This window comes from Myotis yumanensis, unplaced genomic scaffold, assembly GCF_028538775.1.
Source record: "Myotis yumanensis isolate MYYU_CA2020_CCGP unplaced genomic scaffold, mMyoYum1.0.hap1 SCAF_20, whole genome shotgun sequence".
Classification (NCBI taxonomy): Eukaryota; Metazoa; Chordata; class Mammalia; order Chiroptera; family Vespertilionidae; genus Myotis; species Myotis yumanensis.
The window spans coordinates 19013854-19085942 of NW_027223771.1; the positions used below are offsets into that span (position 1 = coordinate 19013854).

Consider the following 72089-nt stretch of genomic DNA (forward strand, 5'->3'; position numbering starts at 1 on the left):
CCTATAAACTATGAAAAATACAAACTATTCTATTGTAAAGGAATGAAAATCAATGACTGCATGGAGAGCTGAGAAAGACAGGAAGAGAGATTATAAAATGGCTGGGAAAAACAGGATATGGCAAAAGTAGGTTTAGAGTTTCTGGTATAGAAAAGAATATAATCCTATATGATAAAGAGGTAATATACAAATTGACCGTCACACCCTCAAACAAGATGGCCACCACAAGATGGCCAGCAGGGGACGGCAGTTGTGGGCAATGAGGCCAGCAGGGGAGGGCAGTTAGGGGCAACTAGGCCTGCAGGGGAGGGCAGTTGGGGGGACCAGGCCGGCAGGTCGCTATGATGTGCACTGACCAGCAGGAGGCAGTTGCTCAATGCTTCCTGGTGGTCAGTGTGCTCCCACAGTGGGAGTGCTGATCAGTTGACTGACCCATCCTAGCAGCCCACCAGTTCAGCAGCAACCACTCACTCCCTCAGTGGTCCTGCAGGTCCTATCTCCAGAGAACGGGCCAGGCAGTGAAGGGCTGGTGCTGCTGGGCCATTCCTGAAAGAACTGCAGGCCTCCTGGAAGTTGGACTCGGGCACCACAGCCACTTCCCCTACCTAGACGCTCCACAAGGAATGTTATAAAAGTGGCCATCAAGTGACTCACGACAAGCGGCGTGAACGACAGTAGGGCGGATCTGGAATTCAGGCTGGCAAAGGCATCAAACCTCCTGTCTGAAGGGCTAATCGCTTCCCAGCCCACCAACCCCATCTCCCTCTAGAAGGGTACCAGACACAGGGCTCAGGGTAGGTGAGTGCCACTGCATCAGTGCAAGTCTCTCCCGATCAGGGCTATCAGGTGTACTGGGGCTGGGATGAGTGGGAGTGGCAGGCAGGAACGGCAGATAGGAACAGCAGGCAGCATTGACCTGCAGGTTTTGGCCCAATCCCCGCAGCCCACCCCGAAAGGACCCTACCCATGCACAAATTCATGCACCAGGCCTCTAGTTTTAAATATATATAGGGTGTCCCAAAATTCACGCAAGATTTGAATTTTGCGTGAGCATTAACAACAACAAATAAAAGCCTGATTTTACTTGGTTTATTGAATCAGACTCTAATATCTGTTGCCCTTTGATTTCAATCCCTTCAATTTGATAAGCATTACCAAGTACCAATAGCCCAGGAGCAGGGACAATGAAGACCAATGAAGACCATGACTTTGCGTTGTGCCAGCAAAGCCGTGGAGGCCATTTACCTGATGTGCTATTCTATACATAACCCTATACTGTATACTTTATGAATCCATAAAAAATGTACAATTTTTAATTATAAACCTGTGTTTTCTATCAAAATTACTTCTTGTGTAAATTTTGGGACACCCTATATATTTACTTAAAACTTATATTTTAAATCAATCACACTTATACAAAACTTTAAACAATGTTTAAAACTTACCACTTTCCAATAATTCAGCTAATTATGAATGTTCTTGATCACATTCATTGCTACTCTATCAGTATGCTGAAAAAATCCTATCTAATAAAAGAGAAAGATGCAAATTGACCGTGGCCCCAAACGCTTCCCATTGGCTAATAAGGAAGATATGCAAATTAACTACCAACCAAGATGGTGGCTGGAAGCCAGGCACTGAAGTGAACAGGAGGCTTGCTTGCTCCAGTGACGGAGGAACCCTAGTTTCCCCGCCTGCTGCTGCCAGCCTCTGAGCTGCAACTCTAAGAATCATTGTTGCAAATATAGAAGGTAAACATTCCCCAGAAACCTGCTTTCAGCCAGCCAGGCTTCAGCCAGCAGGATCGCAACAGTGTTACAATTATAGAACCCAAACAAACCCAGTACCTGCTTTTAGCAGCCGAGGTCTCATAGCTGGAGCCAAGCCTCAGAGCTAAAACCGGCTCTCAGCTCCAGTGACAGCCATAGAAGGTAAATAAATCCCAGAATAAAAAAAAAAAGAAAAAAAGGAGAGGTTGGGAGCCTCCATTGCCTGCCAGCCTGAAAATAGCCATCATCCCCTCACCCAGACTGGCCAGGCACCCCAGTGGGGACCCCCACCCTGAAGCAACAAGATGGTGGCTAATTTGCATACTGAAGGCAGGCGGCAGCGGGAAAGGCTGTCCGCGGTCCGGGATCCGGATCTGTGACCCTGCTGGGCGGGGGGCAGTGCTTGAGGCTGTCCGCGGTCTGGGACCCGGATCCGTGACCTGGCGGGTGGGGGGCAGTGCTTGAGGCTGTACATGGGACCAAGACACGGATCTGTGACCCTGCCGGGTGGGGGGGCAGCGCTTGAGACTGTCCGCGTTCCTGGGACCCTGATCCGTGACCCTTCCCGGTGGGGCGGCAGCTCGCACAGGGGCGGAAAGGCCGCGGTTGGGCAGGGCAGGATGCCTGGCTTCGGCCCAGCCCCAGTCACTCTGGGCAGGTAAGCAGTGCAGAGAGCCTCTGGACAGGGGAGGCAGGCCAGCAGAAGGCGGCCTGTACTCCCCACGTGGCGGTGGTGACAGCTGTGAGCGCGCTAAGCAGAGCCTGCAGGCTGAGCTGAAGTAGCGCCTGCAGGCCATCAGCGCCCAGGAGTGGCTGCGCAAGATCCGCCTCCTGGCCCAGAAGGTGCAGGATTGCAGGGACAGCCACCATGTCGGGCCAGACTGATGTCCTCCTGGCCGCACCACGGGGGTTTGCGGATCTGCAAAGCCAGAGGCCTCCGGTGTGCACATCCCCCCCTGGCATGCGAACATCCCCCAGCACACTGTCACCCTCCTGCGCCTGCAACAGTTGCAAACCAAGGCATGCACAAGTTCCCCCCGCCTCTCCACCGCACTTCCATCAACCCGGCATGCCTAACACCCCCACAGGATGTGCACACATCCCCTCTGATGCGCTCACATCCTTTGGAGAGTGTCTGGGTGTTCTGGGTGCTGAGAGTGGGCGCCTATGAGATGACAGTGAGAGAGTGAAGTGGTGATGCCCTATTCCCACGGAGGCCAGTGCAGCTACGAGATCACCTCTGGGGAATTAATACAGGTGCTGAGGCAGGAGCAGGTGCAGACAGACACACCTGGTGGGCACGGGCGGCCCTCGCTGAGGTGCCTTTGGTCAGTGTTCAAGATCAAGAACCCAGAGGCGGAGAGGAATTCCGTCCTCTCAGTGAAACAGTGGGATAGTCGGGGCGACTGTAGAGAAGGAATGTGCACTTTGGGTGCCAGCACCCATGAGCGAAGGCTGCCCTGACTGAGCCTCGCTTGCTTGGGGCCTAGCACACTCCTGCCAGGCAGCGGGTGACAGGATGTGCTTTTCTGAATTAATGAGAGAAAATGTTGATTCTCTTGCTGCCCACGAAGGTGGAAAGTGAAGTGGGGAGACAAGTGGGGGGTGAGCGAGGTTCCCTGTCTGGGGGTTCCATATCTGCTGTTGGTTTCTTTCACTGCTGACTAGAGATATACAGGGTGTCCCCCCAAAATGTATATACACTTTGAATACCTATTAATTCCAATGGTTTCAAGCATAAGAAAGAAACAACAATGGAGCTGTTATCTGCTAAAAGTGTGGGCACAAACAGGTAGTTGGACATTCCCTGAGGGGTCTCAGATTGGAGAGGGTGAAGGTCAGACTGAGGGCCCCCCCCCACCCCAGTGCATGAATTTCGTGCACCGGGCTACTAGTATATAAGTAAAAGGCTAAGCAACTGTCTGGCTGCCTGACAAGTAGCTATGAAGCGTAATGGCCACCAGGCTGCAGATGCTCAATGCAGGAGCTGCCGAGTTGTGATTACTTGGCAGCAGCAGTTCTCAGGTGATGCACTGGTTCTCGGGTGATGCACCACAGAACCAGAGTGGAGGGAGCTGGATTTCGGGATGCGTCACCAGAGAACTGCCCTCGCACAATCCAGGAACCCTCTGGGGATGTTGATGAGCTGGATTTGGCCTAATCCCTGCAGGCCAGGCCTAGGGACTCCACCTGTGGGAGGGACCCTTTAAGCCACAGTGCCGCCCCAGGTGCTGCTGACTGGGGAAGGACTGTGGGAGGTTGGCTCTAACGCTTGTGGGGACAGTCTCACCCAGTCCCGCCCCGCTGGCCACTAATTATTTTCCTTTCAACGCGCATGAATCCATGCACCCAGTCATTAGTAAAATATGATGTATTACATAATGTCTTAGGACCATTTTGGCAGTTTCAATGTGGTGATGATCAGTATTTACACCAGGGAAACTGTCAACTACTACTAACCTAGACTTCGCTTAATGTATTAATAAATGCTTAGACTTAAAGAACACTGGTGGAGAATGTTAACAATGCAGATTAAACTTATAAGTGTATGGTACAAGTGGGCTATAAATCAGACATAGGATAAAAATTGAGAAAAACTATTTTGTTTATAGAATTCAAAATCAAGAATTCCATATGGCAAAGAAGTCATCCGAGTCACTGAGGAATGAGTGAAATTCAAACATATGTCTTAGAAGCTGCACTGTCCTATTGTGTAGAATAAGAAATTAACTTTTGAAGTAGATAAAAAAGTTTGAGCAGATATTTTAACAAAGGAGATAAAGAAAGTGTAAAGAAATGCATGAAGAATTAATCACCATCAAACATTTTTAGGGAAATGGAATTAAAACAAAACCAAGTTAACAGTATACTCACGGATGGGGCTAGCATTGAAAAAGATTAACCTTCGCCTTTGCTGTCAGGGTTGCAGAAAAATGGAATTTTCATTACTGTGGGTGGGAAGGCAAAGTGATTGACCATTGCAGATCACAGTTCCCCATATATTAAAATGTAACACATTCACTGACACTGGAACACTATGATAAGTAAGACATACACCTGTAGGAAGAACTGAACACAATATCCCCAGCTGTTTTATTTAGAAAACCCCAAATGTAGAAATAACTGAAACCATAGACAGCTCAATAGTTAAAGTGGTTATCCATAGAATACAGTATTTCCTAGCAATAAAAAATTAACTATTTACATAATCATTAGTTTCGAATCTCAAAATATCTGTGTAGCATGAAGGAAGCCAGTGTTTCTTAAAGAGACTTCACCTTATAATGCCAATAAAATTATGAAAAATATGAACTACTCTATTGTACAGGAAGATAAATCAATGCCTGTATGGAGGGCTGGGAGGCAGAAAGCTGACAAAAGGACTGGAAGTAAATACAGGGTGTGGCAATAGCAGGTTTACAGTTGTTGGTACTGAAAATAATACAATAATTAATAATAACACAAATATAAACTCTCCATGGCCACTGTGCCTCATTTCGCTGGGCGTGATCACGTTCACTGAAAGCCACTGGTTTGATTCCAGGGCAGGGCACATGCCATCCTGAATCCCCAGGAATGGTCATGCAGGAGGCAGGCGATTGCTGTTTCTCTCTCTCCCTTCCTTTTAACATTTAATAAAAATACACTTTAAAATATATAAAATTATTACTTGAAAAAGAGAATTAACTGTGTGTTTGGCATACTCACAACAGTAAATCTACTTTTCCCCCCACATGGATGTGGGTAACAGAAGCCTATTTCACCTGTGACGGTATCTCAGCTTTATCTGTATGTTCAACCTCACCAAATAGTGCACATTAGAAAAGTGCATTTCCTTGCACATCAGTTATACATAAACCTAAGTAAAGCCTTGAAATGTGGTTCCATATAAATCCTAGACATCCCTCTGTTGTTAGAAAATTAAGATGGCAACTCTATATAGACACAACCATCCCTCTCCTCATTTCTTGGGAGGACCAGCCTTGCCTCAGTGGCAGCAAATATTGGCAAGCAGTGAAGACTATTGCCATCAGCCCAGCCGGTGTGACTAAGTGGTTGAGCATCGACCTGTGAACCAGGAAGTCACGGTTCTATTGCTGGTCAGGGCACATGCCCAGGTTGTGGGCTCCATCCCCAGGGTGGGGCGTGCAAGAGGCAGCCGATCAATGATTCTCACTCATCATTGGTATTTTCTCTCTCTCTCTCTCTCTCTCTCTCTCTCTCTCTTTTTGTCACTGAAATCAATAAAAGTATATATTTTTAAAACAACAACAAACTACTGACATTAAAATTAACAGGAATGCTGAGTGCTTACAAAAGACACATCTGGGACAGATTACAGGATTATCCTTCCTCTAGCTTTGACTTCTTGCCTGTTGAGCAACTTAAATGCACAAAGTCATGTGGCCTTTCTTTCAAGCCCATGGGCTGCAGTAAATAATAAGCCAATATTGGACAAAAAGTGATTTCCTGCCATTATGCTGTCCCTTCCAAACCACATCAATTTTTGGATAAACACAATATTCATCTCTACATGCTGAAAGATCACATTTGTGTTTGCAAATCATCTGTGGCAGTGAATAAAACCAAAATTAAAGGTACAAATGTAAACACACCTTTAAAAAAGATGGTAAACCAGAGCAGAGGAGAGCACAGAGTTTGCAGGCTGGTGAATAAGAATCCCCCAAATTTATCAAAGCATAATGTGAGTTCCACTATGTCCATGAAAGAGGTAGCACTTCTTAGCTGAGAAGGGGTGCTCTGGATGAATCCTGGGCCAGGTCCATCTTCTAGTCATAGAGAAATGAATGAAGATACTGCCAAGGGCTTGGAGGAACCATAATTACTTCAAGCAGAAGTGACAACACAGAACACATTCCCCTGAGCACCCAGGGATGATGACCAAGCACACTCCTCAGGTGAGCCAGGTGTTAGAGGTGAAATCTCTTCAGCAACAAACACGGTGACACCATTTGGGTCGTAGGTCTGGGCATGTTAGCAAGTACAATGCAGTTCCTTCAAGTCTCACTTGTATTGGAAATTTATGAGGAATCTAGCAGAGTGTATGTTCTCATAAATGGAGTTTACATTCACGTAAGTGGGTCCCATAGAGTCTCCTTAAGTGTTCTTATTCTAAGTGAGAAAAATAAAACATTCCCTGCACCTTTACGGCTTTTCTCCAGTGTGAACTCTCTTGTGATGTGTAGTCAGGCCAGAACTTTGACGAAAGGACTTTCCACATTCACTACACTCATAAGGCTTTTCTCCAGTGTGAACTCTGTGGTGTTTAATAAGGTCAGTCCTTCGAGTGAAACACTTACCACATTCGCTACAACAATATGACTTTTCTCCAGTGTGAACTCTCGGGTGTCTAGCCAGTTTATGTTTGTAGCTAAAAGATTTTCCACATTCACTATACTTACTACATTCACGAGTCTGAACTCTCTTGTGTCGACTGAGGCTATAGCTTTTACTAAAGGATTTCCCACAATTACTACACTCATAGGGCTTTTCACCAGTGTGAACTCTCTGGTGTTTAGTGAGGTCAGTCTTTTGACTGAAATGCTTCCCACATTCACTACACGCATATGGCTTTTCTCCAGTGTGAATTCTTTGGTGGGTAATAAGGTCAGTCCTTTGACTAAAATGCTTACCACATTCGCTACACCCATATGGCTTTTCTCCAGTGTGAACTCTGCGGTGTCTAGTGAAGTCAGACATGTAACTGAAGGACTTCTCACAATCACTACACTCATACGGCTTTTTTCTAATGTGAACTCTGTTGTGTTTAATGAGAGCAGTGCTTTCACTGAAGACCTTCCCACAATCAGTACCTTCACTGGGCTTTTCTCCAGTGTGAACTCTTCCATGTTGAGGTTGGTTAAAGATTCGTCTAAACCGTTTCCGACATTTATTAGAACCATAAATCATATCTCCAGAGCAGAGACCTTTCTGATAAGCAACTTTCTGTTTCTGGCTGGGAGCTGTTTCACATTCAATCCACTGGTGATGTCTTTTTCCACTGAGACATTCCTGTGAAATCTCATTGTTACTGTGTGGCTCTTTGGTGTTAAGAGTGGCCTGGTGCTGGAGAAGCCCTGCGATGGCTGGGGAGTCTTCCCCAACCTCCGTCCTGGATGCAGGCACCCTGGATAAGTAGAAGCAACTGGTCCCAAGCGGGGACCTCTCCATATCTTCTTTCCAGGGCTTCTCTCCACTGGCATCCTTCTGTTGCTGGTGAGAGTTTGCACTGAAACACAAGTCTCTCAAACATGCATCACTTAAGAACACATTCTTCTCAAAGTAAACCACTTGTAACTCACTCAGGTGCAAAATATCTTTTAACACTGAGAAGCATGGCTTACACAGATGGGTCCTCTGGGTGGCTGCAGCTGTCCTGGAAGCCCTGACATGAGAATCTCCTACAGATACACTGTGCTGAGAATAGGCCTCCACATCATTCATTTTATGCCAAGGACCTGAAAACAGAGAAATGATGAGGAAATGAATGTTGACTCTGGTGACAGGGTGAAGTCCCATTATTAAAGTGTGTTGCACATACTACATTGGTTTCATGCAACTGGCTGAAAATGAAAGACCTGAAAGATAAATTAGTAAGAGGCCCCTGTGAAGTTCTTGAGCACTGAAGATCACAAAACAAGGGAGATTTCAACAGAAATAGAGCAAAATCATGACAAGTAGCACATGGAAGAGAAGTGGACTGTTCAGCTCATTATGCTGCTAACAGCATTCAGTAGATCTTCTCTGCTGGTGACATGGGCAAGCTGTGCAGATGGTTGATTACATCTCATTCCAAGTAAAATTCAATACAGAAAGAGCTGGTGTTTGAGGGGTGTTTAAGCATTTATGTGCTCCTCATAACACTTGCAAAGGTCCATGTTGTAGAATGCTGCAGAAAGAGATGTGCAGAGGAACAGGTGATGTAAAAAGGACACAAAGGCGAAGACAGACAAAGCTGGGAAGTCACTGATAAAATGAAAAGTCAGCAAAGTGTCAAGTGTGGAAAAGGAAAGGTATAAATGAGGTGTGGCCATTGGAACCTGCACCAAACACTGTTGTACAGCAGCAGCTTCCAGGTACAATATGAACACCATGCTTATGTCATACCTTCCCCAAGTTGCCACTCAGAAGGGCCAGGCATCTTCTGAGACCATCCTGTATGTTCACCCTGGAGAAAACCAGGGTTCTCCCTGTACCTCATTCTCTAGAAATATGTACAAACTAAATATTCCGAGTATCAAGGATAGACAACAGAGGTGAGCAGCCATCACTAGCCCATAGCATCTGGGTTGCAATATTATTGAGGAAAGGTAATATTACAAACAACAATTGAAGGAGGGTCTTAAAAGAATACCCCCTGGTTCAGGCATTCAACAAGGTCCTCATCTACAGGAAATGCTCAGAAGTGGAGGCCACGGATCAGGATATAGTCACCCTCCCTGGGAGAGGAAGAGCAGGTGGGACCCATTAAGCAGTCTGTACATATGTTGACACCCAGACACATCTTGCAGTTTCTGAGGCAACGGGTGTTAAGGAGGTTTATGGAGTCTATTGCTCAGAGCTCTCCGCAGAGCTCAGCACTGGCAGGCATAGCCCATTTGACAAGACAGTGGGGTAAATTAGCAGAGCCCATGGTCTTGATTTGAGAGAGAGAGTGATATGTCTGGAGAATAAATAGAGAGTGGGCATCACTTCAGGACCCTAGGAGAGATGTGAAGGTCTTACCTACAAATGATACAAGTGAAAACACTTCCAGCATCACATCACAGTACAGACGTCTCTGAGACTCATCAAGGATCTCCCACTCCTTCCGAGAGAACGCAATGGCCACGTCCTCAAAGTTCATATCCTGTCATAATGGAGACAGTACATCCCATGATAAGATTCTCTCTTGAGATTCCAAGCTTGTCATACTCCTCACCCTGCATATCTATTTGCTCCCTCTACTCCCCACATCAGAGAAGGTAGCAGGCCTTGGTCCATCAAAGTCAATCTCTCTTTATATTCCTACTGATGCTGTGTCTTCCCACAACAATAAAGGCAGATGAACAAATACAAGAAACCTGTGCTCTGATCCTCAAATGTGAGTCACACTGACCCTTTTCAATAGCAGTGGGTGTCAGGAACATAGGGTAGGAAGAAATGCTTCACATAAAGGGAATGTGATGGATTTGACACTGGTCTTTTCAGGTAATACCCATGCTGTCCTCTAAATTGTCCGTCCAAGACACCGTAAAACATGGTAATGCCCTTTATACTTCTGACTCCAATCCCAGTTTGCTGAGGCCATCACTTTGCATTACCTGCTGCCCATAGTTCTTTGATCCACACTTGTCTCACACAGCTCATTCCCAGAGGCACAACTTCACTGGTAACACAAATTAGCCATGACGAGGACAGGGTGTTTCCTAATCAGCTTCTTTTTCAAAATTTTAATTCACCACCTCTGTAATATATTTCCCTCTGACTCTTCTCTCTTCTCCTTTCCCCATGCCAGTGGAGATTTACAAGCGCAGATGACACTGATGTATGCTCTCTCATTCCTATTGTTCGCTGGGTCAGCCCTCAACTAGAAATGACAGCTGGGCACGTATATGGCACCTAAGCTTTGGACCTGGCATGTAGCACCACAGCAACCCATCTTGTTAGAAATTATCCTAAAATTCCCCATATCATATTATAAAGACACCATCAGAAATGGATGCCCTTTTCATTCACTCATATGTAAATGCTAGTGCCGTGCCCTCAAGAATTCACACTCCCTCTCCAAGTGCAAATCACTCTTCCTACTACACTTCTCTCATTCCTGAACTCGCAGAGCCTCAGCCCCTATAGCCATCTCCTGGGTTTTCTACTCAGTACTCAGCATGTGTGTTCCAGAGAATGCTTGACAAATTCAAAGATCAAGTATTCTACCAACTCTGATAGTCCACAGTCATAGCAACAGTCTTGAACCTGCTAAGACCTCCCTCCCTGACTGTTTATTCCTTCAACCTCACCTACTGGGAACCACATCACATCTCAGATGTCCATAGCCCACCTCCACTGGTGCTGCACCTGATGTCACTTCACCAGTCACAGGCTTCATCACTCAAGTCCCATCACCTATGGCCCTCTACCCAAATGCCCAGTGAGTCTCACAGATGACCCGTCATGGCCCTACGCAAGTCAACCAAACTGACTGCAACACCTCAGGCCACACCCAATGGCACAAAAAGTTCCTGGCGGATGTTTCAGAAGTAAATATGCACCATTCCCAGTCTCAACTTGTTTGAATTACTCTTCAGCCTCCCATTTTAAAAAATTATCTATACTCCTTCCTGGTCCATAATTCTCCAAAAGCTTTTGAAGAAGTCTTCATCCTAAACTACCCATCAGAGTTGGAGATGCTTATGAACTGCTTTCTGAAATCTCAGACTCTAACAGGCTAGAAAGAAAAGTGTTTGTATCCCCAAGGAATATTACTCTTCTTTGATTTTCTCCATCTCAGTGGATGGTGCTTCCATACCTGCAGCTGCTAAATCCAAAATGTCATGACTTCTCTGACTCTTATCTCTCTCTCTCTCACACACATCCTTAAAATTAGAATATTTAGGTGGCCACACCTAAAACACCAATCCATAATGCAACTGTTTCCCCACTTCCACAGCCACCATCATGGGCCAGTTTCCATCACACTCACTAATGCTATCGTCCTACTATTTCTACCACCTCCCTCACGCCCATATTGTCCATCATGCTGCAGCCACAGAATCTGAGGATCCCTGGTCACATCACCCGCCTCCACTGCTCCAAATCGCCCATTGCTCCCATAACAGGCAAAACAGACACAAAGTTCCTCTAGACCTGACTCCTGTCCCATTCTTACCTGTTCCAATTTTTTAAAAAAGAATACCTGCCAGTTCTGAAATCAGCTCCATTTTATCTCCAAGCCATTGCACATTCTGGTACCTATGCCTGGGAGGACCCACAACTTCTCATTCCACTGGTTGCCCAAAACAGGGACCACTTCATATAACACTGGACCTGGACTTAACAGTCTGGGCTTGGTGTCTCTGTTCAAGGTCCTCAGGTCGAAGGAGAGGAGAGTCCCAGGGGACCACCATCTCTTAGGCTACAAGAGTGGGAGGCCCTAAAATAAGTTCCACAAACTAGTTAAGTGATTCTGCATTTGCGGAATCTGTGGAAAAATTAAGGTTTGCTGAGAGACTGTCAACCACCGCCAGGATCCATGGACTCAGGTTGCTCAGTAGCCTTACCCAGCCCTAGGGGCAGGTGACCTCGAGATGCCTGCATTACCTCAGGGCTCAGTCCTCAGTGCACACTCTTGCCAGATGCATTACTTTTACAGGACTTCTCCTTCCTGTCCCTAACAGCTCTCCTCTCTCTTCCAGTCTGTTCTTCCTCTGAGCATTTTGGGTTAATGTTTAGAACCCTGTCTCAGACTATATCCCTTGTTTCTGTCACTATCATGGATGGCCCCACCTTCCTGATCTCAATGTAATGTTACAGAGTAGGAAAATTTTTAGGCCTGCTTAATTACCTAGCCACCTCAGCAGCTTGACAGCCTGTGCAAAGTTTCTAGGAACTGAGCTCCCACACCTGAGAAATGGCCCACAAAGAACAAAGAGATCAACACACCTGAGCAACGGCCTACAAAGAACAAACAGATCAAAATTAAGAATAGTCCTGACCTTTTGTGCTAGGGTGAGGGACTGAGGCATGGAAGGGTTACAGAATGTGCTAGGGGGAGGGACGGAGGTATGGAAAGGTTACCTATTTTATTAGGGTCCGGGATTGTGACAGAGAAAAATTGCTAGATTGTCTCAGAAAACAATGTATTATGATTCAACCCAGCCAGGTGTGACTCCGTTTACCCCCCCATTCATACTTGTAAACTTTGTATGAACCCCGCCAGTGCCAGGAAATGCTTTGTAGTATTACAGATAAAAGGCTTTGCTGTACCCTCGGTCAGCACTGCAGTATGAGGTTCCCTACAGGAGGGGCATACTGTAGTCAGCTGGCCAGCTTAATAAAGGCTCCTAAATTTAAATTCTGAGTCAGTGGTCTATCTCGGTGCATATATCCTTTCTGACTGGTGTTTCTAGTTTCTTGGGATATATTCCTAGAAGTGGGATTACTGGGTCAAATGGGAGTTCCATTTTTAGTTTTTTGAGGAAACTCCATAACACTTTAAGTAACCCAGAAATGAATAACAGGAGGATGAATAGCTTGGCTAAAACTACACAACTAGCTTTTGTAACTTGGCTTTGCTTGCTATGCGGAATCTGAACACGGATGTAGTTGTCCCCTGTAAATATTGAACTCTGCAGATGGTTGGGTCCGCTTCTCTCTTGGGCTTCCTGAGTGGGGGAGTGGACACTGGCCAGTCTCTAAATTTTAATCAGTCTGGAGTTCTGGTCATTCTGTCACTCGTGCTCCACAACAGTAACAAACATTTAAAACTTTACAGAATTTTTGTGAGTTTATTTTAGCAAAACTGAATACAATTGGCCAAAAGCAGAATCTCAAAGTTTTGAGATAATGCTCCAGAGAATGGTGCTTTTTCCTTATTTTTTTACACTGCAATTAAAGGAGGAGATGTGAGTGAGCTACATGAAATCCAATGGTGATAGATTAGGGAGGCAAGAGCAAGTAAAGTAGGGAAACCTCTGGCATTAGATAAAAAGTAAAATGATAGACCTATGCTGCTTTACATAGGTTTGTACAGGATAGTTAACAGTCACTAACTAACAAGATAATAATAACAATGAATGAATTTGTGGTCTCCACCCTGGCCCACTGGTTATTACCTGAAGGGTCCAAAAAAAGGGAAGTTACAAGTTACCTTGACATTCCAATCATATGTTGTCATAGATGCAAAAAACAATAGACAGGCTTAGTTAGGTAAACCAAAAACCAAATATGTTACAACCTGCATATAACCAAATATGTTACAACCTGCATATAACCAAAAACACACTAACCACTTTTCTGGGAGGGGAGGAAAAGTCGTTGAGTGATTTCTTTACTCTTCCAAGATAACTCATAGCTTAAGTAGGATGATATAAAATTAGCAATATTTAAGTAATATGATATGCATGTTATGTTGTATGATAAGGAAGTAAGAGAAGGAATAAAACACATTTTTATACACACATACACTCATAAAATAAAGAAGAAAAAGTCATGGCAATTACAGTCCTGATTCTTTTTTTTTTATTGTTTAAAGTATTACACATAGTAGTAGATATATCTCCTTTTTCCCCCCATTGACCTTGCCCCAGCCTCCCCTACCCCTGTCACATGCCCTCATCCCACCCACCCACAGTGTCTTGTGTCTATTGATTGTGCTTATATGCATGCATACAAGTCCTTCACTTGATCTCTTTCCCTTCCCCCCAACACTCCCCAGCCTTCCTGCTGTAATTTGACAGTCTGTTCGATGTTTTACTGCCTCTGTATCCACCTTTTTGTTCATCAGATTATAATGTTATTTTCCATAACTGAGTGAGATCATGTGGTATTTTTCTTCATTGCCTGGCTTATTTCACTTAGAATTCCTTCTTTTTATAGCAGTGTAGTATTCCATTGTGTAGATGTACCATAGTTTTCTAATCCACTCATCTACTGATGGGCATTTAGGCTGTTTCCAAATCTTAGCTATGGTGAATTGTGCTGCTATGAACATAGGGGTGCATATATCCTTTCTGACTGGTGTTTCTAGTTTCTTGGGATATATTCCTAGAAGTGGGATTACTGGGTCAAATGGGAGTTCCATTTTTAGTTTTTTGAGGAAACTCCATACTGTTCTCCACAGTCTGCATTCCCACCAGCAGTGCACAAGGGTTCCTTCTTTTATTGGATCATTTATCTTCCTTTTATTAAGTTGCATGAGTTCCGTGTAAATGTTGGAGATTAAGCCTTTATCAGTGATAAAATTTGCAAATATGTTCTCCCATTCAGTGGACTTTCTTGTTGTTTGGTTGATGGTTTCTTTTGCTGTGCAAAAACTTTTTATTTTGATATAGTCCCATTTTTTTATTTTCTCATTAGTTTCCATTGCCCTAGGAGCGGTATCGGTGAAAAAATTGTTTCGGCATATGTCTGAGATTTCGCTGCCTGTGGATTCCTCTAGTATTTTTATGGTTTCCTGTCCTATGTTTAAGTCTTTTATCCATTTTGAGTTTATTTTTGTGTATGGTGTAAGTTGGTGGTCTAGTTTCATTTTTTGCATGTATCTGTCCAATTTTCCCAACACCATTTATTAAAGAGATTGTCTTGACTCCATTGTATGTTCATGACTCCTTTGTCAAATATTAATTGAGTATAGTGGTTTGGTTTGATATCTGGGTTCTCTATTTGTTTCCATTGGTCTATATGTCTGTTCGTGTGCCAGTAGCAGGCTATTTTGAGAACAGTGGCTTTGTAATACAGCTTGAAATCTGGTATTGAGATCCTACCTACTTTGTTCTTTCTCAGGATTGCTGTGGCTATTTGGGGTCCTTTTTGATTCCAGATGTATTTTTGGACAGTTCGTTCTAGGTCTGTGAAATATACCATTGGTAATTTAATGGGGAGTGCATTGAATCTATAGATTGCTTTGGGTAGTATGGACATTTTAATGATGTTGATTCTACCAATCCATGAACATGGTATGTTCTTCCATCTGTTTATGTCTTCCTCTATCTCGTTTTTCAGTGTCCTATAGTTTTCTGCATTTAGGTCTTATACCTCCTTAGTTAAGTTTATTCCTAGGTATCTTAATGTGTTTTGGTGTGATGGTAAATGGGATTGCTTTTTTAGTCTCTCTTTCTGTAAGTTCACTATTGGTGTATAGAAATGCCACAGATTTCTTGGCGTTAATTTTGTATCCTGCTACACTGCCGAATTCATTTAATAAGTCTAGTTTTTTGAGTCTTTAGGGTTTTTTATGTACAATATCATGTCATCTGTGAATAAGGACAGTTTTACTTCTTTTCCAATTTGGATGTCTTTTATTTCTTCTTATCACAATGGCTAATACTTCCAGTACTGTGTCGAACATGAGTGGTGAGAGTGGGAATCCCTTTCTTGTTCCTGTTCTTAGGGGAAATGACTTTAGTTTTTTTCCCATTGAATATGATGTTGGCTGTGGGTTTGTCATACATGGCTTTTATTATGTTGTGGTATGATACTTCTATTCCCACCTTGCTGAGAGTTTTTATCAAAAATGGGTGTTGGGAGCTGCTGAGTGGCTGTCCTCCTTGTCCCTTCAGCTCCCCAGGGAGGGCACCCCCAGCCAGGAGACTGTGGGAGCTGCAGGAGGAAGGTAACATGACTTTGGGGACAGAAGTTGGATGACATAGGCAGCTGCACCTCTCTGTGTGGAGCACACGTTATGAACCCCTTCTGGAGTAGGTCTGCAAGCTCTGGACGCAAACGATATGATGGTGAAGAGAAGATAGTGACCGGGGCCGGGAAGACCAGCCCTCCACGCACGGCTCCAAAGAAACAGCTGCCTTTTATACTCAAGATCACTTTGCCCATCATGAAGCCCACGTCTCCTGACCCAGCAGCACAGTCAACCAATGGCACCCAGGCTTCCTACGGACCCTTCTACCTGGAGTAGTCTCTCCTTGCAGAATTTACCTTGCTGGTGAAGCAGAAGCTGCCAGGTGTCTGCTCTCAGCCTCAATCTCTCTGCTGGAGCCTGAGATGAGTGTTGCCTGCAAAAGACATTTTGTGTGCTGGCCCTTTAAGAGGACACCTGATTTTCACTAGACCTCCAGTACCTCCCTGGTGGATGAAATCCCCACTGATTTTTACAGGCAGTTGTTATGCCACTGCCTCTTCCCAGGTCTGGTGCTCTGGAATGAGGAGCCCAGTGAGGGATTGAGACACCTCATTCTTCAGGGGCTACCTTTGCAACTGAAATATTCCTGAAGGTTCTCTACTGCCACACAAGGGTGTGGGGGCAGCCCTTTTCAAGTCTCTTTCCTACCACCCTGGGTTTGGCTTTGTCTCTAACCCTTAGTTATAAGGCGTATTTCCAAGTAGTCTTCATTTGATTGTTCAGGTTGCTTGTTCTATCATTTAGCTGTCATTCACCTTTGGTCTTGGGAGGAGAAGAGTGTACCTTCCACCTACTCCAAGCCATCATGCATCCCCTACCATCTGTGTATCTTCTGTGAGGTAACTGTCCAGGTCTTATGCCCATTTTAAAATTGTTTTTTTTATTTCCTAATTTTTGAGGGTTAAGAGTTGTTGTTGTTGTTTTTTAAATATATTTGAGAACACTTTCCCAGAATCTGTGGCTCATGTGCAAATTGGTAAGAAGACTGATGTTCAAGGAAATGTCCTCCTCTGAACTTTGTACTGTTCCCCCATCGTCAGGGACTTTAAAATTTTAAAAACTAAATAACGTACTTTACTCCATAGATAAATGATATATGGATAATATTGAACATATGACTTTGATATTATCAGAACTATCAAAGTCATACATGCATTACACAAAAAAATCAATTCAAATAGTAGATAGATTTGCAAGTCCCAAACCAGAGATGACTTGACCATCACTTGTGACCTAGTGTGTATCTCTCACTTCTACCTCTCTCATGTCTGTCACAAGAAGACTCACATGCACATATGCATGTCTGCCTGTTGAAATCAGATGTAAGGGTTTTAATGGGTGGGATCGTCAATGCATGTGGGATGGTCCATGTGTCTCATGTGAGAGGACCCCTGAAGTCTTCATCTGTTGACACGTAGAGACCGCTGTACTGAATTGAGCACCTGCTCAGCTTCCCTTATCCATATGGACCAAGATTGTTGGTCCCATCTGCTCTCCATGGACCTCAGTACTTTTTCAAATTTCTGCCTATTTCATCAATGCTCTGATGGGGAGTCTCAAAAATACACTTCTGAACAATTGTGCAACAATTTCTGTGGGGCAACCTCCTAGGGGGAGCCCTGCCAATGCAGGTGTGCCCCCGTGGGGCTTTGGCAGGTACTGCACACTGTTCTCCCAGAGCAGGGGCTTTCCTCTTCCTCCCCAGGGCATCTGCTGGGGTCTCTGCTGCCTCACTTTGTCCCCAGGGATGGTCCCCACCAGCACAGAAGCCTGATCGGGGTGGTGGGGCATCTCTGGCATGTAGAGGCCTGTGCACTGCCTCTCATGTTGGAAATGCATGTGTTTGTCCTTTGTCCCTTTAGAAAACACCAACCTTTGAGAGTTTTCTGCACCACAGGGCTGACACACTTGGGCCTAGCGTTTTGTGGAATGCTTTCCAGCTTGTGGTTTGCCTTCCCAGATTTCGGCATTTTTCTAGTTGTTTTGGGCACAGGAAGAGATAGCCATTGCCTGACTGGCTTCTGGCCCTGGGGTCAAATTTAGTGCAGTGGTCTCTACCCTGAAATTACGTGCATGCTTACTGAAAGGGCTTTCTTTCCTCCATCTAATCTCTAATCCATCTACAAATTCTCTTTCTTTCTTTCTTTCTTTCTTTCTTTCTTTCTTTCTTTCTTTCTTTCTTTCTTAAAGAAAGGTGAAAGGTGTGTATTTCTTTTTCAATTCACACAGAAACAGTCATATATATTTCATGAATAAGCATTCCTCTTCTGACATGTATTAGGTACAAAGAGTTAAGAATATAGTTTTTATAGAAAATATTCCAAAATCTTCCCCCTGTAAGAAATTCTGCATCACATACTCTAATGAAAGCAGCAATATTTTATGCAAAAAACCCATATGCATTTATTTGTAGGTCTTAATACAGCAAAATGTTAAAGAAAACTGAGAACACTGCTCATTTTTCTATTTTAATATATAAAATGGAACTTCTTCAGAAAAAAAGATTTGCATGAAATTTACCTTACCTATGATTTATGCTATAAGAGTACATTTTATAAAAGTCAGCAACCAGGCTTCCTCTATGTTTAAATTGAAATGAATGTGATAAATAAGAATAACTTTCTTTTATGTAGTTGCAAAGAGAGTCAATGATCCTTTCAAGAAAGAGACTATTTCATTTCCTCCCAACTTGGATTCACCGTAAACACGATCCACAAATGTTATTGGAACCTCGCCAATAGTATAATTCAACTGTCTTGCTTGAACAATCATTTCCATCTGGAAAATGTAGCCTTTAGAAACACATTTTTCTATTAATTTCTGTAGAACTTCTTTTCGATATAACCTGAAACTTCCTGTTAAATCAGATGCTCCTGGTCTCAGCAAAATCTGAGTTACAAAATTGACCCCACGGCTGATTAATTTTCTTTTCAAATCCCAGCCATAAACACCTCCATTTCCTTTGTAGCGAGTTCCAGAGACAATGTCAAAATTACCTTCCTTTTGCTTCCTAATGAATTTAGGAATAAATTTTGGATGGTGTGAGAGATCAGCATCCATAATAATTATGTAGTTTCCTGTGGCATGTTTCATTCCATGTATATATGCAGTTCCTAGTCCCAACTTTTTCTCCCGTGGTCTTAGAAGAATTTTGTCTGATCCATAGATCTTCTCCAACTGTTCAGCAACCTCCCTTGTTCCATCTGGGCTCCCATCATCTATGATTATAATTTCATAGTCGATTCCACTCTCGGAGAAGCTTTTCACCAGCAGCCACACGATGAGCGGCAGGTTCTCGCGCTCTTTGTAGGGGGGCAACAGCACCAAGTACTTGTCTCGTCCCTGGGGGCACTCCGCCGGCTCCCGACCAGACCTCGGAGGGATACGATTCGCTGTCTTGGAGGCCATGGCGGAACTCCGAGAGACCCGAATTCCCTTTCTAATTGCAAAAATGTTATCTCAGATAAAAACAGACAAACATGTGAGCTGACACAAAAAGCACTTATTGTGAGATTCCTTTTCTAGGGAATAGGTAAGGGGCAGAGATAGGAATCAGATCAGGGGCAGGAGGAGTGGGGAGTGAGTTCTGTTGCTGCAGGGTCTCCTTTTGGGATGATGGGACATCCTGCAACTAGGCAGCGGTGATGCTCACACAGCATCATGACTGTCCTTCATGCCCAGGAATTTAAAAATATGAACAATAACATTTAAAATATGAACAGTAACCATTTAAAATATATTTATTTATTTATTACTTACAATGGATTATACAATGGGAAAATTAAGACTAAAAACATAAATAAGAAATTAATAAAAGAAGACCCCAAATAAAAAAAATAGAAACATAACCCAAATCACACAATGGAGAACATATAAACTAAATAAATAAAAAATAAAAAGGAAATTATTAAGAAACCGTGAGGCTGAAACACGGTTTTCCCTTGGGATAGGGCGAACACATTTAAAAAGCGGCCCTTGACCTGGGCCCTCCACAGGCAGCTGCTCCTCCAAGGCTGGAACCAGCATGGGCTCCAGGGAGGGTTCTCCATTCAGTGGTGGTGGGTCCTCTATTTCTTCTGGGGCCGACCCTGACTTGCCTGACTGGGCCGGTGCTGGAGTGGGGAGAGGAGAGAAGATCACCCACGTGCCTGTATTTCCATCTGTCGCCCAAAGACAGAACACTGGGCACATTTCAGGACCCACCACAGGATGTGCTCCCCACCCACAGTCCAACAGATATTTGGTCTGAGGCCGGTCTTTGCTACTGGCCAGGCTCTGGGGATTCTCTGGAAACAATCCCTCCCCAGAAACTTGCCTGCACTCCCCCCACCCATTCCTTCCCTACCCCCTCACCCCGCCACCTCCTCACCCTTGGGCTCTGCCTCATTGGGCTCCAGGTCTCCCCTCCTGGTGTTGAATATTGCCATCATGGTTTGGAGACTGAGCGGCTTCGAGGTTAGAGTTTTGTGGAGCCTGAGCGGCTTCGGTGGAGGAGTCCTCCTCAATCCACCCACGGGCCCTGGGTCCCCAGGCCCCCCGGTGGCCACACTCACTTCAGGCCTCTCCTGGCCTTCGGTTGTGTGGCCCACCATCCACTCAAGGGGTCAGGGGTCTTCCTCCACCACCAGATGCTGCACATTGACCTGGGTGGAGCTCTGCAATGACAGTGACCAGCAGCTGGTCAGGAGGCCTCAAGCCTGGCCCAGTCCCTGCTGCTTCTTCTGCCCCCTGGACCTTCTGCTCCCGGATCAGGCCCAGCCCTGTGTCTGCACAGACCTCCACCCAGGGGAAATGAGAGTCACCTCCAGGGCTCAGGATAGACCTCGGGCAGAGGGCGCCGCTCACACTCCACGTCCACCCAGCCAGCCTTGACCTGGGCTGCAAACATGACTGGTCCTGACCCCCCAACCCAACCTGTTCCTATTCCAGGCAGGCCTCCCCACGTGAACCCCCCTTCTACTGCCACCCACCAACACACACACACACACACACACACACACACACACACACACAAGGAGGGGCAGGGCCGCTCAGGTGGGATCAGAGTGGTGGCCTGGCCTGAAAAAAACTGCCCTAAGCCTCCCTGTGTTACCTCCGCATCCCGCCGGGCAAAGGGCCACAGGCGTCATCTAGGCTGGGCCCGGATCCAGCGGTGGGCACGTCTAAACACACTCTCATCGCTGCCTCTGTTGAGGCCTCGGCCTCGGCACACTGGGAGACAACACGAAAACATGGTGTCCTGTCCACTGTCTCTGTCCGAGTGAGACGGGAAGGGGCAGTTATAGAAGGTGGTGCGTGGTTACCGTTCTGTTGGGCTCCATCGTCAGGAAGTGAGGTCACTGCTCATGTCTGAGGAGATGCTCGGGGTAGGGGACCCACAGGTGAGGTCACTGCTCATGTCTGAGGAGATGCTCGGGGTAGGGGACCCATAGGTGACTTCACTTCCTGACGATGGAGCCCAACAGAACGGTAACCACGCACCACCTTCTATAACTGCCCCTTCCCGTCTCACTCGGACAGAGACAGTGGACAGGACACCATGTTTTCGTGTTGTCTCCCAGTGTGCCGAGGCCGAGGCCTCAACAGAGGCAGCGATGAGAGTGTGTTTAGACGTGCCCACCGCTGGATCCGGGCCCAGCCTAGATGACGCCTGTGGCCCTTTGCCCGGCGGGATGCGGAGGTAACCCAGGGAGGCTTAGGGCAGTTTTTTTCAGGCCAGGCCACCACTCTGATCCCACCTGAGCGGCCCTGCCCCTCCTTGTGTGTGTGTGTGTGTGTGTGTGTGTGTGTGTGTGTGTTGGTGGGTGGCAGTAGAAGGGGGGTTCACGTGGGGAGGCCTGCCTGGAATAGGAACAGGTTGGGTTGGGGGGTCAGGACCAGTCATGTTTGCAGCCCAGGTCAAGGCTGGCTGGGTGGACGTGGAGTGTGAGCGGCGCCCTCTGCCCGAGGTCTATCCTGAGCCCTGGAGGTGACTCTCATTTCCCCTGGGTGGAGGTCTGTGCAGACACAGGGCTGGGCCTGATCCGGGAGCAGAAGGTCCAGGGGGCAGAAGAAGCAGCAGGGACTGGGCCAGGCTTAAGGCCTCCTGACCAGCTGCTGGTCACTGTCATTGCAGAGCTCCACCCAGGTCAATGTGCAGCATCTGGTGGTGGAGGAAGACCCCTGACCCCTTGAGTGGATGGTGGGCCACACCACCGAAGGCCAGGAGAGGCCTGAAGTGAGTGTGGCCACCGGGGGGGCCTGGGGACCCAGGGCCCGTGGGTGGATCGAGGAGGACTCCTCCACCGAAGCCGCCCAGGCTCCACAAAACTCTAACCTCGAAGTCGCTCAGTCTCCAAACCATGATGGCAATATTCAACACCAAAAGTGGAGACCTGGAGCCCAATGAGGCAGAGCCCAAGGGTGAGGAGGTGGCGGGGTGAGGGGGTAGGGAAGGAATGGGTGGGGGGAGTGCAGGCGAGTTTCTGGGGAGGGATTGTTTCCAGAGAACCCCCAGAGCCTGGCCAGTAGCAAAGACCGGCCTCAGACCAAATATCTGTTGGACTGCGGGTGGGGAGAACATCCTGTGGTGGGTCCTGAAATGTGCCCAGTGTTCTGTCTTTGGGCGACAGATGGAAATACAGGCACGTGGGTGATCTTCTCTTCTCTCCCCACTCCAGCACCGGCCCAGTCAGGCAAGTCAGGGTCGGCCCCAGAAGAAATAGAGGACCCACCACCACTGAATGAAGAACCCTCCCTGGAGCCCATGCTGGTTCCAGCCTTGGAGGAGCAGCTGCCTGTGGAGGGCCCAGGTCAAGGGCCGCTTTTTAAATGTGTTCGGCCCTATCCCAAGGGAAAACCGTGTTTCAGCCTCACGGTTTCTTAATAATTTCCTTTTTGTTTTTTATTTATTTAGTTTATATGTTCTCCATTGTGTGATTTGGGTTATGTTTCTATTTTTTTTATTTGGGGTCTTCTTTTATTAATTTCTTATTTATGTTTTTAGTCTTAATTTTCCCATTGTATAATCCATTGTAAGTAATAAATAAATAAATATATTTTAAATGGTTACTGTTCATATTTTAAATGTTATTGTTCATATTTTTAAATTCCTGGGCATGAGGGACAGTCATGATGCTGTGTGAGCATCACCGCTGCCTAGTTGCAGGATGTCCCATCATCCCAAAAGGAGACCCTGCAGCAACAGAACTCACTCCCCACTCCTCCTGCCCCTGATCTGATTCCTGTCTCTGCCCCTTACCTATTCCCTAGAAAAGGAATCTCACAATAAGTGCTTTTTGTGTCAGCTCACATGTTTGTCTGTTTCTATCTGAGATAACATTTTTGCAATTAGAAAGGGAATTCGGAGGTGGATTAGAGATTAGATGGAGGAAAGAAAGCCCTTTCAGTAAGCATGCGCATAATTTCAGGGTAGAGACCACTGCACTAAATTTGACCCCAGGGCCAGAAGCCAGTCAGGCAATGGCTGTCTCTTCCTGTGCCCAAAACAACTAGAAAAATGCCGAAATCTGGGAAGGCAAACCACAAGCTGGAAAGCATTCCACAAAACGCTAGGCCCAGGTGTGTCAGCCCTGTGGTGCAGAAAACTCTCAAAGGTTGGTGTTTTCTAAAGGGACAAAGGACAAACACATGCACTTCCAACATGAGAAGCAGTGCACAGGCCTCTACATGCCAGAGATGCCCCACCACCCTGATCAGGCTTCTGTGCTGGTTGGGACCATCCCTGGGGACAAAGTGAGGCAGCAGAGACCCCAGCAGATGCCCTAGGGAGGAAGAGGAAAGCCCCTGCTCTGGGAGAACAGTGTGCAGGACCTGCCAAATTCCCACGTGGGCACACCTGCACTGGTAGGGCTCCCCCTAGGAGGTTGCTCCGCAAAAATTGTTGCACAATTGTTCAGAGGTGTATTTTTGAGACTTCCTGTCAAAGCATTGATGAAATAGGCAGGCAATGGAAAAAGCACTGAGGTTCATGGAGAGGGAATGGGACCACCAATCTTGGTCCATGTGGAAAAGGGAAGCTGAGCAGATGCTAAATTCAGAGCAGCGGTCTCTATGTCTCAACACATGAAGACTTCAGGGGTCCTCTCACGTGAGACACATCGACCAACCCTCTGCATTGAGAGCCCACTCACTAAACCACTATATCGGATTTCAACAGACAGACATGCATGTGTGTATATGACTCTGCCAGTGACAGACATGAGAGAGGCAAAAGTGAGAGGTACACACTAGGCCTCAGGTGATGGTCAAATCACCTCTGGGGTGGGACTTCCAAATCTGTCTAGTCCTTGAGTAGATTGTTTTGTGTAATGCATGTATGACTTTGACAGTTATAATATTAGTGTCATATGTTCAATGTCATCCATGTATCACTCATCAATGGAATAAAGTAGACTATTTAGTTTCAAAAATTTTAAAGTCTCTGATGATGGGGAAACAGTAGAAAGTTCAGAGGAAGACATTTTCATGGTCATCAGTCTTCTCACCAATTTGCACATGAGCCACAGATTCTGGGAAAGTGTTCTCAAGACAGGATATGGCAGAGAACTGGTATCCAAATATGTATATATATATATATTTTTATATATTTTACTGATTTTTTACATAGAGGAAGGGAGAGGGATAGAGAGTTAGAAACATCGATGAGAGAGAAACATCAATCAGCTGCCTCCTGCACACCCCCCACTGGGGACGTGCCCACAACCAAAGTACATGTCTTTGACCGGAATCGAACGTGGGACCCTTCAGTCCACAGGCCGACGCTCTACCCACTGAGCCAAACTGGTCAGGGTCAAATATATTTTTATTTGGGGTCTTCTTTTATTAATTATTAAAATATGAACAGTAACCATTTAATTCTCAACAATTAGGAAATAAAAAAAATTAAAATGGGCATAAAATCTAGACAGTCACCTCACCACCAAAGATACACAGATGGTAGGGGATGCATGATGGCTAAGAGTAGGTGGATGGTACACTCATCTCCTCCCAAGACCAAAGGTGAATGACAGCTAAATGATAGAACAAGCAACCTGAACAATCAAATGAAGACTAGTTGGACATAAGCCTCATAACTAAGGGTTAGAGACAAAGCCAAACCCAGGGTGGTAGGAAAGAGACCTGAAAGGGCTGGCCTCACAACCTTGTGTGGCAGTAGAGAACCTTCCGGAATATTTCAGTTGCAAAGGTAGCCCCTGAGGAATGAGGTGTCTCAATCCTTCACTGGGCTCCTCATTCCAGAGCACCAGACCTGGGAAGAGGCAGTGGCATAACTGCCTGTAAAAATCAGTGGGGATTTCTTATTTGTATCTTCTTCCATTTCTTTCTTTATTTTCTTATAATTTCCCAAGTATGGGTCTTTTATATCCTTGGTTAATTTTTTTCCTAGGTGTTTTATTTTTATATATGTACTAGATGCATAGTGCATGAAATTCATGCACTTGTGGGGATGGTTGCACAGCCTGGCCTGCACCTTTTCACAGTCTGGGAATGCTAGATAATTGTCCAACTGACAAGGGATGTCCAGGGGGAGTGGGCCTAAACTGTCAGTTGGACATCCTTAGTGCTGCCAGGGAGGCGGGAGAGGCTTCCGCCACTGCCGCTGCATTTGCCAGCTTTGAGCCAGGCTTCTGGCTGAGTAGCAGTCTTCCTGTGGGAGTGCACTGACCACCAGGGGGCAACTTCTGCATTGAGTGTTTGCCTCCTGGTGGTCAATGCATGTCATAGCGACTGGTAGTTCTACTGTTCAGTTGATTTGCATATTAGCCTTTTATTATATAGGACTAGAGGCCCGGTGCACAAAAATTTGTGCACTCGGGGGGGAAGGGGGGGTCCCTCAGCCCGGCCTGTGCCCTCTCACAGTCTGGGACCCCTCGGGAGATAACGACCTGCTGGCTTAGGCCTGCCCCCGGGTGGCAGAGGGCAGGCCCAGTCCCTAGGTGCAGCCCCTGGTCACGCTCAGGGTAGGGCCGATTGGGAGTTGGGGCACCGCCCCCTGTCACACTCAAGACAGGGTTGATGGGGAGGTTGCGGTGCCACCCACTGTCATGCACAGAGCAGGGCCAATCAGGGGGTTGGGGTGCTGCCCCCTGTCATGCACAGAGCAGGGCCCATTAGGAGGTTTGGGAGCTCCCCCCTGTCACGCACAGAGTAGGGCCGATAGGGGAGTTAGGGCACTGCCCCCTGTCACACACAGAGTAGGGCGGATCAGGGGGTTGGGGCACCGCCCCCTGTCACACACAGAGCCGCAGGGCGATCAGGGGGTTTGGGCACTGCCCCCTGTCACGCTGATCGGGTGCCAGGAGGCCTCGCGGCTCCGCTGATCCCGGTGCTGGGAGGCATATTACCCTTTTACTATATAGAATAGAGGCCTGGTGCATGGGTGGGGGCCGGCTGGTTTGCCCTGAAGGGTGTCCTGGATCAGGGTGGGGGTCCCCACTGGGGTGCCTGGCCAGTCTGGGTGAGGGGCTGAGGGCTGCCTTCAGGCTGGCGATTGACCGAATCTCCCAACCGCTCCTTTTTTTCTTTTTTTTTATTCTGGGCCAGCTTTAGCTCTGGCTCTAGCTCTGAGGCCTCCGCTGCTGGTTTGTTTGCATTCTATAATCGAAACAATGTATAACTTCAGCTCTGAGATCCCGGCTGGCTATATTTGTTACAAAGTTTCAAACTGTCGGCTGAGAGTTGGAGTCTGCAGTCCCTGCAGCAAGCAAGCCTCATGTTCGCTTCCAGCTGCCTGGCTGCCGGCCGCCATCTTGGCTGACAGTTAATTTGCATAAGGATACGCTGATTAGCCAATGGGAAGGGTAGCGGTCGTACGCCAATTACCATGCTTCTCTTTTATTAGTGTAGATAATTGCAAATGAGAGTGTTTTCTTATATTTCTCTTCTGATAGTTCTTTATTGGAGTATAATTAATTTTTGGATATTTATTTTATATCCTGCTAATTTAATGTATTCATTTTTCAGTTCTAGTAACATTTTTGTGGAATCTGTAGGGTTCTCTATATACAGTGCCAGGTCTTCTTCAAATAATAATGCTTTTACTACTTCCTTTCCAATTTTTGCAGCCTTTTATTTCTTCTTTTCTGATTGCTGTTGTTAGGATATCCAGTGATATGTTGAATAAAAAGGTAAAAACAGAAATCCCTGCCTTGTTTCTGATCTTAAGGGAAATGTTTTTAGTTTTTCCCCCTTGATTATGATGTTAGCTGTGGGTTTCCCATATGTGGTTTTATGTATGTTTTGGTATGTTTCCTCTATTCTAATTTTTTCTGAGACTTATTATGTATAAACAGGTGCTGGATCTTGTCAAATGCTTTTTCTGCTTCTATTGATATGATCATATAATTTTTTATTTTTTAAATTTTTTATTGTTTAAAATATTACAAATCATAGTTCATATGTCTTCTTTTTCCCCATTGACCTTCCTCTGGCCTCCCCTACCCTCTCACACATGCCCTCACCCCATCCCCCCAGCGTTTTGTGTTCATTGATTATGCTTATATGCATGCATACATGTCCTTCGGTTGATCTCTTACCCCTCTTCCCCAACACTTTCCTGCCTTCCCACTGTAATTTGTCAGTCTGTTCAATGCTTCTTTGCCTCAGTATCTATATTTTTGTTCATCAGCTTATAATGTTCTTTATTATCCATAAATGAATGAGATCATGTGGTATTTTTCTTTCACTGCCTGGCTTATGTCACTTAGCATAATGCCCCCCAGTTCCATCCATGCTGCTGCAAATGGTAAGAGTTCCTTCTTTTTTATAGCACCATAGTATTCCATTGTGTGGATGTAGTTTTCTAATCCACTCATCTGCTGATGGGCATTTAGGCTGTTTCCAAATCTTAGCTATTGTAAATTGTGCTGCTATGAACATAGGGGTGCATATATCCTTTCTGTTTTCTTGGGATATATTCCTAGAAGTGGTATTGCTGGGTCAAATGGCAGTTCCATTTTTAAATTTTTGAAGAAATGACATATGGTTCTCCACCATGGCTGCACCAGTCTGCATTCCCACCAGCAGTGAAGAAGGGTTCCTTTTTTTTTGCATCCTCTCCAGCACTTGTCATTTGTTTATTTGTTGACGATAGGCATTCTTACAGGTATGAGATGGTACCTCATTGTTGTTTTAATTTGCATCTCTCAGATGATTAGTGACTTTGAGCATGTTTTTTTGTGTCTCTTGGCTTTCTGAATGCCCTCTTTCAAAAGGTGTCTATTTAGGTCCTTTGCCCTGTTTTTGATTGGGTTGTTAATCTTCCTTTTGTTAAGTTGTATGTAAATTTTGGAGATTAAACCCTTATTGGAGATAACATTGGCAAATATGTTCTCCCATGCAGTGGGCTTTCTTATTGTTTTGTTGATGGTTTCTCTTGCTGCGCAGAAGCTTTTTATTTTGATGTAGTCCCATTTGTTTATTTTCTCCTTAGTCTCTCTTGCCCTAGGATCTGTGCCTGTAAAGATATTGCTACGACATATGTCTGCAAGAAGCTTTTTGATCACTTTGTAAATGGCCCAGAGTATTACATTCTAATGAGGAATATACTGCCTCTAAAATTCAAAGAGGCCCACCAGGTATTGTGCCTCTTATTTTAGTTGTAGAAGGGGCCACATGCAACAAATTATCCTTCATTTTAGAAGGGATATGACATTATTCCCTACGCCACTGGATCCCTAGAATTTTAAAAGAGATATAAGGCCCATGAATTTTTGTCACCTTTATTACCACCCTGACACACACTTATCTTACTGGTAAGTCTAGAGTAGTTGCTGCTTGTGGGTCAATGTAATTAATACCTATGATGATCCTATGTAGGTATACCTGTGAACTAAATGGTGATGTAGGGCTGGAGAGTTGATATATTCATGACTTAAGATAGTGAAATTGTATTGCAGACCTTACCAAGTGGAACCAAACTGCTTCCAGTGGGCCTTATTGATAAGTATGGAGAGAAAATCATTTGCCATTCTAGATACTAGGTGATGTGTTAATTTGCTCAAACAAAGAAACCACCTCTGGCACAGCAGAGCTACAACTGGAGTCTTTAGTTGGTTAAGTTCATGACAATCCAATGTCATTCTCCAAGATCCACCCATCTTCTGTAGAGACCAGAGAGAAGAGTTAAATGGGATGTAGTGGGAATCCCACCCCTGCATCCTTCAAGTTCTTGATTGTGGCACTAATCTCTGAAACTCTTTCAGAAATAAAGTATTGATTTTGTTTTACTATTTTCTTAGGTAAAGTCAGTTCTAATGGCACTTCCTTGGCCTTTTCTACCATAATAGGTCAGGGAACCAATGTAGGAATTTTGCCAGCTTCTAAGTATGTCTAGTCCAGTTACACATTTCAGAATTGGAGAAATAGTCACTGAGTTTGGGGACTCACTGGGCCCAGTGTGAGATGGACTTAAGCTAAAGTTCCATTGATCACCTGACCTCCATATGTCCCTACACTGACAGGTAGACCACAGTGATGCTTTGGGTCTCCTGGAATTAGCATCAGTTCAGAGCTAGTGTCTGGTAGTCCCAAAAAGGTCCAATTATCTCCTTTCCCCCAGTGTACAGTTACTTTGGTAAAAGCTATCAGCACATTTGGGGAAGGCTGGGAGAAAAAATGACAGTGTCATTTGGGGCAGTGTACTAGGGCCCTTTCTCAAGGTACCTGACCTCCCCTTCATTCAAGGACTTCTGGGTCTGCAAACTGGCTTAGTTCTGGGAATTGATTGAGGGGTTCTGACTACTTTTATAATTCAGACTAGACTTTTGTTTACTTGGCCTAGAATATTTCTGATTAACAGATCCAGTGAGGATTTCGTTTGCTTCCTGTCTAGTTGACTCCTACCACTTGGCTCCTGCCACCCCAGGATTCAATTACAACCATTGCATTTAAATTTCCCAATTCAATGACTTTAGTTTCCAATGACCTACAGAGAGTAATGATCACAGTGCTCTTTAAAAATGTTGGGGCTCTACTCACAATTGTGTTACCTTACAGCAATGTCTATTGGACTCTTCTAGTGTAGGCGATGAGGTCTTAAATGAGAAATCCACTCTAACATCCCAATCTCCATAACCTGTGAATCCCTTCTTCTACATTAAACCAAGGTAAGTCTGGCATTTCAATTTACTCACTGTGGGCCACATTTTGATCCATAGTACAGCCAACCAGGGAGTTACGAGGGAGTTAGAACCCTTCTGAATAACTCTCTGAGTTGCAACATTAAATGCAGAATCTCTTGCTTAATGAACCCATATTAAAAAATTCAGCCAGATACAACTTTATGTTCTTTCCACCATTATTTCATAACCTAAATATCTATTTCTACACATGTTCCCAGGATTTCTCTTCAGGAATTTGAAAACTCATATAGTTCTTTTGGAGTATAGAATATTTCCTCCTGGGTCACACTTTGTACCTCACCTTTAGGGGTCTATTAGGACTTGACTCTAGTTATAGGTCAAGAAGCAAACATGGATGGTGAATGTGGGTCCTGAGGGGAATCAACCTTGTCTTGGCAACTGCCCCAGGCCAGGACATTACAGTTTTCTCAGGAAATGCAGAGTTAATCTTATTAGATGGGATTAGAGAGGCTACTACCATTGGGGTTTGTAAGATCACTTCTCCTGGATGTGGCGAGGCTACTGGGGAGAGGAAGACCTCTTCCACTGGCAAAGAAGATTCATCATAATGTTAAAGTAAGAAAAATTCAAACCTGTAGAAAACTTTGATAATAGTTTGAGCCAAACTAACAACATACCGGGAAGCAAGATCTCAAATACTTCTGATAAGAACATGTTTTCAGTTTCTTTTATGCATTTGAAATTAAGGAGGGAAGTAAGGAAAACAAGGATTATATTACAGGATAGTTAAAACATTGTCTTCTTTCTTGAGGGTGGTTACCCCTTCAAGCAGTATTACTCTGGTTTTTCAAAGGTGTTGTTATTCTAGATTAGAGGCCCAGTGCACAAAATTCATGCACTCAGGGGGGTCCCTCAGCCCGGCCTGCACCCTCTCGCAGTCCGGGAGCCCTCAGAGGATGTCCGACTGACCGCTTAGGGCCGCTCCCTGGGCGGTGCAAGCCTAAGCCATCAGTCGGACATCCTTAGCGCTGCTGTGGAGGCAGGAGAGGCTCCCACCACCACCCTTGTGCTCACCAGCCATGAGCCCAGCTTCTGGATGAGCAGTGCTCCCCCTGTGGGAGCGCACTGACCACCAGGAGGCAGCTCCTGCATTGAGCATCTGCCTCCTGGTGGCCAGTGTGTGTCATAGCAACTGGCTGTTCCACTGTTCAGTCTATTTGCATATTAGCCTTTTATGTCTGCAGGATTGGGCTGAAACCAGCTCCCCAACATCCCCCAAGGGGTCCCAGATTGCAAGAGGGTGCAGGCCAGGCCAAGGAAACCCACTGGTGCACGATCATGACTGGGGTGGTACATGGACGTTGGCTAACCAGGTAGGGACTGCAGGAGGGCTCCAGGGCATATCCAGCCCATCTCACTCAGTCCTGATCAGCCGGACCCCAGGAGCAAGCTAACCTACCAGTCGGAGTGTCTGCCCCCTGGTGGTGAGTGCACCTCATAGCAACTGGTTGACCAGTCGATTGTGTGCCCCCTGGTTGCCAGTGCACGTCATAGTGACTGGTCAACCAGTTGACTGTCTGCCCCTGGTGGTCAGTGCATGTCATAGCAAGCAGTTGAGCAGCCTTAGCATATCATTAGCATATTACACTTTGGCTGAATAGATGCCAGGCACTTAATATTAGGCTTTTATTATATAGTATACATGAGAACAATGGACAGGGCTTGCTTAAAAACCTTTCACTAAAATCATAGGCCTGGGGTGTGACTATTCACCATGACCTGCTCAATTATGAATTTATGATTTATTGCAGCACCCTGTTTTCATACACAATAATTTAGGGACTAAATAACCCTAGTTTCATCCCATCCCATTCTTTGCTGATCAGTGCTTCACTCTAATAGTAGATGACATTGAAGACTGGAAGTTGAACTTGCCTTATAATTTAGCCATAGGAAGAGAGTCTGCTTTTGATTTTTAACAAGCTTATCCCTGTGACTAAATGAGATAAGGGTCTCTGTGGGGGGCACACAGAAAATTCCAGGTCCTTTATGCAGGCTTGAGCTGAGCATTTGAATCCCTGACCTCATTCTTTTCTTTTACCACTTTGTCCAGCAACATTAGGAGTAACCAGCCATTCTCATTATATTCTTAGTTTTCTAAGAATGTTCAGAAGTATTATATATAGAGTAAATTAGTCCCTTGATTCTTATAATTGATTGGAGATATGTTCCCCTATTGTCAGATCACTCCGTGGACTGTCAGGGCTCTCTTTACTACTGGAAAGAGCATCTTTAAATTTAATCAGATTAAGAGACAATTCTAGAAACCCCAGAACCAATTCAGAAAACTTACTCTTAACATTCTGTTCCTAATGAACCACTTTCAGTATGAAAATCTGTAATAGTTATGGTTCTCCAGATAAAAATAATCAATAGGATGAATGGGTAGATAGATAGAGATAAGAAAAAAAACCAAACACATGCACACACATATTTAATGTGGTGATTACTAGCTTGGTAAATCAAGGTAGCCAAAGACCTTAAGTTTGTTACATGACTTTAGTAGAGTTTTCAGCCTCAACAAAGTGAAGAACTAGCATAAGTACTAGCACATTAGAACAAGAAAGAGTCCTAGAAATTAGTTATTTCGTCTTCCTCTAGTCATCAGACTATCAAGTGCTGACTATGTGCTAGGTACTGGACCACACCTGCTTCTGTTCTGTGGGCATTTACATTTCTGCAAAGGAAGAAAAACAAACAAACAATCTCTAACAAGATAATTTGGTTGTGGTAAAGGCTATGAAAGAAATAAACAAGATGATGGGAGAGAAAATCACTAGTAAATACTTTAGATATCCGTAAGGGGATGGATATAAGCCTTTTTAAAAAAACTATATATAGTTTATTGATTTTTTATAGAGAGTAAGGGAGAGGGATAGAGAGTTAGAAACATTGATGAGAGAGAAACATCGATCAGCTGCCTCCTGCACACCCCCTACTGCTACTGGGGATGTGCCCGCAACCAAGGTACATGCCCTTGGCTGGAATCGAACCTGGGACCCTTCAGTCTGCAGGCTGACGCTCTATACACTTAGCCAAACTAGTCAGAGCAATATAAGCCTTTTTATGACAACATGCTGAGACTCAATTACAGGAAGTTCTGGAGAGCCCTGTTGGAAGTTGGAACAATTTAAACAAGAGTGGCTGAGTGACTGAGGAGCAATACTTAAAATTGGTAAGAGAGTGGGAGCCACTAATGCAAGACATCATGGTACAGAATTTGAATTTTATTCTAAAACCTTCAGTAGCCATTGGAGGGTTTGAGGAATAGTAGGGACATTCTCTGATTTCCTTTTTTTGTGTTTTGAATTATACCTACTCTAATAAAAGAGAAACATGGTAATTAGAGTACGACTGCTACCCTTCCCATTGGCTAATCAGCATATCCTTATGCAAATTAACACTTGGAGTGGGGGAAACGAGTTAAGTCGGCTCGCGTGAATTGCGCGTACTCCGCGGGAGCCATCTTAACTCGGTTCATAGATTTGCGGTGGAGTGCGGGAAACGTGTAAACTTGGGCCGGTTGTAACTGCGTATTACCAAATATTTGTTTGTTTGCCGTTCACAAAGATACCTACCTGCGTATGCGAACCGTTTCATACCCATTGGGGTAATAGGTATCATAAAAATCCCTGATTTTGCGCGGGAAACCTAAATAATTGCCCGCGCCATCTTATATTTTGGCGGGAAATTCACCCCACACCGGAGTGTTAACTGTCAGCCAAGACGGCGGCCGGCAGCCATGCACTGAAGCGAACAGGGAGGCTTGCTTGCTGCAGTGATGGCGAACTCCAATGTTCCCGGCCTGACTTGCCGGCCTCTCAGCTGCAACTCTAAGCAACTATGTTGCAAATATAGAAGCTAAACAAAACCCTAGAAACTGGCTTTCAATCAGCCGGGCTTCAGCCAGCCGGACCGCAACATTGTATCAAATACAGAAAGTAAAGGCCAGAAACATGCTTTCAGCAGCCAGGCCTCAGAGATAAAGCTGGCCCAGAATAAAAAAAAAGAAAAGAAAAAAAAAGGAGCAGTTGGGAGCTTCAGTCACCCGCCAGCCTGAAAATGGCCCTCAGCCCCTCACCCAGACTGGCCAGGCACTCCAGTGGGGACCCCCACCCTGATCCAGGACACCCTTCAGGGCAAACCAGCCGGCCCCCACCCATGCACCAGGCCTCTATCCTATATAGTAAAAGGGTAATATGCCTCCCGGCACCGGGATCAGTGGAGCAGCGAGGCTCCCAGCACCGGGATCAGCGTGACAACACCCAAAGCCCCTGATCGCCCTGCGGCTCTGTGAGTGACAGGGGGCGGGGCCACAACCTCCCTATCTGCCCTGCTCTGTTTGTGTCAGGGGAAGGCGCCCCAAGCCCCTGATCAGCCCTGCTCTGTGCCTGATAGGGGGGAGCTCCCCAATCCCCTGATTGCCCTGCGGCTCTGTGTGTGACAGGGAGGAGCTCCCCAACACCCTGATTGCCCTGCGGCTCTGTGTGTGACAGGGGGCGGGGCCACAACCTCCCTATCTGCCCTGCTCTGTTCGTGACAGGGGAAGGCGCCCCAACCCCCTGATCAGCCTTGCTCTGTGCCTGATAGAGGGGAGCTCCCCAATCCCCTGATCGCCCTGCGGCTCTGTGTTTGACAGGGTGTGGCGCACCAACCCCCTGATTGGCCCTGCTCTGTGTGTGACAGGGTGCAGCACCCCAACCCCCTGATCCACCCTGCTCTGTGTGTGACAGGGGGCGGTGCCCCAACTCCCCTATCGGCCCTACTCTGTGAGTGACAGGGGGGAGCTCCTCAACCCCCTGATCGGCCCTGCTCTGTGCATGACAGCGGGGAGGTCCTCAACCCCCTGATAGACCCTGCTCTGTGTGTTGCAGGGTACAGAGCCCCAACCCCCCTGATGGGTGCTGCTCTGTGACAGGGGGCAGCGCCCCAACCCCCTGATCGGCCCTGCTCTGTGAGTGACAGGCGGCAGCGCCCCAACCCCCTGATTGGCTCTGCTCTGTGAGTGACAGGCGGCAGCGCCCCAACCCCCTGATCAGCCCTGCTCTGTGCGTGACAGGGGGTGGCGCCGCAACCTCCCCATCGGCCCTGCCTTGAGTGTGACAGGGGGCGGTGCCCCAACCCCCCAATTGGCCCTACCCTGAGCATGACTGAGGGTGGCATCGCAACCTCCCGATCCGCCCTGCTCTGTGCGTGACAGGGGGCGGCACCCCAACTCCCCAATCGGCCCTGTTCTGAGCCTGACCAGGGGCTGCACCTAGGGATTGGGTGTGCCCTCTGCCACCCGGGAGCAGGCCTAAGCCAGCAGGTCGTTATCTCCCGAGGGGTCCCAGACTGTGAGAGGGCACAGGCCGGGCTGGGGGATCCCCCTCCCCACCCCCGAGTGCACAAATTTTTGTGCACCGGGCCTCTAGTATATATATATAAAAGCCTAAGTGACTGTCCCACTGTTCGACCATTCGATCATTCGACCAGTAGCTATGACGTGCACTGACCACCAGGGGGCAGATGCTCAGACCAGTAGGTTAGCTTGCTGCTGGGATCGGGCTGATCAGGACTGGGTGAGATAGGCCGGACACGCCCTGGAGCCCTTCTGCGGTCCCTCACTGGCTCTGATCTGCACCAGTGGGGCTCCTTGTCTTGGCTGTGCCCTATCACAAACCGGGACCCCTTGGGAGATGGAGAGTCAGTTTTGGCTGATCCCTGCAGGCCAACCTGAGGCACCCCATCACTGCACAAATCTGTGCACCTGGCCTCTAGTTGAGTATATATTAGACTTGTAGGGTTTGTGAGTAAAGTAATAGAAGTTTAGTTGTCTTTCCTCATTTCTATCATCTTGAGTTTGCTTTTCATCATGTGTATTCTCCATATGCTTCCTTTAATGTTGCCTTTTTTCTTTAATGATTTAATATTTTGTCTTCCTTGGTGATGTAGGTAGCCTTTCATGCCATGCAGTTCAAGGGGTCCTTCTTCTTTTTCCCAGATTCAGGCTATTTTCTCCCTGTATGGATCCTCTGAGTTTATCTGTGTAGCCAGATTTCTATTGGACCTCAAAGCCTAAGGCATCCTGTAGTGTCTGAAGCCAGCTCTGCATACCCCTGTCCCTATTCCTTCACCAGCTACAGTCATGAAGGGACACATCCTGGTGGTCCAAGGTGCCAACAAAATTCCAGGACATCTTTCTGAGAGGCAAAAGAGAGTATATTTATTCATTTATGGTTTGCAAATCAGAGAGGCACAGCATTCACTGAAAACTGAAACTGGGCTCAGAAGCAAATGACTTAGGGCAGAGTTTTAAAGACAAAAAAATGAAGCAGCTGACCATTAAGGGGATTGGTCTGTAAAGGAAACAAAGCCGTAAGCATACACTATATGCTTTTTCTGATTGAAGCAACAGGCTTTTCCATGTCAGCTAATTTAGGATCAGCAGGTGGGGCCCTAGATATTGTCATTGGTTTATGTCACGAGATATGCTCAATCGGAGATGTCACAAGACATGGACCACCGCCTCAGCTACCTTTAGAGCTAACAAAACAAAGTTGTAAATCAAGTCATGCAGTCAAACAAACATTACAGGGAGGGCAGTTCCTCACATAAGCAGAAGTCACAATTCACACTGCAAAGCTGCTGGGTTATGCAAGCAGAACCAGACACATTGCAAAACACCCAACTATTTGGCCACAAAACACATAAATGATTTTTTTTTTTAAGTCCACCAAGGCAATCCTTCAATTGTAGGATGTGATTTTGGTATAATTGTCTTTGAAATGCTGCTGCTGTTAGACTCATCACCTTGACAACTGTTCTCCAATGGCAGCCTCCTTAAACTCAGTTCTGTTCCTTGCGGCTCCAGCCTCAACTTCACCTTTTGCATTTGAAGGGAATCCTCACACTGAGGGAGTGAATTTATTTTGTGTTTTCTGGAATCTGCTCTCTCTCATCTCCAGGCACTTTCACTTAGCTGTCTACCCTTCCAGGTGACTCTGCCAGACCTTCACGGCATTTGGTAAAGTAACATATCATTTGTAGTTATAATTTATCTCTGTTTTTTGATATGTCTGGAAATGAAAATTGAGCACTTTTTGCTGTTTTATGTTTACTTGTTTCTTTGTTGTTCTCATGCCTAACGGCTTCCAAAGGGAGTGATGAGTTTTTCTTAAGTAAACCATAACCATATGAGAGATCTTTAGCCATGTTGATACTGATATTTTCCACTTTGCTTTTTTTTTTTTTTAAATGATCATTGTGGCTGCTGAGTGAAAAATGGATTGTGGGTGACAAGAGTAGAAATAAGGAGAAGAGTTTGAAATGACTTCGGTAGTCCAGGCTACAATAATTATGGCTAAAACTGAGGTATGGCAGGCCCTGGCCAGGTAGCTCAGTTGGTTAGATCATCTTCCTGATACACCAAGGTTGTGGTTTCAATCCCCAGTCAGGGCCATGGCACATATAAGAAGCAGCCAAGAATACATAAATAAGTGGAATAATAAATGGATGTCTCTATCTCTTTGAAACCAGTAAATAAAAGTTATTAAAAAGACTACAATATGGCCGAGCAGATGATCAGTAATTTGATTTGAGCTGTATTTCAAAGTTAGAGGATAGGACTTGGGAGATTGGTAGTGTTGTGCAAGGGAGAAAAAAATGATCAAGAGAAGGTCCTATCACTTTAGATTTTGTGGAATAGGATGAATGGTGGTGCTGTTTATTGAGAGTACTTTCCGGACCCTCTATTTTAATATGTTGGATAATATTGTAAAACATCTGAGAAGAAAGTCAAGTCTAAAGTGATGGATCTATGGGTGGTGAAGGCTTGGGGAAGAGGCTAGAAGGAGTCAATGGGGAAAAGGAAATATGCAATACTTCCAACAATAAAGATTTTTTAAAAATAAACACCGCCCTCCCCCCCCCCCCCCCACACACAGTGATGGTTCTAGACAGAGATTTACATGTGGATATCAATAAATTTAAGATGACATTTAAAAAATGAAATTATGTTCAATAAATTCCCTCCAAATATGAAGGCCCTGCTATCAAAACCTGAGGGACACTAACATTTAAAAATAAAGAAAAGTCCTGCCCTGACTGGTTTGGCTCAGTGGATAGAGCGTTGGCCTGTGGACTGAAAGGTCCCAGGTTCGATTCCGGTCAAGGGCATGTACCTTGGTTGCAGGCACATCCCAGTAGGGGGTGTACAGGAGGCAGCTGATCGATGTTTCTCTCTCATCGATGTTTCTGACTCTATATCTCTCTCCCTTCCTCTCTGTAATTATATATATATATATATATATATATATATATATATATATATATAAATCCTAGTGCAAAATGTTTCAGCTGCTATGGAAAACAGTATAGACTTTCCACAAAAATAAATAAAATAAACTGCCTTTTGACATCACTTTTGGGAATATATCCTAAGAATCCCAAAAACACCAATCAGAAAGAAATACATATACCCCTATGTTCATAGCAGCATTATTTACAATACCCAAGATCTGGAAACAGCCCAAGTGCCCATCAGTAGCTGAATAGATAAAAACAAACAAAACAAAACAAAACAAAACAAAAAACTTGTGTTACATTTACACAGTGGAACACTAAGAGGCTGTAAACAAGAAGGAACTCTTATCCTTTGCAACAGCATGGGTGGGCCTGGATATTATTATGCTAAATAAAATAAGACAAACACCAATATGAAATTTGGAATCTAATGAACAAAATAAACTGATGAATAAAATAGAACCAGAAGCATGGATACATGGGACAGACTGACAGACATCAGAGAAGAGGGGAAGGGAGGGGAGGACTGGATAAAAGAAGGTGAAGAGATTAGCCAAAGAATATATATGCATAGCCCTTGGACACAGACAACAGTGTGGTACAGGCCATGGAGGTGTGGTAGGGGCTGGGTGGAGGTGGGCAAAGGGGGAGGGGATGGGAGACATCTGTAATATTGTCAACAATTAAAAAAAAAAAAAGGAAAAGTCTAGGATCCAGCAAGGAGATTGAGAGGAGTGGCATTGAGGTAGACAGAAAACCTCATTTCACTTCAAAGGGATCTGAGTTCTGTGACCCATATCTCCAAGCTGTCCATCAGTGTTTTCTCAGCTTGTCTCTGAACACACTGCTTCTCAGCCAAGTGATCTAACATAATTATACTTCAAAAACTCACTCAGTGTGCAGGTTTACCTGGCAAATAATATTTACAATAACTTAGGTTTAACTTTTAAAACTCTATATCTCATTAACTTGAATTTCATAGCTCTAGTCTAGGCCTTTCCTCACAGCTCATATATTATCCTTCTAATTGACAGGCATACTTGAACCTCTAGTAGGATTTTAAACCTATATTTCCATAATTATAAATATGGAGCAGACATTTACTATGTAAAAGAGTTCATTCTTTTCTAGTGTTTGATGACAAACCATAGTAGGGGATCCCCTCCCAAATTTAAATACAGAATACATCATAGCTGCATAATATGTCATACACTATTAACATATCTGGTACTTCCTTAATAATATACATAGTCAAGAAATGACAGAATTAAATATTTCTCTTTTTTGTTCCTAACCTCTTCTGGGTTGCTCTTTATTAGAACAATCTTAGCTTTCTTGATCAATTTTGTTCAAATAATCTTCTTAATAAATGTCAGCTGCTTTGTGGTTTGATATAATGAGGTAGCTGCCTTTTTCTGCCTTCTTCTGTATTTTGTGAAACTTAAGTTGTTTATTCTTTGAGTATATGTTAATTGTTTTTTTTAAATATGTGGACTGAAAGCCTTACCCACAGCTCACCGGGTTTTCTTCATGAATGTGGAGATTACCTTTTGATGGACAGGACTGTCTGCTCACATTGATGTGAAGTCTCAGTTTAAAACAAATGTTTGCTGTTGCTATTCACAGAAGTGTCCACTGAACACAAACAGGTCAAGGTCAGCTTTGTTTTCCTCTTGAAAATTGTATCACCCAAAGGAAGGGCATGAAATTCTCTAGGACCTTATGACACAAAGTACGTTCCACTTCACGGAGCAATAGACTTAAACTTGGTCTTTTCATTGACTCAAAATATGAAAACCAAAAGCATGTGTAGTTTTATCACACGGGAAAACCCTGGCTTATTAAAATGTTGAGCTTTGACATAAAGGGGTAAAAATATACAAAGCAGTTACTAGCTTATTTATTTCAAATTTTGTTTAAACATTTTTATCTGTCAAACCAAGTAGCCTCAGAAAATCTAAAGAACTGGCCATAGAAATGAAAGTTCTCTAGTTGAAGAACCTGAAATAGTTATAACTCTGACAGCCATAACCTTTTCCACCTGCCTTCTTTCCTTAGAAAGTATCTTTAAATCATGATTTTGTGAAAAGATATAATAAGGTTGAGACATATCACATTTATTAAGCTCTGTGACAGTTTTGGAGGGTTTTAGACATCCCATTTGATCTTCTAACTAGAGGCCCAATGCACAAAATTCATGCAAGGGTCTCGGCCCCTGCTGCTGCAGCTTTGTCTGGAGGGTGGTCTGGTCTAATTAGCATATTATGCTTTTATTATTATAGATAACTCTACAAATAGGTATAACTGGATTATATATTCAGAGGCCATCTATGTCTACAAAAACTTAGAATTGGTTTTCAATAACTCAATCAGCATAACAAACTAGAAAAGAAATCAGGGTCAGTGAAAATGGAGTTGGCATTGAGGCATAACATGGGAAGAGATCGTATGTGCATAGGCAAACGTTACATGTCTATAAATTTACTCAAATAAGTAGCTAACATTAAGCTGCACCTTTAACTTTTTGGCACTAGGTATAATGCCACATCTTTTACAGTGTAAGAGACTGAAGTTCAGATAAATTACTTCATTTGCCCCAGGGCCCTGTGGTTGAGCTAAGTAGTGGAGCTGAGATCTGATCTTAGATTTCAAGGCTTGATTCTCAAAATCTTTACTCTTTCTGTTACAATATGCTGAGGAGTTTTCATCTTTTTAAAGCTCAGGTTTTCATCCTGGGGATCTTTTCTTCTTTGTTCAACCCTTTTTTTCCTCCCAAAATGCAAATTTCCCTGAATGCACCTTGGAGATGTGGTACATTGACCAATTTTGTTCCCTTTGATACTTTTAGCCAGAAGGACTCAACCCCTAGATGGTGGGTCAGCCAACTACTATTACTGGAATATGTGAGTGAGAATGTATTAAGGGCCTCTGCCCTCCAGCATCTGATTATGTATAGGAATAAAACCAATATACATGAAAACCTTTGTAGAATAATTACCAGCTGAACTCTATTACTCATGCCCATATAATCCATCTGCAATTTACTTTTTCAGCCTTAGATCCTCCTTTTCCCCTACATTATATTCAGTTCATGAAATATTTATAAAGCATATACTTATTATGCTAGGCATTTTTGAGGAGATAAAAAATGATTTAGATACAGTCTTTACTTTTAAGGAGCTTAAGTCTTTTCGCTAGTGATAAGGAAAGTACAAGCCTATAAAGTGGAATAAGTTGCCGAAACCAGTTTGGCTCAGTGGATAGAGCGTCGGCCTGCGGACTGAAAGGTCCCAGGTTCGATTCCGGTCAAGGGCATGTACCTTGGTTGCGGGCACATCCCCAGTAGGAGGTGTGCAGGAGGCAGCTGATCGATGTTTCTCTCTTATCGATGTTTCTGGCTCTCTATCTCTCTCCCTTCCTCTCTGTAAAAAGTCAATAAAATATATTAAAAAAAATAAAGTGGAATAAGTTAAGTGATATAAAACTAATAGAAAGTGCAATGGGGATTTCAAAGAAAAAAAAAATGCCCATCTGATTAAAAGGAACCCAAAGAGCTTTATGACTCAGGTGGGTATTTCTCTAGGTCTTGAACAGTGTTGGCCGAATACATGGCATTTGCAATATAACTTCCAAAATCACATGTAGGTCGACATCACTAATCAATCACGGAATTTTTTATTTTCTGAAGCTAAGAGTGACTTTAAAATCTTTTCTGACACATTACCCCCAAGAGCCCTGTCAGTTTGTCAGAGTGGGCAACATGACAAGTTTATTTGCTTGTTTAAGCTTCATTATGAGGAGATATGGAGGAGGGGTAAGACTACAGTAGAAGGTATGGAAGAAACAACAGCAAAGGCATAGATGGAAAAGCATAGGCATGTTTGGGGAATCAGAATCCCAACTCTGCCAGGTTGGTTGCCCTGCAGGCTATATATGGAGAGAGAGAACTGAAGCTGTGTAGCCCTATTTTGGCAATACATGTCTACATGTCTGCATAGAAATATAGATGCATAAACTTCCTTCGATAGCCAAACTGGATTACTCAGAATCTAAACTTTGCCATTTCTGCATATCTGCCAGCGAGAATGTCTTGCTCTGTTCTGTTATCTCAAATTCCAGCAAAACTAGCCCTAAGATAACTCCCCCACCTTTTAACTTCAAATTATTGCACAAACTATTCTTATCTTTATGAATGACTTTTAGGATGTGATTTCTGGTATGGCTGTTTGTATTAATGTGCAGCCTGTTTATCCAGCTAGATAGTTTTCCACAGCTAGAGGTATGAATAAATTTCCTATTTTCATATTCTCTTCTAATAGAGTTTAAATGATTGTCAGTGGACACATGGTGAGGGGCTCACACAATTTAGATCAGGAAGAAAATGAACTTAAAGTTTATCAAGTCTGACACTGCCTCCCAGCATACTCGCCTTCATGTGAAAACTTGAATATATTCTACAGTCTCATAGCTAGAGGGAGAGTTGAATATCAGACTTATCAGTGGCTGACCTTGAATCCAAAAGTAATGCAGTAATAGCAGAACAAATATAGTTGAATCAGAAAATAAGCAGCAAGTTTCAAAAATCTTATGAGGAGTCTTAAGATCTATTTTAGAGGGCCTGGAGTTCAAACTAGCGTGTAAAATTGAGGCACAACTCTAAATTAAGAAAATTCCTCAATTGCACATGGGAATCAATGTCAAAATTGTCAAAATCCCCCAAGAGATTACCTGAAGATCAATAAATATATTTATGGGACCCCAAAATATATGATGTAGTCTGAAGAGGTTCCTCTGTGGCTTCTTACATTTTAGGGGGAAAAAGTCGACTAAAGTGGAGTTCACTGGAATATATATCACAAAGATTCATATATTCTGGGTGAAATCAAAGATAGGTTTAGAGTTATTTGCCATTCTATAAAAAGGAATCATATTTTATCCTATACGCTTTTCTCTCTCTGGCCTTGCCAGCAGCCAAGCCTCTCTCTCTCTTCCCAGAGGTCAGCAGTTCAGCCCACTCACCAGCAGCCTGGGGTGGCTGCTGATCAGCCCCGCCTCTATGATCAGGCCTGGAGATAGGCTGAGAGATGCTGACTGGCATAGAAATAGACCAATCAGAACCAAATCTGGGTGAATTGCGAGGAGCCAATGGCTGCCTAGGAGGCAGAGCTTTTGACACTGCCTGGCATAGAAACCAACCAATCAGAACCAAATCTGGGTGAATTGCAAGGAGCCAATGGCTGTCGAGGAGGTGGAGCTTTTGATGCTGACTGGCATAGAAACTGACCAATCAGAACCTACACTGGGTTAACACTCAAGGCAGAACCTAAGGTGGGGGCTGAGGAGTGGTTTTAAGGGCAATAGCTGTTTGGTGTAAGGTATAAGAAAGTGATTCAATTTTTTAATGACCAGTTTGGCAGTATAGTGCACATGGCTGTCTATCAGTCTAGATATAAGGATTATGTGTTTTTGCCTGCCAAGAGCATCTCCTCCTCCTGAAAAAGGCTTTCCCCCTCATTTAAGCAATCCTCTCCTATATAATCTATCTATACTAATAAAAGGGTAAATTGCTAATTAGATCAGGTTGACCAGCCATCTTCCAGATGTCCGACTTCCTTCCGGAAAAATCCATGGTGGTGGGGGCCAAGGCAGACACAGTTAGGGGTAATCAGGCCAGCAGCGGAGGGCAGTTGGGGGCAAGATCAGGCTGGCAGGGGAGGGCAGTTGGGGTGATCAGGCCAGCAGGGGGGCAAGATAGGGGTGATCAGCCCAGCAGGCTGAGGGGTTGGGGTGATCAGGCAGTCAGGCAGGCGAGTGGTTAGGAGCTAGTTTTCCCAGATTTAGACGCGTCCCACAGGGATTGGCCTAAACTGGCAGACATCCCCTGTGGGGTCCCAGATTGGAGAGGGTGCAGGCCGGGCTGAGGAACCCCCCTCCGTGCACGAATTTCATGCAACGGGCCTCTAGTTGAGTTATAATTGATGAGTAAAACTATAAGATATTTAAAGTGTATCATGTGCTGATTTGGTATACCTATACATTGTGAAAGGATCCCTCTCCTCTAGTTAACACATTCATCACTTCACATATTCATCTTTTTCTGCTTTTGGTGAGAACATTTATGTTGCAATCTCTTAGCAAATTTCAATTATACAATACAATGGTATCAACTATAGTCATTATATTTTATATTAATACTCAAATCTTACAGCTAAAAATTTGTCTTGTTCACCAGCCTCTCCATTTCTCCTGTCCCTGCCAATGACTTTGCTACTCTGTTTCAATTAGTTTGATATTTTTTTAGATTTTACATATACATGCAATATTTCCTTTTTTCTTATAACTAAATAATATTGCATTGTGAATACTATTCCATTCTTTTCCACATCTTCTTTATGTATTTAACTATTGATGACACTAAGGTTGTTTCCATATCTTGGGTGATGGTGTCCCTTTGGGGCTCAGCCCTTCTGGTATCAAGACGACCTAATCTATATATATAAAAACCAAGTGACTAGGATGCCAGTACAATTGGAACGACCAGTTGCTTTGATGTGCACTGCAGCCCTGATCGCGCCCCCCCCCCCCACGATCGGGGGCAGGGCCGGCCAACTGCCTGCATCCTCTCCCCCTGGCTGGCCCAGCCCCCAGTCGGCCCTCCTCACCCCGATCGGGGGTGGGGCCAGCCAGCTGACCTCCCCCAAGCTGGCCCGGCCCCAATTGGTCCCAATCGGGGTGGGCCAGCCGGACCCCACCCATGCACGAATTTGTGCACCAGGCCTCTAGTGAATTCATAATTCTTTACCCTTTTTGACCTCGTGCATTCCTCCTTCGGTGATCCTAACATTTGGTGCGGAAACCTGGGAGAGTTCTATGGGGATAGGGAGCCATCGCCCCAGTCACCCTAAGTTTGCTACTTGGACAGCAGCAGGCAGTGGCAGCTCAACCTGGGCTTATCTCCAAATCCTACTCCAGTGACTCGATTGCCAGCCTGGATTAGCCCTACTTCCCGAGACAGCCAAGGATTAAGCCAGATCGGGAACCTCTCCTTCTCCACGGCTGACCCTCCCTCCCACACCAGCCAATCTTCTCTAGGTGAGTGACGATCCACAATTTCCCTCGTCTGGAGTCTTCTGCCCACTCTCTCTCATTGACTTCTCCAAAGTCTCTTATCTTAAAAGTCCTAGCGCTAGGACAGAAGACTCCTCAGCCATTTGGCTTTGGGTCCCTCTTGAGTGGGGGCACCAAGTCCAGAGTGTCAGTCTCATTTCTCATGGTGATTTATTTAGCTGGGGGGATGCCTGACCTAAACAGTCACCTTTGGGCCTGTGGCCTGTCACTCACCCTTCCTCTCTCGTGGGCCACACTACACTCCCTCTGCACACTCACAGGAGAGATCATGCCCAACCACCTCATTTTCTTTTGTAACACTGTTATAACGGCCACAATATAAACTAGATGAGAAGTCTCAATGGCCTAAAAATGGCACTTTTAGTTTTAACACATTGCACAATTTAGATAACTGCTGTCACTGCAATGGAAAATGGTCAGAGATTCCCTATGCCCAGGCCATTTTCACTCTTCAGTCCCAATCCTCTTCCTCAGTTCTGCTATACCCATCAGATCTTTCTCCTTCACACAAAACATCATACCCCTAACATTTCTGATTCTGAATCTACTTGTGACCCAGTAGACCACCAACTTCCATCTCCTAACACATCACTTCCCACATCTGCAGTAGATTCCCAAAACTCAGACCCTCCGAACCAACAACCACCTTCTCCCCCAGCCCCTGAGAGGCCAAATCCCAAGAACTCGAGCTCCAATACAGCCTTTTCCCACCTTACACTTGCTCTCAGGCCACCCTAAGACTGTCTTCCTCAACACCTGCTTCTATTCCTGCGCCCATTCTACCCCTGAGGGAGGGAGCAGAAACTGAGGGTATTGGCTGGGTATACATCCCATTTTCAATGTCTGACCTTGCATAGATTGAGAGGCATCTCAGGTCATTTTCCACTGACCTGACCACCTTTACTAAGGAATTTAAGTACCTGACCCAGTCCCATGACCTCACCTGGCATGACATCTGAGTTATCCTGTCATCCTCTCTCACCCCAGAGGAGAAGGAGCACATCTGACTAGCAGCTCCAGGACCATGCCATGCCCTCTGTAGACAGGACTCGGTGGCCAAAGATGAAATTATCAGGTCAATTCTCCAGGGTGAGGCTCTGTAGTCTGTCTCATTGTCGGACTCAAAAAGGCTGCCATTAAGGTGGTCAATTATGACAAACTTAATGAAATCACTCCGCCCTGACGAAAACCCGGCTCTCCTCTCCAGCCTCACGGAGGCCTTACACAAATTTACCACCTTAGAACCCACCTCCCCAGAGGGAGCCCTTCTTCTGAACACCCATTTTATATTCCAATCATCCCCCAACATACACCATAAACTTCAAAAAGTAGACACAGGTCCACAAATGCCTCAAAAAGACCTCGTTAACCTGATTGTTAAGGTCTTTAATAATAGAGACAAGGAGACCCAAATCCAAAAACAAAGGTGAGATCAGGCCAAGGTTGAGGTCCATGTGAAGGCCTTTCAGCTCCTAGCCACCACTCTCAAGTACCCCAAATAATGTACTGGTCCTCCAACCAAGGGTAAGTCAGGTGCTAAGCCTCTTCCGGGCCCATGCTTCAAATGCAACAAGGAAGGACACTGGACCAAATCCTCTCAAACCCGAGATCCCCAGCTATGCCCTGCCCACGATGAAGAAGGGAAGGCCACTGGAAATCAGACTGCAATCTGGGCCCTCCACCAAGTAGGGAGAGATTCCATAATACAGGGAAATAACAGAGCAGACAGGAGGCCGAGACAGTAGCTCAGAGGAAGCCTCTGTCTCCCCAACTCTTAGCTACACCGCATGTAACACCCAAATACACTCCAGACGAACTTCAGTCCCTAGTAGCTCTTGGGGATATGCAGGAAGATCGATGGTTAAAATTTCAGGGAAAATATATCTTTCCCCAGGAACAGGCCCGTGATATCTTATGGGCTATTCACAATTCCCTATGTATAAGATACATTTACAACTCCTACAACCCCTCATCACGTGTCCTAGCCTAGCCTTCCTACTGCAAGATGTCACCAAAACCTGTTCTACTTGTCACTCACTATCTCCCCAAGCACAGGTTAGATTAGAATTCCTTCTTCCCCCACTCATCAGGCCAGGAACCAAATCCCTGGACAAGACTGGCATATTGACTTCACTCACATGCCTCCTATTAAAAAAACAACAACAAAACACCAAAATATCTCTTAACCCTCATAGATACCTTCTCAGGCTGGGTAGAAGCATTCTCCACTGTGTCTGAAAATTCCATTGAGCCCACACAAGCTCCCATTCGGCATATTATTCCCAGATTCGACCTCTGCTCCTCATTACAATCAGATAATGGACCTGCTTTCATATTTCAAATAACTCAACAGGTCTCCTCCACTCTGAACATCCTGTGGAACTTACACTCCCCCACCAGCCCCAAACGTCAGTCAAGGTAGAAAAAGGAAAATTCCTTCATTAAGTCTTGAAGTATGGTAGCAATCATCTCAGGTAGAAACTGTAGTTTAACTCTAACCCTGCTGTTTGGTTTCTGTACTGTTACAGTTAAGCCCCTCTTGTAACATAAAATAAAGGCAACTGGCTGACATAGAATGAGGAAGGTCACGCTCCTGTCAGGCCAGACCGAGATCCCCAAGGCTAGACAAACAGAGCAAGGCTCCCTGCTGTGGTTTTTCCAGTATGTACTCTGTATCCCGGGAAACTTTTGTGTGTGCTTAGCCAACCGTTTTGTGGTTTCTGTAAAATAAAATAAAAAGCTGGCCTAGAACCAGGGTCGCCCCACCATATCCGACTCAAAAGCGCAGTTCAGATAATCCCTCTCCTCATAACCCTGGGCATCAAAGAGGATGGAACTGGCACAGGAGCCTAACCACTGCTCTTCCCATTTGGAAATCCTGTCTCAGGACCGACAAGGAAGCTCTGAAAGCCAGCAAAGGGCAAAACTGGGAAACAAGAACCTCGCCCCCAGGGTACCTACCCTCCCCTACCCTGACCTTTTCCTTCCTAAAGATCACATCAGGCCTCAGGTATTTCAGCTCCAGGCCCAGAAAAGCAGCAAAACCAGACAAGTGACGCTGTGGCAGCCTCGGGACCAGCTTCTGCCTCCCAAGTTCTTCAACAGGACCGTTTTCGAGCCTTCCAGGTGGCCTAATAAATCCATAATTCTTCTCCCATTTTGGCCCCGTGTGTTCCTCCTTCCGCGACCCTAACATCCATGTCCCCAGCGTCCTGAGAATGAAGGTAAAACTCCTCCTGCAAAACCTCACCTCATCTCTCTGTTGCCTTTACATCCACCACAGGCCTGGGTTCCCGAGTCCTCCCTGCTCACTCGCACCATCACGTCCTTACAAGGCGGCCCTGCAGCCTTTCACCCTCTTCCCCCATCAGCCATGTGTCACCCACGACGGACTCACCATTCTGAGCGCTGGGACCTGGGCGGCGGGACCTGAGAGGCCAGTCCCCAAGGCTGGAGGGTGAACTGGGGTCAGGCTGCCGGGACGCTGTGAGCAGAGAGGAGTCCGGGAGGCACGGAGACCCCAATCTCGGGCTGTTGGGGCTCAAGGAGCCTCAGACACACCCCGCACAGCAGGCCCGATGCCTCCCAGGTTCCTCCTCCTCCTCAGGACCAGCGCCCTGAAACCTGTGAATCTGTGGACAAAGACCTAAAAAATTGAAATGTCCAATGCGAGAAGGAAGGTGGAAGTCCCGCGGTATCCGGAAGCACAGACACCAAAATGCCCTTTAGCTCCGCCCACGTCGGCGCATTTCCTTCTGGGTAATGTAGTTTTTTCCACAGCCCGGGGAATACTAGCATCCCAGCCAATGACTTGGGGAATAAAGGGGATGTGGCACAGGGAGTGATGCCTGGGAGGGACAAGATGAGACCAGAGGCCTGGCTAACTGGCACAGACTGAGGCATCTCCAAGGTGAAGAGGGAGGGGAGGAATGCAAGAGATCCACCAAAGAATACATACACGGGGAGGAAATGGGAGACATCTGCAATACTATCAGCAATAAAAAATACATGTACTTAAAAAAATTTTTTTAAAAATAATATGGTCAGGCTGGTGTGGCTCAATGGTTGAGTCTCAAGCTATGAACCAGGAGGTCATGATTCTTTTTTTTTTTTTTTTTGGTTTTTACTTCTTAAAATTCTTTATTGTTGAAAGTATTACATATATAATTACATATGTCTCCTTTTTCCTCCATTGGCTTCTCCCCGGCCATCCCCGCTCCTCAGCACATGCCCTCACCTCCCTAGTGTCTGTGTACATTGGTGCTGCTTATATGCATGCATACAAGTCCTTTGGTTGAACTCTTACGGCCCCCCCCACCCCCCGCCGCCCCACCACCCCACCGCCCCACCGCCCTACCGCCCTACCGCAACCCCCTGCCTTCCCTCTGAAGTTTGTCAGTCTGTTCAATGCTCCTATGTCTCTGAATCTATTTTTGTTCATCAGTTTATGCTGTTCATTATATTCTGCAAATGATGAGGTCATGTAACACTGGTTCTTTTCCTGGTCAGGGCACATCCATGGGTTGCAGGCTTAATTCCTAGGGTGGAGATGGGAAGGTGCAGGAGGCAGTTAATCAGCGATTTTCTCTCATCATTGTTTTTATCTCCCCCTTTCCCTTCCACTCTCTAAAATCAATAAAAATATTTAAAAAAAGTATAAACTTATATGCACAGGCATATACAATAATGGACATATACAATAATATGGTGAGGGCCTAGAAGCAGTGGGGCAGGGTAGAGGGAGAAAAATGGGGAAGAGTATGACAAAAATTGGGAACATCTATAATAGAGTGAACAATAAAAAAGAAGAGTGTTCACAGTCGGCGTGGCTCAGTGGTTGGGTGTAGACCCATGAACCAAAATATCGCTGTTTTGATTCTAGGTCAACACACATGCCCAGGTTGGGGGCTCCATCCCAGTAGGGGGAATTCTGGAGGCAGCTGATCAATGACTCTCTCTCATCATTGATGTTTCTTCCTCTCCCTTTTTCTCTAGAAAATCAATAAAGACATTTAAAAAATGAATAGTGTTTTGATTGATTTGACTCAACAAAAGCAAAGTGAGTGTGGGTCATCACATTTTCTGCCAAGTCTTGTAAGCAAATTCATGCCTTGCTCTGTTTATATAGGATGTCCCAGGCATAAATGTGTTGTGGAACAGGAACCAGCCTGGAGCGGGTCTGCCTCAGGTTGGCCTGCAGTGTTTGAGTTCTTGAATTCATGCAGAAAAGATTTCACAACACGAATTCACAGATTTTGAGGGAATATTTATTAAAACTGGGGAAAATGAAAAAACAACAACAACTAGGGCTTAGGATGGAACATAGAACAGCAGAGAGACTAGGTGGGGCTCCTTTGGCTCCTAGAAACATTGTGGAAAATAAATGAGCCAAATGCGGGGGGGTGGGGGGCTGCTACAAGCTCACTGGAGAATCAGAGAAAAGAAGGCCTTGAGCATCAGTTCAGGGGTTATCCCAGGATGAGCTGTCAATGTTCATTGCTGCCCCAGTTGCAGGTTGAGTGGGATACCTTAAAAGCTTAGGAGAACAAAGCTTAAAATTCTTAAGCTGGTGTGGTTCAATGGTTGAGCATTGACCTATGAACCTGGAGGTCACGGTTGGATTCCCAGCCAGGACACATACTCAGGTGGTGGGCTGGATCCCCATTGTGAGGCATGCAGGAGGTAGCTTATCAGTGATTCTCTCTCATCATTGATGTTTCTATCTCTCTCTTCTCCCTTCCTCCCTGAAATAAAAAAAAAAAAAATTTGAATGTATGTTTTAAATTAATTATACTTACACCAATGTTTAAAAAAATGACAAAAACTTGCCACTTCAAAATTATTTTACTATTGTATTATGAATGTTCTTGAGCATGTTCATACCTACTGTATCAATAAGTTGGAAATGAAATATAATGATTTGCTACTGAAATATCTTAGCAGGCCCATGTTCAGTGCTATCGCTTTGGAAGTTTGAAAGTGATGATAATGATAATATTTACACCAGAAAAATTGACAAAAACTACAAACCTTGACTTCACTTAATATAGTATTGAATGCTTTAACTTGAAATGAATGTTGGAGAATGTTAGCAACATAGGTTAATCTTATAAGTGTATCATGCAAATGGGCTTTAAATTATACATAGGGTCCTAGCTGGTTTGGCTCAGTGGATAAAGCGTCGGCCTGTAGACTGAAGGGTCCCAGGTTCGATTCCAGTCAAGGGCACATGCCTGGGTTGCGGGCTTGATCCCCAGTAGGGGGTGTGCAGGACGCAGCCAATCAATGATTCTCTCTCATCATTGATGTTTCTATCTCTCCCTTTCTCTCTGAAATCAATAAAAATATATTAAAAAATAAATTATACATAGGATACAATTTGAGAAAAACAACTTTCTTTCCAATATTTCAAAACATATAGTTCCAAATGGAAACGAAATCAGTTGAGTTCTTGAGGAATGAGTGAAGTGAAAACAGATGTCTTAGACGCTGAACTGTCTTCTTATTGATTAAATCATAAATTCCTTTTAAAAACTGGCAAAAGTGCCCTGACTGGTTTGGCTCAGTGGATAGAGTGTCGGCCTTCGAACTGAAGGGTCCGAGGTTCGATTCCAGTCAAGGGCATGTACTTTGGTTGTGGGCACATCCCCAGTGGGAGGTTTGCAGGAGGCAGCTGATCGATGTTTCTAACTCTCTATCCCTCTCCCTTCCTCTCTGTAAAAAATCAATAAAATATTTTTTTAAAAATTGGCAAGCCCTAACTGGTTTGGCTCAGTGGATAGAGTGTCAGCCTGCAGACTCAGGGGTCCCAGGTTCGATTCCAGTCAAGGGCATGTACTTTGGTTGCGGGCACATCCCCAGTAGGGGTTGTGCAAGAGGCAGCTGATCGATGTTTCTCTCTCATCGATGTTTCTAACTTTCTATCCCTCTCCCTTCCTCTCTGTAAAAAATCAATAAAATACATTTATAAAAAAATAGGCCAAAGTTTCTGACCAGACTTTTCAACAAAAGAGATAAAGACAGTGTAAATAAATTCATAAAGAATGCTCACTATAACAATTTCTTAAGGAAATGGATTTAAAACAAGTTAACACTATACTCATTTCTGGGTTTACAATTTTAAAATATTAAACATCGTATGTGTTGATGTTGTTTGCGATCTGAGACACTGAGGCAAGCTTGGCGTGTAGGATGAAGTAGAGCAGAGGGCTACCGCTCGCTCAGGCGTGTAGCAAAAACCCTCTGATCCCTTCTGGCTTTTATTGGGAGTGAACACAGCAAACAATGGAGTACATCAAGTGACAATGATTAACAGGCATGCTTATGAAATCGTCAAAGCTAAGTTATACATTACACTATTAATTTCCTGTATTATACAAAGATTCTTTTCACCTGCAGCAGTGCACCCTCCCTGGCTTTCCATGCCCTCATGGACTATTTATCACCTCAAGGAAAGTTCTGCCTCTGAACAATAAGTCTTGCGTGTAAGATTTTGTTCTGACGCGCCTGCTTGCAGGCTCCCGCCTTTTCCTGGCAGAACGTCCTCTTCTAGTTAACTTTTCATTCCACTTGTCCATCTACAGTATGTGCTTACAGGGATAATTAAAAACTAGAATTTTCATTATTGTGGGTGGCTGGGAAGGCAAAGGGAAGGACCATTTTAGATCACATTACTGCATATCTTAAAGTAAAACACCTATACTGCACCAGGTAGATAAGAAAAACATACATTTATATAAAAAACTGAATGCAGTATTCCCAGGAAATTTATTTATAAAACTCAAACCTGGAAATAACAAAAACCATAGACAGATCAATAAATAAAGCAATTTTTCATAAAACACAATACTACTCAGCAGTAATAAATAACTATTCATATTAGCATTAGTATGGAATCTGAAAATGACTGTATGGCATGGAAGATACAAATATTTGTTAAAGAATACACACCTTATCTATATATATAAAAAACCAGTGACCAGAACACCCTAACAAACAGAATGACAGAATGACCAGTTGCTATGACGCCCATGAACCTGCTGGAGCAGGGGTGGGGCTGGCCCACCATTCTTCTGCGGGCCCCCCAGCACCAGCCCCGTCCCCGATGGACCCCCCACCACCCTGATTGGCCCACGGTCCCACCCCCCGGCTGGCCTCACCCCCGATCCCCCACACACACCAACTGGGGGTAGGGCCTCCCTGCCAACCTCCCATGGCCCCTCCCCCCAGCTGGCCTGGCCCCTAATTGGCCTCCCACTCCAATCGGGGTTGGGGCCAGCTGGCCAACCTCCTGCAGCCCCTCACCCTGGCAGGCCCAGCACTGATCCACCATGATTGGGGCTAGACTGGCCGGATCCCACCTGTGCATGAATTTGTGCACTGGGCCCCTAGTAGTGCTTATAAAATTACGAAAAATATGAACTAATCATGTAAAAGAAGGAAAATGAATGACTGCATGGAGGCTGGGGAAGGCAGAAAGAGAGATTATGAAGGGGCAGGAGTATTGTAAGTAGGTTTAGAGCTGTTGGTATGGAAAATAATATAGTAAATGATAATACAAGAATAAAATCTTCCCTGGCCATTGTACTTCAGTTGATTTGGCACCATCTCTTGCCCTGAAGTTCACTGGTTCCATTCCAGGTCAGGCCACATGCCTGCCTGGATGCCGTTCTTTCTCATATCACCATTTCTCTCTCTCTCTTCCTCTCTTTCTAAAAGGCCTATTAAATATTTTAAATTGAAAAAAGACTTATTTTAAAAAAGAGACTAAACTCTGTGTTTTGCATACTCACATCTGTAAGTCTACTTTTGCCGTAACCTGTATATGAGTGTGAGATATGTTTATTTCACATGTGATGGTTTTACAGCTGTATCCATATGTCCAAGCTCACCAAATAGTACACATTTGAAAAGAGCATTTTGTTGCATGTCAGTTATAAATATATTGAAATCCTTAAAAAGTACTGCCAAATAAAGGCCTAGATATCCCTGTCTTGTTAGGAAATCAAAATGATAACCCTGTATGGGCTTTACCATCTCTCTCCTAATCTCCTGGGAGGACCAGGCTTGCCTCAGGTTCAGCCAATATTGGCAGCAGCGAAGACTATTGCCATCATAATCCACAGGAATGCTGACTGGTTACAAAAAATACAACCTGGGACTGATTATAGGATTATCCTTCCTCAGCTCTGAGGTCTTGTCCATTAAGGAAAACTTGAGGTGAACATGCTACATGGGCCAGGGGACTCCAAAAAACTGTTTATTTTTTCTACCAACAACTTCAGCCACATAAAACAGGTATGAAGGCCCTGAAAATGTCTGTAAGCAAACATCACACTAGCCACAGACCTTTGATCATTTGTGAATAGCATTCAGAAGAGGGACTTTTCTTCCAGTTTACTGCAGTCTTTCCCACTCACTGTGAATATAGTGTTTCTGTCCTAATGGTGATTCCGTTTAAACCTCACAATCTTACAACAAATGACACCAGTGTATGAAATTTCATACATCATGGCACATGGCTTTTTTTGCAGTCTGTGGGGATACCTTCCCCTAAAAATTGCTGAGAATTATGTAATACTTACTGTGAACAGATAACATAATTCATATTGATCACATAAGCACATCAAAGGACTCCTATTTTGGGTGACCATTGAATTCACCAATCACAGAGGCACCAGGCTGCAAATTAGAACCCCAAAGTCATGCAGACGTTTTTTCAAGGCCAGAATGATAGAATGACCAGTTGCTATGGTGCCCATGAACCTGCCGGAGCAGCAATGCAAAATAACCCAATATTGAACAAAGAGTGATTTTCTGCCATTATTATGTGCCTTCCAAGCATAGAAACTTTGCTGTCATTATTTCTTCAAATAGGTTTTCAATATCTTGCTCTCTCTCTTCTGGCACCCCCATAATTTGGATGTTGGTACACTTGAAGTTGTCCCAGAGGCTCCTTACACTATCTTCAAATATTTGGATTCTTTTTTCTTTTTGCTCTTCTGGTTGGGTGTTTTTACTCCTTCATATTTCAAATCTTTGACTTGATTCTTGGGATCCTCTAATCTATTGTTGAATCTCTTTATATTATTCTTTATTTCATCAGTGTATGCTTAATTTCTGACTGGTCCTTTTCCATTTTTTGGCATTCTCACTAAGATCCTTGAAGGTCTCACTAAGTTCCTCAAAGGTTTCTAGCAGATTCTTGAGTAACTTTATAACTGTGGTTTTGAACTCTATATCCAATAGTTTGCTTTCCTCCATTTCTTTCATTTGTGAAGGAACCGCTGAGCTAAAGCCAGCCCATTTCTTTCATTTGTGATATGTTTCTTTGTCTCTGCATTTTGGCTGCTTCTCTGTGTTGATAGAGTGGCTTTGTGTGCTAGGTGTCCTATAGGGCCCAGTGGCTCAGCCTCCCCAATCACCTGAAGTGGACACTCTTGGTGCACCCGCTCAAAGCCAGGAAGTCACAGGGGAAATGATATGTTGGAAACTGTAAAGTAGGTAAAAGATAAGGTAGAAATGTGGTGTAGCCAGTGGCACCTGCATCTGAACACTGATGGAAAAGAGCTGGTTCCTGGTATGATCTGAACACAGCCCTTGTGTCATATATTCCACTAGTTACCAGTCAGTAGGGCCAGGCCTGCTCTGATATCATCCAGCATGTTCACCCTGTGAAATAACAGATTCTCCCTGCACCAAAGCCTCTACACATACATAACACCTAAATATTCCCAGTATTAATGAAAGACGACAGAGGTGAGCACGGAGCCCTGGTCCAGGAAAATCCACTTGCAATAGTTTTCAGGGAAGGTAATAGTACAAAGAACAATTGAAGGAGGGTCTTACAAGAACAGTCCATGGTTCATGTAAGTAAAGACTATACCAGGCACAGACATTCACCCAGGAATTTAGCTATAGGAAAGGAGCAGAAGTGGAAGCCATGGATCTGGATATAGTCACCCTCCCGCAAGAGAAACAGAAGGTGGGATCCATTAAGCTGTCTGTAAGACCCTTGACTCACAGAAACTTCCTGCACTTTCTTAGGCAAATGTTCTAAGAGATATTTGTGGAGTCTATTGCTCAGGGCTCTCTATACAACTCAGCACTGGCAGCCATAGCACATTTGAGAAGACAATGAGGAATATTTGCAGAACCCATGGTCTGGCTTTGAGAGAGTGCTATGCGTTGAGAATAAAGAAAGAGAGGACATCACTTCAGAACACAGGAGAGATGTAAAGGTCTTACCTACAGATGCTATAAGTGCAAACACTTCCAGCATCACATCACAGTACTGAAGTCTCTGACCCTCATCAAGGATCCCCCACTCCTCTTGAGAGAAGGCAATGGCGACGTCCTCAAAGTTCATATCCTGCCATAATGGGGACAATACAGACCATAATCAGGTTCTCTCCTAATATTCCAAGTCTGTTATATTTCCCACCCACGACATCCATCTGTTCCCTCTACTTCCCACATCAGAGACAATAGCAGGCCTTGGTCCCATCAAAGTCAATCTCTCCTTATATTTCTACTGATGCTGTGTCTTCCCACAACAATAAAGGCAGATAAGCAGATAGAACATACCTGTGTTCTGGGCCTCAACTGTGAGTTACACTGCCCCTTTTCAGAAACAGTGGGTGTCAGGAGCACAGGCTAACAGGAGGCATTGTACATAAAGGGAGTGTGAGTGATTTGAGACTGGTTGTCTACGGGAATACCCTTATTGTCCCCAAATTGTCCCTCCAAGACACCAAAAAACGGGGCAGCATACTTCACCCTGCCAACTTCAAACCAAGATTGTTGAGGCCATTACTTTCCACTACATCATTTTTTCTGCACACAATTCTTTGAACCACACTCCTCTAACACAGCTTCATTTGAAGAGGCACAACTTCAATGGTAACAGGAATATTCCATGAAAAGGACAGGTTGTTTTCTAATCATCTTTTCCCCCAAAATTCTAGTTTACCATCTCTGTAATGTATTTTCCTCTTACTGTCTCCCTTCCTCACGTCAGTGGAGGTTTCCAAGCACAGGTGACACTGATGTCTGCTATCTCATTCCTATTGATCACTGGGACAGCCCTCAACAAGAAACAGCAGGTGAGCATATACATGGCATTTAAGCTCTTCATCTGGAATGTAGAACCACAACAACCTCGCTTTTCAATAATTACCCTAAAATTCCCCATATCATATCATCCAGTCCCCACCAGAAATGGAGTCACCTTTCTTTCATTCCTATGTCAATGTCAGTGCCCTGCAGCCATGAATTCACATACCCTCCCCAAGTTCACATCGTTTTTTCTACCACATCTGTCTCACACCTGCACTCCCACATCCTAAGCACCTATAGCCATATCCTTGGCCTCATACTCATTATTGAGCATGTGTCCCAGAGAATGCCTAGCAAATTCAAACTGGGTGATGTACTACCCCTAATCTCATAGTCCACAACCATAGATGAAGTGTTGTGGCGTATTATGAAGGTCTCCCTCTCTGATTGCTTTTCCTTCTACCTCGCCTAATGTGAACCACATCAGATTTTAGATATCCAGAGCCCACCTCCACTGGTGCTGCACTTGATGTCTCTTCACCTGTTGCAAACTTTTATCACTCAAGTCCCATCACTTATGGTCCTCTAACCCATGCCAAGTGAGTCTCGGAGATGACCACTCATGCCCCTAAGGCTAACTCAGTGGTCAACAGTGGTCGGCAAACTCATTAGTCAACAGAGTCAAATATCAACAGTACAACGATTGAAATTTCTTTTGAGAGCCAAATTTTTTAAACTTAAACTATATAGGTAGGTATATTGTTATTAACTTAATTAGGGTACTCCTAAGGCTTAGGAAGAGCCACACTCAAGGGGCCAAAGAGCTGCATGTGGCTCGCGAGCCGCAGTTTGCTGACAACTGCCCTAAGCAATTCCACCAAACTGACTGCAACAACCCAGCCACATCAATGTCAACCAAAAAAACCTGGTAAGTGTTTAGAGAAGTACATAAGCACCAACCACAGTCGCATCGTGTTTAAAATACTCTTTGGCATCCAATTCAAAACAAACAAACAAAAACTTCTCCCTGGTGTCTATATTTTCCACTATTTTTTAAAGAAGTCTTCCTATTGAACTGCTCATCAGAGTTCTACACATTCTTGAGCTGCTCTCTGAAATACCCTAACAGGCCAAAAGTAAAAGTTTTTGTATCTCCCATGAATATAACACTTCCTACTATGAATTGCTCCATCTGAGTTGATGGTGATTCCATACCTTCAGCTGCTAAATCCAAACCTTCATATCAACTCACTCTTGACTCTCTGTCTCTCTCAACCTCAACATTAGAAAATCCAGGTGGACACACCTAAATCACTGATCCAGAATGCAACTGCTGCTTCCATCTCCACAGCCACCAGCATGAGCCAGTTACCATCACACTCACTAGCAACTTCTTTCCTAGTACTTCTACATCCTCCCCCTCAGGCGTATTGTTCCTCATGCTGCAGCCACCAGGAGTCTAATGAGCCCTGGTTCAGATCAGCTGCCTCCACTGCTCCAAATCTGCCATTGCTCCCATCACCTGCAGAACAGACTCCTAAGTTTTCACAAAGCTCCACTAGATCTGACTGTTCTCCCATTTTTAATACTTCCCTTAAAAAAAAAAAGCATACCTGCAAATCTCTTAACCAGGTCAGTCTTTACAACATGGGTTTACACATTCTGGTATATTTACCTGGGAGGGACCTCCCACAACTCATTCCTCTGGTTGCCAAAATCATGAAGCACTTCATACAACCCGAGACCTAAACTTAGGATTCTGGGCTTAGTGTTTATTCAAGGTCCCCAGGCCCAAGGGCTGGAAGAGTAGAAGGCTGTCCCAGGATTCCACTATATCAGAGGCCACAAGAGTGTGAAGCCCTGAAATAAGCTCCACAAACCAGTACTCCTAAGCGATGCTGCATTTGCAGGAATCTGTGGAAATGAAAGGTCTGTTGAGAACCTGGCAACCACCACCAGGATTCATGGGCTCTGCCTACTCAGTACCTTTCCCCAGCCCCTGGAGATGACCACATTACATCAGGGCCTCAGTCCTAAAGGCACACTCTTCCCTAGTTTGCTATCTTTCAAAGGACTTCTCCTTCCTGTCCCCAACTGGTTTCCTCTCCCTTCTAGTTTCATTCCCAGCAGTTGGGAAGAGTTTAGAACCCTATTTCAGACAATGTCCCTCTTTTATTCTCCACTATGGATGGCCCTACGACCCTGAGAATTAAACTGAAACTTCTCACCAAATACTTTGCCTCGTCTTCTCTGTTGCCTTTAGATACAAAACAAGCCCAGGATTCCCGAATCCTCCCAGCTCAGCCACACTAACCACAATCTTACAATCACTGAAGCCTGTCACCCTCTTTCACCCATCACAACAGGTATTACCCACGAGCAACTCACTGTTCTGGATTCAGTGACCTGGGTTTCAGGACCTGAGAGTCACCAGCACACAAGGATGGAGGATAAATGGAGTGAGGCTGAGTAGAAGTCTTCAAGCAAAACGGAGTCCGGGAGGCACATAGGCCTCAATACTGACTTGTTGCTCAACAAGCTTCAGACAAACCACTGCACCATGGGGATAGGGCCTCTGAAGCCTGGTCCTAGTTGTAACCCAGTGCTGGAGCCTATAGGTTAACAGAACAAAAAGGTCAAAGTGAGCACCTGGAAGCAACACCCAAACCAATCGGCACTGGATAAGACCCCTGGCCTGGGCTTCAATTGACTAAATGCAGCCATAATTAATGCGCTTTGGGTAACTTACTTTTTCAGGCCCCTCAGGTGGAATTAGAATCTCAATCACTGACTGATCATTGCAAATATTGGTGCTGGGGCCTCCAGTGGTGATGGAAAATGACAAATTTAGGATTTGGGGCTGGTTGCAGGTTGCTTGGAAGTGTCTACAACTGATCTTTTGTTTTGAGATATAATTTCAGATTTCATGAAGTTCATCATGCTCCCTGAGGTGAAAAGCATTATTTCAATTATTCCTGAAGACCACAAATCTAAATGGATATATTGTTTTTATTTGATTTTTATAGAGAGAATGAGGGAAAGGAAAAAAAGAAAAACACTGATTGGTGCCTCCTGCATGGCCCCCACCCACCCACTAGGCTTACACCCAGAAAACCTGGTTGTGCCTCACCAGGAATCTAACTGGTAACCTTTCTGTGCATGGGACTATACTCAACCAACAGACCCACTCCAGCCATCAGATATTATATTTTTATCAAAACAGCATATTATTAAGAAAAAATCAGGATAGGAGAAAATATCCATAATCTTCTCCTTGTTGTTTAAAAACAAAATTTTAAAGGATACATAGGCCAACAAGTTGACATTTGCTACATTGTCTGCATGTTTGTAGTCATTACACATTGTGAAGCTATGGAGCTAAGAGTTACTGAAAGTTTACTACACGTGCCAAACCCGGGATTCAATGCTTTACATGAATGATTATTTCAATGTAAATTGCATAATTATAGAGTTAATTAAAGGCAGGGCTGGAAGTCAAACCCATGTGTCTCTAACAACAGAGTTCTGGCTTCTACTGTTAGGCTCTGTGGCCACCTAGAGAATAGAGCTGGTAATGCATAACTGTTAGGATTGGCTAGCTAGATATTATTGTAGATTACAAACAGACCCAAAGATTTATTGTCTTATATTAAAGAAGGTATCTTTCTTGTTCATGCCACATGTTCTCCCTGGATCTCCTGGAACTTATATAAAGAGAAGCCACCATATACATACCTCCTGGGTATATCAATATCAGAGGGTGGCCAGTGTCAGTGCTTCCAGACTCTTCTGTTAGCAGTGACAGGCTTCACTCCCAGCAAATTAACTGGTCAAAGCACATCACAGGGATTCAGCCAAATTCGGGTGGTCAGGAGGGAAATCTGACACACTTGATGGGTCTCATTCATGTGGCTACATGGGGCCAGCCTTTTTTGGGGTGTGTAGGGCCAAAGAAGAGCAGTGAGAATTGGTAGGAAACGACAGTGGAAATTAGTGCAGATGGTTCGCTTTCCCCTCATCCAGGTGCACTTTGTCCCAGAGCTGCCCAAGACCACCACTGTCAAGTTTTAAAGCAGGGGTCCTCAAACTTTTTATTTTTTTATTATTTATTTATTTTATTATTAAATCTTTATTGTTCAGATTATTACATTTGTTCCTCTTTTTCCCCCCATAACTCCCCTCCACCCAGTTCCCACCCCACGCTCCGCCCTTACTCCCCACCCACTGTCCTCATTCATAGGTGCGCGATTTTCGTCCAGTTTCTTCCCGCATCCCCCACACCTCTTTCCTCCCCAAGAATAGTCAGTCCCTTCCCTATCTATGCCCCTGATTCTATTATAATCACCAGTTCATTCTGATCATCAGATGATTTATTCACTTGATTTTTAGATTCACTTGTTGATAGATGTGTATTTGTTGTTCATAATTTGTATCTTTACCTTTTTCTTCTTCTTCCTCTTCTTAATGGATACCTTTCAGCACTTCATATAATACTGGTTTGGTGGTGATGAACTCCTTTAGCTTTTTCTTACCTGAGAAGCTCTTTATCTGACCTTCAATTCTGAATGATAGCTTTGCTGGATAAAGTAATCTTGGTTTTAGGTTCTTGGCATTCATCACTTTGAATATTTCTTGCCACTCCCTTCTGGCCTGCAAAGTTTCTGTTGAGAAATCAGCTGACAGTTGTATGGGTACTCCCTTGTAGGTAACTGACTTTCTTTCTCTTGCTGCTTTTAAGAGTCTCTCTTTGTCTTTTGCTCTTGGCATTTTAATTATGATGTGTCTTGGAGTGGTCCTCTTTGGATTCCTTTTGTTTAGGGTTCTATGCGCTTCCTGGACTTGGAAGTCTATTTCTTTCACCAGGTAGGGGAAGTTTTCTGTCATTATTTCTTCAAATAGGTTTTCAATATCTTGCTCTCTCTCTTCTTCTGGCACCCCTATAATTCGGATGTTGGTACGCTTGAAGGTGTCCCAGAGGCTCCTTACACCACCTTCGTATTTTTGGATTCTTTTTTCATTTTGCTCTTCTGGTTGGGTGTTTTTTGTTTCTTCGTATTTCAAATCTTTGACTTGATTCTTGCGATCCTCTGGTCTGCTGTTGGGAGCCTGTATAATATTCTTTATTTCAGTCAGTGTATGTTTAATTTCTAGTTGGTCTTTTATCACAACATCGAGGGTCTCACTAGATTTCTTGAGGATCTCACTACATTTATCGGCGGTCTCACCAGTCTTTTCGAGTGTCTTACTAAATTTACCGGCGGCTTCTAGAAAGTTCTTGAAAACCTTAAAAGTGTGGTTTTGAACTTTATATCCAGCAGTTTGCTTTCCTCCATTTCTGTCATTTGTGTCCTGTTTCTTTGTCTCCGCATTTTTTATGCTTCCCTGTGTTGATAAAGTGGTTTTCTGTGCTAAGTGTCCTCTAGGGCCCAGTGGTTCAGCCTCCCCATTACCTGGGGAGGACACTCTTGCTGCACCCCCTTGTGGGCTTTGTGCACAGTCTTGTTGTAGTTAAGCCTTGATTGTTGTAGTTATCCCTGGGAGGAATTGACCTCCCGGCCAATTTGCTGTGAGAATCAGCTGTGTCTGCAGTGGGAGAACTTCTGTGCTGGAGACACCCCTCCGGGGCAAGACTTGCTTCAATGGGGCTTTGGTGGTCACTGAGTCTGTCCCCTGAGTGTGTCCTTTATGGATCCGAGGAGCTGTAATCTGGATGGTCCCACTCTGACCACCAGACACTCTGGCTCCTGGATCTCTAAGGAGGTGCTAATCTAGCCTTTGCCTGAGGCTATCCAGCAGGAGCCAGCTGTGACACAATGCAAGCTGCCTTGGGCCTTGGGCCAGCTGCAGTTTGTTAGGTAATTATCAGATTGCAAAGGCCAGGTCTTTCATATGCAAAAGCCTCCATGCACGGCTTGAGCGGGGCGAGGTCCCAGGGGATCAACAGGGCGGAGCAAGCAGTTATGGCTGATCTCAGTCCTGCTTTCAGAGGCCCTGCTTCTCAGTGTCCCGGCAATCGCTGCAAGCACCTCTGAGAGAAAGCTGCCTTCGAATTCCGACTGATACAAGACAGTCCAGTTTCTCCCGTATGAGTCTGGGTCCCCAGAGACTCACCTGGAACTGGAGCTCAGAGCTTGAGACTCCCTCCCGATTGAAAAAGACAACAGTGTCCTCAGCCGCCAGCCCTCTCCGCATGCGCCTCTGTACCTCTGTATTTTACTTCCGCACCGCACCGCACCTCCTCTGAGTCTCGGTATGCTTTTTTCTTTCCTTCTAGTTGTAGAATTTCCACTCAGCCAGCCTTCCTGTGGTTCTGGATGATGTCTGTTCCGTCTTTTAGTTGTATTTTTGAAGTGGTTGTGCGAGGCAGCAATCTCTGGTGTTTACCTATGCCGCCATCTTGGTTTTCCTCAGGAATGACCATTTTAGATCACAGATCTGCATATCTTAAAAGGTACCACATTCACTGACACTGCAACAGTTAGATAAGTAAAACATACATTTGCAGGTAGAACTGAATGCAATATTCCCAGCAGTTTTATTTATAAAACCCCAAACGTGGAAATAACTGAAACCATAGACAATTCAATGGATAAAGTGGTTACCCATAGTATACAATATTATTAACAATAAAAAATTAACTATTTACATAAACATTACTGTTGAATCTAAAAGTACCTGTGTAGCAAGAAGACAGTGTTTGTTAAAAATTATACACCTTATAGTGCCTATACAATTATGAAAAATATGATCTAATCTATTGTAAGAGGAGGTAAATCAATGGCTGAATGGAGGACTAAATCTGAAAGATTATAAAAGGGCAAGAGGTAAATACAGGGTGTGCAAAACTAGGTTTAGAGTTGTAATTACTGAAAATGACACAACTGTTAATAATGATAAAAGTATAAAGTCTCCATTGCTACTGTCTTTTTAAAAAAATTTCTGCCGAAACCGGTTTGGCTCAGTGGATAGAGCGTCAGCCTGCGGACTGAAAGGTCCCAGGTTCGATTCTGGTCAAGGGCATGTACCTGGGTTGCGGGCACATCCCCAGTAGATGTGCAGGAGGCAGCTGATCAATGTTTCTCTCTCATCGATGTTTCTAACTCTCTATCTCTCTCCCTTCCTCTCTGTAAAAAATCAATAAAAAATATATATTAAAAAAATAAAAATAAAAAAATTTCTTTATTGATTAAGGTATTACATATGTGTTCTTATCCCCCCATTACCCTTCCAACCCCCCTACCCCCTGGCCACTCATGCCCTCACCCACCTGTTGTCTGTGTCTTACTTTGTTGGGGATGATCACATTCACTGAAAGGTCATCGGTTTGATTCCAAATCAGGGCACATGCCTGCCTGGGTCTGCAGTGGTGGGCGTGAGGGAGGCAGAAGATTGATGTTTCTCTCCTTCTGCCCTTCTCTCTAAAAATCAATGAAAATGCATTTTAAAATATATAACACTAGAGGCCTGGTTGATGAAATTTGAGCACAGGTAGAGTCCCTAGGCCTGGCCAGAGATCAGGGCTGCTCTGGGCCCTCCTTCCTCAGCTGCCAGCTACTGATCAGGGCTTTCCTTTGTTCATTGCTGCCCTCTGGTGGTCAGTACACGTCACAGTGAGCCATCCAACTCCTGGTCTCCTGGTTGAACTCCTAAGGTGACACTCTGCATATTAGCCTTTTATAGATATAGTTATTTAAAATAAGAAAATAAATTCTGTGTTTTGCATATTCACAACTGTAAGCATACTTTTGCCCCACCATGGGTATCGATAACAGAGAAGCTTATTTCACATGTGACAGTTTCTGAGCTTTATCCATATGTTCAACCTCACAAAATAGTGCACATTAGAAAAGTACTTTTTGTTGCATGTCAGTTATACATATACCTAAGTAAAGCCTTAAAATAGGTTCCAAACAAAAATATTCCTCTGTTGTTAGAAAATTAAGATGGCAACTCTATATAGAAATGACCATCTCTCTCCTCATTTCCTGAGAGAATCATTGTTGTCTCTGTGGCAGCAAATACTGTACAGAAGTGAAGACTTCTGCCATCAGAATGATCAGGAATGCTGAACTGTCATAAAACACACAACCTGGGACTAATTATATGATGATTCCTCCTCTAGCTTTGAGTTCCTGCCTGTTGTGATAACCTTGAGGTGCACACCATAGAGGGGCCCAGGGAACCCCCAAAGCCATGAGATTCTTTTCGCAACCAATCACTTCAGCTACAAAAAGAACAAACAAGCTTCAGGACTGGATCATTAGTGGATAATGTTCAGAAGAGGGAATTTTCATCCAATATACTGCCATCTCTTCCACTGACTATGAAAACAGAGTTTGTCTCAATATTAGTTGCACCTCACAGTGCTACAACAAATGAAACCAGCCTGTGAAATTTCACACATCATGGCACAGGGCTCCTTTGCAGTATGTAAGACATACTGTGAACAGAGAATATAATTCATATTGTTCACAGAGCACAACAAAGGACTCTTCTTCCAGGTGATCACTGACCTCACCAATAATACAGGCACCAGGCTACAAAATTAGAACCAAAAACTCATGCAGATTTTTGTTAAAGGACTTGGTCAGCAATACAAAATAAACCAATATTGGACAAAGAGTGATTTTTTGCCATTATTATGTGCCTTCCAAAGCGCAGAAAGTTTGGGACCCCACCATTTCTGTTCACCTCTGCGTGTGACAGATCACAACTATCCCTTCAAATCACCCCATGCAGTGAATATAATTCACAAAATTAAAGGTACAAAAGCAAAAAACCCCTTCACTAAAAGATCATAAACCAGAACAGAGGACAGCAGGCAGTTTGTAGGTTGGTGAATTAGAACCTAAAACGACTCATCAGAGGATAATGTGACAACAATGATAGAAGCACAAAAAAGGACTCCTCTTCTGGGGGACCACTGACCTCACCAACATTAGAGGCACCAGGCTGTAAATTGGAACCACAAAGTTATGCAAACTTTCTTTCATTGCCTCAGTCAGTGGTATAAAATAAGCCATTATTGGACAAATAGTGATTTTTCTGACATTATTATACACTTTCCAAAGCACAGAAAATTTGGGACCTCATCATATCTGTTCATGATGATAGATCACAACTTTCATATCAAATCATCTAGAGAGTGAAATTAAAAAAAAATAAAGCTACAAAAGAAAAAAACATCTTTGTTAAAGATCATAAACCAGAACAGAGGACAGTAAGCAATTTGCAGGTTGGTGAAGTAGAAAGTAAAACAATTCATAAAAGCATAAAGTGAGACCCACAATGTCCCTGAAAGTGGTAGCACTCCTTAGCTGAGGATGGGTGGTCTGGACAAACCCTGGGTCAGATGAGTTTCCTCGTCAGAGAGAAAGGAAGGAAGATTCTGTCAAGAGCTTTAAGTAATCATAATGTTCTCAAGCACAAGTGAGAACACAGAATACATTTCCCCTGAGCACACAGAGTTTGTGACTGATACACACTCTTCAGCTGAGCCAGGTGGTAGAGGTGAAATCTCTTCAGCCACAAATGCTCACTGTGACATCAATCAGGTAGTAGGTCTGGGCATGTTAGCAAGTACAATGCAACTCCTTCAAGCCTCACTTGTACCTGAAACTAATGAGGAATATATTAGAGTGTATGTTCCATTAAAAGGGGTTTAATTTCAGAAAAATAGGTCCCAAAGAGTCACCTTCAGTGTTGTTATACTAAGTGAGAAAAATAAAACACTCCCTGCACATTTAACGCTTCTCTCCAGTGTGAACTCTCAGGTGTCTAATAATGCTAGATTTGTGGCTAAAAGACTTCCCACATTCAGTACACTCATATGGCTTCTCTCCAGTGTGAACTCTGAGGTGTACAGTGAAGTGAGCCCTTAGAGCAGCGGTTCTCAACCTGTGGGTCGCGACCCCTTTGGGGGTTGATCGACCCTTTCACAGGGGTTGCCTAACACCAATGGAAAACACATATATAATTACATATTGTTTACAGTAGCAAAATTACACTTACGAAGTAGCAACAAAAATAATTTTATAGATGGGGGTCACCACAACAAGGAACTGTATTAAAGGGTCGCGGCATTAGGAAGGTTGAGAACCACTGCCTTAGAGGAAAGGACATCCCACATTCTCTACACTCATACAGCTTTTCTCTAGTGTGAACTCTCTGATGTCGAAAGACGTTAAAGACTTGTCTAAAATTTTTCCTACATTTGTTACACTCATAAATCAGTTCTCCAGAACGGATACTTGGGCATTGAACAACTTTCAGGTTGTGGTTGGCAGCGTTTTCACATTCACCCCCCTGATGATGACTTTTTCCACTGTGAAATTCCTGGGAAATCTCACTGCCACAGTGTAGCTCCTCAGTGTTGAGAGTGGCCTGGTGCTGGGGAAGCTCTGAGCTGTACTGCAAGTCTTCCCCAACCTCCGTGCTGGCTGAAGGCACCAAAGATAAGTAGAAACTGGACCTGCTCAAAAAGGGAGCCCTGTTCATAGCTTGTTTACAGGGCCCCTGTCCACATTCATTCCTCTGTTGCTGGTGAGGTTTTGCACTGAAACAGAAGTCTACAATACATGCATCACTACAGAAGGCTTTCTGCTCAAAATATGCTACATGAGATCCAGTCAGGTGCAAAATACCTTTTAGCACAGAGAAACACTGCTTACACAGAGGGATCTTCTGGGTGCCCTGACCTGCGACTCTCCTTTTATAGATACACTCTGATCAGAGCAGGCCTCATCACCATAGATTTTATGTCAACAACCTGAAAAGTGAGAAAAGGGGAGGAAATGAATGTTGAATGTGGTGACAGGGGGAAGTCCCATTACAAAAATGTGATACACATCATATGTTGGTTCCATGCAATTGTCTGAAAATAAGAGATGTGCAGGAAGGATTAATAAGAGACTCTCATGACTTTCTGGGCTAATGAAGATCACAAAATAGGGAGTCCTCACCAGAAAAATGACACAAACATGGAAAGCACCGCATGGATTAGACTATGGATCTCCAGCTCATCATTCAACTAACAGCATTCAGCATGGCTTGTCTGTTGAGGATGGGGTCGAGCTGTACAAGAGAATGGTTAGGTCTTACTCCAAGTAAAATTCAATAAGGGAGTAGCTGGTTTCAAGGACTCATTAGCATATATGTGCACCTCATAACACATGTGCAAGTTGATGTTGCAGAATACTGCAGAGGCAGTAGTGCAGAGGAACAGGTGGTGAAGAGGTGGGCAGTCAGCACTGATGCAGAGCAACACAGCTTGCTCTAGTGTCAGGGCCAGCCTGACAGGTTGAACCAGGCTGAGGTAGGGAGTTGGGAATTGAGAAAAGAAAGAAAGACAGGAGAGCAGTTCGGGAGGACTACAGGTCAATCGAGGAACTGCAGTAAGTTTATTAACCATGCAATGCCTTTTATACACAAAACACTGAATAGGAGGTCTGTCAAGAGGAATGTATTCTTTGTTCCTCTTAATCTCTAAGGGAGAGACAGAGCAGAAGGACAAATTCTCAGTACAGCAAATCTCAGTAAATAGTTACAGACTTCTTGATAAGCCATGAAAGGCTGTTCTCATTCTACAAAGGTTGCTCTCATTCTACTGATAACTGCCATTCAAACAAGTCTGGGAAAACTGTGTGGGTAAGGGTCCCAGCCTTGCTAGCCCCTTCAGGAGCAAGGACCGTGTCAGCTTACACCCGGTCTCCAACACTCTAGTATTCAGGGAAGAGAATATAACAAACAATTGATTGAAGGTCTCACAAGAAGAGCCCATGGTTCATGTAAGTGAAGATCATAACATGGCATAGGTCAACACAAAGAACCTTTACCTAGAGCAGTGGATCTCAACCTGTGGGTCGTGACCCCTTTGGGGGTCGAAAGACACTTTCACAGGGGTTGCCTAAGACCATTGGAAAAGACATATATAATTACGTATTGTTTTTGTGATTAATCACTATGCTTTAATTATGTTCAATTTGTAACAATGACAATACATCCTGCATATCAGATATTTACATTACGATTCATAACAGTAGCAAAATTACAGTTATGAAGTAGCAATGAAAATAATTTTATGGTTGGGGGTCACCACAACATGAGGAACTGTATTAAAGGGTCGCGGCATTAGGAAGGTTGAGAACCAGTGACCTAGAGAAGGAGTGCAGAAGTTGAAGCCATGCATGTGGACACTGTCAGCCTCCCATGATGAGAAAGTGCAAGCTGGGATCCATTAAGCTCACTGCAAGATTCCTGACTCTCTGTTTCCTGTACTTTTTGAGGTAACAGGTGTTAGGAATTTTCGTGGAGTCTTTTGCTCAGGACTCTCCATCCAGCTCATCCCTGGCAGCCACAGCACATTTGACAAGACAGTGGGGCAAATTGGCAGAGGCCATGTTCTTCCTATGGAAGAGAGAAAGTTATGGCTGAGGAATAAAGGAAGAGAGGTCACTGCCTCAGGACATGGGAGAACATCAAGGTCTTACTTACAGATGACACAAGTGCAAACACTTCCAGCATCACATTGCAGTACAGAAGTCTCTGAGCCTCATCAAGGAGCCCCCACTCATTCTGAGAGAAGACAATGGCCACATCCTCAAAGTTCACATCCTGTCATAATGGGGACAGTACAGCCCAAGATCAGCTTCACTCCTAAGATTCTAAGTCGGTCATATTCCCCATCCTCCACATCCATCTGCTCCATCCACTCCACACATCAGAGAAAATACCAGGCCTTCATCCCATGAAAGCCACTTTCTTCTTATATTCCTACGGACATTTTGTCTTCCCACTATAATAAAGGCATTTGAGCAGATAAAAGACACCTGAGCTATGGACCTCCCGTGTATGCCACACTGACTTTTATCAACAGAGTGAATGTTAAAACCATAGGTTAAAGAGAGATGCTGGCCATAAAGATAGTGTGAGTGAATGGATACTGGTCTTGTCAGTCAATACCCTCAGATTGTTTCTCAAAGACACCAAATACAGAGTATCACACTGCACCCTCTTGACCCCAATCACAAGGTGCTGAGGCCATGGCTTTGCACTACCTGTTGCACAGAGTTCTTTGAACAACACTTCTCTCACACAGCTTCATTCCCAGAAGCACAACTTCAAAGGTAATGTAAATTTGCTGTGGCAAGGACAAATTGTTCCCTAATCACTTTTTTCCCCAAAATTATAGCTCACCATCTCCATAATCTCTTGCCCCTTATCCCTCTCCCTTACCCATGCCAGTAGAGATTTTGAAGCCTGGGTAACACTGATGTATGCTATCTCACTCCTATTATCCAGGGTGTCATCCCCAACAACAAAAGGCAGGTGGTTAGTGAAATGGCAACTAAGCTCTGTACCCTGAATGTAGCACCAAAACACACCTCTTTATAGGTAATTACCCTAAAATTCACCTTATTGGGTCATTCAGACACCAACAGAAATGGACTCTACCATCATTCACTCTTATGTTAGTGTCAGAGTTCTGTGGCCATCAATTCACATTCCCTCTTCAAGTGCACATCCCTCTTTACTGCACCTGGCTCACACCTGCACTCCCTCAGCCCCAGCCCCCATAGACCTCTCCTTGGCCTCCAAGTTATTACTCCGCATGTGTTGTCCAGAGAATGCTTGCCAATCTCTCTCACTTAATTGCCACTCAAGTCCCAGCCCCGATGGCCCTCTGTACCATGTCCAATGAGTCTCACAGATGACCACTCAAGCCGCTAAGCTACCACAAGACTGACTGCAACTTCCCACAGCCAGGCCACACCAAGGGTCACAAAAAATTCTGGTGAGTATTTAGAGATGTTAATATGTACCAGCCCTAGACTCATCTTGTTTGAATAATTCTTTAGCCTCCAATTAATCTCAGGTCCACTCATGTTTTAAAGGTCTGACCACTGCAAAATGATTACCTCTCCTCAAACTCTACATGACAAAGCCAGTTCTCAGGCTCACACTGTGTCCCTTCTGAGTTACTACTTCCATTACCAATCTGACCATGATTTGCTGTATTAATGTGATCTACAGCCCTGGCTGATGTGTGTCAGGTGGTTGAGTAGAGACCCATGCACTGGTGAGGTCACATGCCTGGGTTGTATATATTTAAAAAACATACTCACTGGTTCCTGAATCAGCTCACTCTTCACTGAAAGCCTTTGCACATTCTGGAACCTATGCCCTGGAGAAGTGGTCGCCAACCTTTCAGACCTCACAGAGCACCAGTGGTCCACAGACCACTGGTTGGTGACAACTGTCCTGGAGGACCTCCCACTCATTACACTGGTTGCCAGGAAGAAGGTTCACTTCATGAAGCCCTAGTCGTGGCCTTAGGATTCTGGGCTGAATGTC

General features: G+C 44.5%; 1 protein-coding gene and 1 pseudogene across 1 annotated transcript; both read right to left on the minus strand.

Moving 5' to 3' along the window:
* Positions 1-4486: 4486 nt before the first annotated feature.
* LOC138998426 (zinc finger protein 551-like) lies at positions 4487-49339 on the minus strand. Its single transcript, XM_070400550.1, has 3 exons — positions 49078-49339; positions 9516-9639; positions 4487-8248 (listed from the first exon to the last, which is right to left on the minus strand). The coding sequence occupies exons 1-3, from the start codon at positions 49078-49080 to the stop codon at positions 6936-6938; spliced, it is 1440 nt and encodes a 479-aa protein (XP_070256651.1). The 5' UTR covers positions 49081-49339; the 3' UTR covers positions 4487-6935.
* LOC138998315 (dolichol-phosphate mannosyltransferase subunit 1 pseudogene) lies at positions 18546-19533 on the minus strand (annotated as a pseudogene).
* Positions 49340-72089: the final 22750 nt, after the last annotated feature.

Excerpts from the sequence above, each read along its gene's own strand:
- LOC138998426 (XM_070400550.1), bottom strand. Across the intron at positions 8,249-9,515 it reads TTCACTTGTATCATTTGTAG|GTCCTTGGCATAAAATGAAT; the intron begins GTAAGACCTTCA and ends CTCTGTTTTCAG.